The sequence below is a fragment of the Carcharodon carcharias genome, chromosome 27 (genome assembly GCF_017639515.1).
Source record: "Carcharodon carcharias isolate sCarCar2 chromosome 27, sCarCar2.pri, whole genome shotgun sequence".
Classification (NCBI taxonomy): domain Eukaryota; kingdom Metazoa; phylum Chordata; class Chondrichthyes; order Lamniformes; family Lamnidae; genus Carcharodon; species Carcharodon carcharias.
Window position 1 is genome coordinate 16103873 of NC_054493.1, and position 72089 is coordinate 16175961.

General features: G+C 43.6%; 1 protein-coding gene and 1 gene segment (V, D, J or C); both read right to left on the reverse strand.

The window, feature by feature from the left end:
* Positions 1-3893: 3893 nt before the first annotated feature.
* On the reverse strand, positions 3894-49096 carry LOC121270303 (zinc finger protein 850-like). Its single transcript, XM_041175610.1, has 8 exons — positions 48966-49096; positions 44738-45052; positions 44170-44572; positions 25598-26532; positions 18737-19239; positions 12658-12984; positions 12365-12573; positions 3894-4037 (listed from the first exon to the last, which is right to left on the reverse strand). Exons 2-8 carry the CDS (start codon positions 44941-44943, stop codon positions 3894-3896), a joined length of 2727 nt encoding a protein of 908 aa, XP_041031544.1. The 5' UTR covers positions 44944-45052; positions 48966-49096.
* An 11309-nt stretch (positions 49097-60405) lies between these two features.
* Positions 60406-72089, reverse strand: part of LOC121270304 — a 24128-nt gene continuing 12444 nt past the window's right edge. The window contains 5 exon segments of the C gene segment in view: positions 60406-61108; positions 63873-64202; positions 65506-65814; positions 66171-66491; positions 66703-67002. Of these exon segments, the coding sequence occupies positions 60909-61108; positions 63873-64202; positions 65506-65814; positions 66171-66491; positions 66703-67002 (1460 nt within the window).

Here is a 72089-nt window from a genome sequence, read left to right on the forward strand (position 1 = left end):
GGCAGCAGTGATCCCCCTTCTCCTAAAGGCTTCTGATACTTGGACAATCTACAGCAGACACTGGAGAGCTACCAACAGCAGTGCCTTCACAAGATTCTCCAAATCGCTGGCAAACTGTTTTACAGCCTTGGAAAATGGTGAGAGTGACAGTTCCTCTGTGGAGGCCAACCAGAGCCAAGGCTATGGCACTGTGGGTGGTGTAGCTGCTCAGTGGGGGGAGGAAGAAGTGTAGAAAGGCAATAGTGGTAGGGGATTCTGCAGTGAGAGGAGTAAACAGGCGCCTCTGCGGCTGAAGACGTGACTGCAGGATGGTATGTTGCCTCCCCGATGCCAGGGTCAAGGATGTCACGGAACGGCTGCAGGATCCTGAAGGGGGAGGGTGAACAGCTAGAGGTCGTAGTCCATGTTGGGACCAATGATGTAGGAAGAAAGAGAAATGAGGTCCTGCAAGCAGACTTTAGGGAGTTAGGTCAGAAATTGAAATGCAGGACTTCAAAGGCAGTAACCTCCAGATCACTCCCGGTGCCATGCAATAGTGAGTATAGGAACAGAAGAATAGAGCAGATGACTGCATGGCTGGAGAGATGGTGCAGGAGGGAGGGCTTTAGATTCCTGGGGCATTAGGACCGTTTCTGGGGGAAATGGGACCTGTACAAGTTGGATGGGTTACATCTGAACAGGAATGGGACCAACATCCTCACGGGGAGGTTTGCTAATGCTGTTGGAGCAGATTTAAACTAAATTGGCAGGGGAATGGGATCCTGAAAAGTAGTTCAGAGGGAGAGAAGCTGAGATGGAATTAGAAGTTAAAACGCTAGTAAGTCAGTCTGGAAGGCAGAGGAAACAAAAGGCTAGATAAGAAAGAAATGAGTTTAGCAAGGCTAAATGGAATTTTTTTAATGCAAGGAGCCTGAGGAATAAGACAGGCGAGTTGAGGACACAGATAGGCACATAGGAGTACGATATCATAGCTATGACCAAGACTTGGCTAAAAGAAGGGCAGGATTGTCAGCTCAACATTCCTGATTATGGGGTGTTCAGGCGAGTTAGAGAGGGGGATAGAAGAGGAGGGTGGGTCGCAATATTGATCAAGAAATCAATCATAGCAGTGAGGAGGGATGATATCTTGGAAGGATCATCAAATGAGTCCATATGGGTATAAGTAAAAAACACAAAAGGAACAAACATGCTGTTGGGTGTATGCTATAGGCCCCCAAACAGTCAGGGAAAGATCGAGGATCTAATATGTAATCAAATTTCAGAGCAGTGTAAGAATAATAAGGCAGTAATAGTAGGAGATTTTAACTACCCAAATATTAACTGGGATAGTTTTAGTGTGCAAGGTAAGGAGGGAGCAAAATTCTTAAATTGCACCCAGGAGAACTTTTTTAGCCAGTACATAGAAAGCCGAACAAGAAAGGGGGCAGTTCTGGACCTAGTATTTGGAAATGAGCCCGGGCAGGTGGAAGGCTTATCAGTAGGGGAGCATCTTGTGATCATAACTCAGTTAGATTTAGGACAGTTTACAGAATCACACAGAAGAGGCCCTTCGGCCCATAGAGTCTGCACCAACATGTGAGAAACACCTGACCTACCTACCTACCTAATCCCATTTACAGTTATGGAAAAGGATAAGATTGCGCTGGGAATCTAAGTTCTAAACTGGGGAACGACTAAATTTACTAAGCTGGGATATGATTTGGCCCAAGTGGACTGGGAGCAACTACTTGCAGACAAAACTATGTTAGAGCAGTGGGAGGCATCAAAGGAGGAAGTAGCGACCGTACGGGGCAAAAACATTCTTGTAAAGACAAAGTCTGGAGAACCCTGGATGTCAAGAAACGTAAAAGTTAGGATTAAGAAAAAGAGAAGCTTATGGGAGATACCGAGGGCTCGATACGGCAGAGTCCCTCGAGGAGTATAAAAAGTGCACGGGGGAACTTAAAAAGGAAATTAGGAAATTAGGAAAGCATGATAAAGCATTGGTGGGTAGAATAAAGGAAAATCCAAAGCTGTTTTTAAAACATATAAAGAGCAAAAGAATAACTTGGGAAAGAGTATGGCCAATTAGGGACCATAGAGGTGATCTGTGTGTGGACTTGGAAAACGGGGGTACAGTCCTCAATGAATACTTTGCGTCGGTCTTCACAATGGAAAAGGTTGATGCAGGTATAGACATCAGGGTGGAGGACTGTGAAATATTAGAGGAAATTAAGAGAGAGAGAGGAGGTACAAGTGGGATTAGTGGCCTTAAAAGCGAATAAATCCACAAGCTCGGATGAGATTTATCCCAGGCTGTTGAGGGAGGCAAGGGAAGAGATATCAGGGGCCGTGGCAGTAATTTCCAAATCCTCTCTGGCCGCAGATGAGGTGCTGGAGAACTGTTAAAGTTGTCCCATTATTAAAAAAGGGGGTAAGGGATAGACCAGGAAATTACAGGCCTGTCAGTCTAACCTGGGTGGTGGGAAGTTACTAGAAAGAATTCTGAGGGACAGAATATATCTGCACTTGGAGAGACATGCATTAATCAGGGATAGTCAGAATGGATTTGTTAAGGGAAGGTTGTGTTTTACAAATTTGATCAAATTTTTTGAGGAGATAACCAGCAGCGTTGATGAGGGTAATGCATTTGATGTAGTCTACATGGACTTTACCAAGACTTTTGATAAGGTCGCTCATAGCAGACTGATCAAGAAAGTAAGAGCCCATGGGATCCAAGGCAAAGTGGCACGTTGGATCCAAAATTGGCTGAGAGTCAGGAAGCAGAGGGTCATAGTAGAGGGATGTTTCTATGACTGGAAGTCTGTTTCCAGTGGGGTTCCGCAGGGCTCGGTGCTGGGGGCCTTGCTGTTTGTGGTACACATAAATGATTTTGACTTAAATGTAGGGGTATGATCAAGAAGTTTGCAGATGACACAAAAATTGGTAGAGTGGTAAATAGTGAGGATAGCTGTAAACTGCAGGAGGATATTGATTGGTCAGGTGGGAGAGCAGTGGCAAATGGAATTCAACCCGTAAAATTGTGAGGTAATGCACTTGGGGAGGGCTAACAAGGCAAGGGATTACACTATGAATAGTAGGAACTTGGAAAGTACTGAAGATCAGAGGGACCTTGGTGTGCGTATCCACAGATCCCTGAAGGTAGCAGGGCAGGTAGACAACATGGTTGGGAAGGCATATGGGATACTTGCCTTTATTAGCCGAGGTGTAGAATACGAGACAAAGGACAATATGCTGGAACTGCATAAAACGCTGTTAGGCCACAGCTGGAGTACTGCGTGCAGGTCTGGTCACCACATTATAGGAAGGATGCGATTGCACTGGAGACGGTGCAGAGGAGATTTACCAGGATGCTGCCTCGGCTGGAGAGTCTCAGCTATGAGGAAAAATTGGATAGGCTGGGGTTGTTTTCCTTGGAGCAGCGAAGGTTGAGAGGGGACTTGATAGAGGTGTATAAGATTATGAGGGGCATAGATTGGGTGGATAGGAAGGTACTTTTTCTGTTAGTTGAGGGGTCAATAACAAAGGGGAATAGATTTAAGGCAGGAGATAGAAGGATAAGGGGAAGTTGAAGAGAAATCTTTTCACCCAGAGGGTAGTGGGAGTCTGGAACTCACTGCCTGAAAGGGTGGTTGAGTCAGGATCTCTCGTAACATTTAGGACGTATTTAGAAATTCACTTGCATTGCCATAGCCTTCAGGGCTATGGGCCAAGAGCTGGAAAAAGGGATCAGTGTAGTCAGATCTTTGTTGACCGGCATGGACACGATGGGCCAAATGGCCTCCTTCTGTGCTGTAAATGTCTATGAATCTATAATCCAGTGGCAAGAAAGGAAGTCCCACAGCAGCATCTTCTCCCAAGCCAACTCGCCCAGCATCAAGGGACCAATCACTCTAAACCAGCTCTGCTGGGCGGAACATGTTGTTCATATTCCTGATGCCAGACGCCCGAAGTAACTGTTCTATTTGGAACTTGGTCACAGCAGGAGACCCCCAGGAGGACGGTGGAAACACTTTAGTGATCTCCTCAACATGCCCCTGAAGAGATCAAATATCCCCACCAACTCATGGGAGACTCTGGTTTGTGATTGCTCAAATGGAGAAGGCTCATTTGGTAAGGTACCTAACACATTGAGAGACTTGGTTGGGAATACGCAGAGGCAAAGTTGAGGTATGTAAGAGAACACACAAACCTCCAAACAACTCACCTACGCAACCTTTCAGTCACCACCTGCCCCGCATGTGGCAGAGTCTGTGGATCAGGCATTGAACTTACCAGTCATCTCAAAACCCATCAAATCAGAATGGAAGCAAATCATCCTTGATCCCAAGGGACTATCTAAGATATAGGCAGTTTGAGCAGATCAGGTAGATGGGTCTCCCTTCCTGGTGACAGGCCCTGGTTACCCAGGCCACCTGTTCCCATCTGAGTATGGAAGGCAGGGCTTGTTCAGCCAGCAGGGCGCATGTGCGGCCATCTTGGTGAGGTGACATTAGGTAGGCAGGGCTTCAGTGTCCCAGTGACCAGGAGAGAAAATGATTGACTCATTGATTTTATTCTCAGTCTGCAAACAGGGAGTGGTGAACTGAACCCAGAAATAGTAGAGAGGGGAAGAAAACTGGGAACGGAGGAAAGAAACTTAACTGGATTCTGTTCAGGCCAGACAGTTTGTGTAGGGTGGGGAGCAAAAATGAAAAATGTTCCACAGAAACTAGAATTGTCTGTTCTGGATTTCTATCCTGAACTTACAGGGATGGCATTTGTAAACTTAATTTTACAGGACATTAGAAGGGGAGGATTGACAGACAGGAAACTCAAACCAAACATCGTGTCAAGATCTGACAGAACCACTTGATGTATCTGGACCTGAATATCATTGGCCTCTGAATGTGGAAGGAGAAATGTTTGCCTGTGGGAAAAGATTTCAAATATCAGTGTGACTGGAAAAGCACCAAGACACACACGTCTGAGTGAGAATGTTTCAGTGAACTGACTGTGGAGAAATCTTTAACCAGTTACAGAGCCTGAAAAAGCACCACACCATTGAGATTGGGAGAAACTGTACACATGTTCTGTGTGTGGACAAGGCTTCAACTAATCATCCAAGCTGGAGAGACACAAGGACACAGGCACCATGGAGAAACTGTGGAAATGTGAGGACTGTGGTAAAGGATTCTATTATCCATCCCTGCTGGAAAACCATCAACGCAGTCACACTGGGGAGAAGCTGTTCACCTGTTCTGTGTGTGGGAAGGGATTTATGAAGTCATCCTGCCTCATGTTACACCAGCAAATACACACTGAAGAGAGGCCTTTCAGTTGCACATACTGTGGAAAGAGGTTTAGGCAGTCATCCAGCCTCTCTGCACACCAGCGACTTCACACTGGGGAGAGGCCATTCACCTGCCCTGTGTGCGTGGGAAGGGATTCACTCATTCATCCGATCTTTGGTCACACCAGCGAATTCACACTGAGGAGAAACCATTCATCTGCACTTCCTGTAGAAAGAGGTTCAGGCAGTCATCCGACCTCAAGACACACGAGCAGATTCACACTGGGGAGAGGCCATTCACCTGCTCCCAGTGTGGGAAGGGATTCACTCAGTCATCCACCCTGCTGACACACCAGCGAATTCACACAGGGGAGAGGCTGTTCAGCTGCACTTGCTGTGGAAAGACATCGAGATGTTCAGCCGATCTCAATTCACACAAGCGAGTTCACACTGGGGAGAGGCTGTCACTTGTGTGTGTGGGAAGGAATTCTCTAATTCATCCAGCCTCCTAAAACGCCATCAAATTCATACTGAGGAGAAGCCATTCAGCTGCACTTCATGTGGAAATAGTTTCAGGCAGTCATCGGCCCTCACTGCTCACCACCATTCATCTGCTCCATGTGTGGGAAGACAGTCACCCAGTCCAGCAGCCTTCTGTTACTCGAGTGCACTCACACCAGGGAGAAGCCATTTACCTGCTCCGTGTGTGGGAAGGGATTCACTCAGTCTGGCAGCCTGTATATAAACGAATGCATTCACACTGGGGAGAAGCCATTCACCTGCTCTGCATTTGGGAAGGGATTCATTCAGTCATGGTACCTGCTGGCACATCAGCGAGTTCATGAGTAATTTTTGGGGTTGGATTCTGCTATTTGTTCTGCTGTTAATTACATCCAGGACTGATAGTCTGACAATGTTAGGTTTGTTTCTGCTGATGTTACTAGCCCTATAACTGGCTGGAGTTTAATATTCTGGAGATGTCACTGATTTTTGGGGCTACAATGTCCCTATTTAAAACCGCCATCTGTGACATTGCCCCTTAATTCAAGAATTCTCAACAGGAACTCATTTACAATAAAATTATGAACTTTTACTTCATTCTAAATTGATCTTTGATGTAAAATCTACAATTCAGTGTCTGAAAGGTTCCACTGATTAACATCCCCAATTAGAAAGTACTGATTAATCATTGCTGACAATCAGGATCAGTTCCACAGGACATGTGTGACACAAATATTACAGAAAAACAAAGGCGACAGAGAAGATTGCAACAAACCACAGGGACATCTCACTCCTTAGCATCACTGGGAAGGCCTTCACTGGAGTCATGCTTAAAGATTTCAGCTGCTTGCAGACTGAGTGTATCCAGAAGTACAGTGCAGTTTCTGTGCTGCCAGATCTACAGCAAACATGATCTTCTCCATACGCCAGCTACAAGAGAAGTGTAGGGAACAGGACGCACCTCTTTACTATCGCAGATCTCAGTAAGGCATTCAACACCGTCAGCAAGGCAGGACTGTACAAGGTTTTGGAGAAAATTGACTATCCACCAAAGTTGCTCAGTCTGATCTGCTCCTTTCATGACAACATGCAGTGACTACAGTTTGACGACACCACCTCAGTCAGTTTCAAGGTGAAGAATGGAGTGAAACAGATGCCTGCACCGAAATCAACAGCCAACAATGACACCTGAAGTGATAAAGGCAAAATACTGTGGATGCTGGAAATCTGAAACAAAAACAAAAAATTCTGGAAAAACTCAGCAGGTCTGACAGAACCTGTGGAGAGAAAAACAGAATTAATGTTTCGAGTCCGTCAGTCTGAAGAAGATGTCATAAGGACTCGAAATACTAACTCAGTCTTTCTCTCCACAGATGCTGTCAGACCTGTTGAGTTTTTCCAGCATTTTTTGTTTTTGTTTCAGGGAGATGTGGCATTGAATGATGAGCTGAGTCGTGAGATAAGTGCATTTAAAGTCCAGAAAGAGGTTGTTTAAATCAGTGCTTCCCAAACTTTTTCCCGATGTGACCCCATTTTAATGCCTCAGACTTTGTGTGACACCAGAGTGAAAATTTGAGGGGACGAGAGCTGTTGTGCTGAATGGGGGCGGAGGGTGCTGCTGGTGGTGAGGATTATTAATGTATTTGAACTTTTATATTCATTAATAGGATGTGGGCATCACTGACTGGGCAAGTATGTATTGCCCATCCCTAATTGCCCTTGAGATGGTTATTATTAATGTAATAGCCTCCTGATTATTCATCTTATAGGATCCTGATTATTGACACAATTGGAAAATGACTTTAATGTAATAGGATCCTGATTATTGATACCATAGGACTAATTATTAATTGAATTAATTCTGATTATTAATTAGAATCCTGATAATTGCAATAATTTTCTGATTATTGAAGCAGTAGGTAGCTGATTATTAATGCGATTGGAACTATGTATTTAATGTAATTAATCCTGATTATTAATGTAATAGGACAATGATTATTTATACAATAAGATCCTGATTGTCGATGTAATAGGCACCAGAGTATTAATGTAATAATATCCTGATTATTAATGTGTTGAGATCCTGAATCTTAATGTATTTGAACTCTGATCATTAATGTAATAAGGACCTGAGCATTGATGTAATAGGATCCTCATTATTGATGCAGTAGGATTCTGATTATTAATGTAACAGTATCCTGATTATTAAATACATTGTGATCCTGTTTATTAATATATGATCCTGATTATTAACACATTATTACCTTGATTATCAAGACATTATAGTCCTGATTAATAATATTATCCTGATTATTAATACATTATGATCCTGTTTATTAATGTTATGATCCTGATTATTAACACATTATTACCCTGATTATTAATACATTATAGTCCTGATTAATAATATATTATCCTGATTATTAATACATTATGATCCTGATTATTGAAGAAATCAGCTTTCCAGAAAAAAATGAACACCAACCTTTTCACAAGCGTTTTTTGCAGCAACAATTGAGCCTCAGAGTCTTCATTAGGCCACACCCACTAACAAAACAAAAACTGTGAGGATTTAAAGGGGCCTCGCAGCTGTCAGGAAACAGTTGGAGCTCCACAGCAGCCGTTGCTGCCTCGGAGCTCACGAGCCCAAAATCTAGTCTCACACTCCACTGGGGTCACGACCCTCAGTATAGGAAGCCCTAACTTACACTGAGACTATAAAATGGGAACAGGCTTTTAAAGCTTTTATCACAGTCTAAGCCTTTAAACCCTCTCTCCAGTCTGAACTCATTCTGTGGAAGGGTCATGAGGACTCAAAACGTCAACTCTTTTCTTCTCCGTCGATGCTGCCAGACCTGCTGAGTTTTTTCAGGTAATTCTGTTTTTGTGTTTGGAGGCTGGATGACTGAGTGAATCCCTTCCCACACATGGAGCAGGTCAACGGCCTCTCCCCGGTGTATATGTGCTGATGACTTTCCAACTCAAATGAGTAATTGAATGCCATCCCACTCTCCCCACATTAACACGGTTTCTCCCAATGTGACTGTGCCTGTTTCTTGACAGGCCAGATGATCATCTGAAACCTCCTCCAGGGATATGGGGAAAGAGTGGGAGAAATGGGATTAACTGGATTGTTCTTTGAAAGAGCCAGTGCAAATTCGATGAGCCGAGTGGCCTCTTTCTGTGCTGCACTATGATGAGATCCCATGATTCTAGAACAGGATAATGATTCATAATAAACAACATACAATCGAATCATAGAGCTCAGGTGGCCATTCAGCCCCTCATGTCTGTCCTGTCTCTGAAAATGTTACCATTCTGTCCCACTCCCCTGATCCTTCTCTCAAGCCCTGAAGATCTTTCCTTATTAAGTAAAAGTCCAAATCACTTTTGAAAGTTACTATTGGATCTGTTTCCACCAGTCATTCAGACAATGTGTTCCAGATCATCAGAACTCACTGAGTAAAATAATCTCTCCTCATTTTCACCCTGGATTTTCTGCCAACTTTTTAACAGCTCTGTTCTGCAGTTACCAACCATACTGTCAATCAAAACAATTTCTTCCTATTTGATGAAATTCTTCAAAAATGTCCACACCTCTGAAATCACTCTTTAACCTTCTCTGCTCTAAAGGGAACAATCCCAGCTTTGCCAGTCTCTCCAGATAACGGAAACCCCTCATCCCTGACACTATTCTGGTCAATTTTCCATGTACTCTCTTCAAGGCCTTGACATCTTTCCTGAAGTGTGGTGCTCAGAACTGAACAGTGTTGAGCTGAGGATTAAAAAGTGATTTATAAAGATTCAGTGTGACTTCCTTGCTTTTGTACTTCATGTCTCCATTAATAAATGGAGGACCCTATTAGATTTTTTTTTAAACAGTTTGATCAACTTTTCTTGCTACCTTCAAAGATTTGTGCCCATACACTCCCAGGTCACTCTGTTCCTGCACTCTGTTTAAAATTGTACCATTTAGTTTATTCTGCCTCTCCTCATTCTTCCATCATTGACTGTGAATCACTTTGGGATGTTCTGAGGGTGTCAAAGTATCTAAACGAACACAGGAACCTTCAGCTCCATGTACTGTCCACAGGAGAGTTCTACTGGTGCAGTGGGACCAACATTCATGTTTTAACTAACACCATGAAAAAAAATGGATTAATTGGTCACTTGTCTGATTGCACTTTGTGGAATTTTACTTTGTGCAAACTGACTGTCATGAAACAATAACAACTTGTACTTGCATAACATGATTAATGAAATAAATTGTCCCTGGGTGCTTTGGAGGAGTTTCAATTAGAAAAATTGATACCAGGTCACATAGGGTGATATTAGCGTAGATGGCCAAAAGCTTGATTGGAGAGGCAGATTTTAACAAACATCTTTAATCAGGAGAGATGTGGAGAGGTTTAGGGAGGGAATTTTAGAGTTTCATGCCTAGGGCCTGTCGCCATTGGAGGAGTAATTAAAATCTGGGATGCTAGAGAGACCAGAATGAGCAGAACACAGATATCTCACAGAATGCGGGGACTGGAGATTACAGAGACAGGGAGGGATGAGACCATGGAGGGACTTGAAAACAAAAATGTGAATTTTAAAATTGGGGCATTGTTTGACCAGGAGCCGAAATAGGTCAGTGAGCACAGGGTTGATGGGTGAACAGGTGTTGGTGTGAGAAAGCACATGGGCAGCAGAGTTTTGGACATTCTCATGTTTCCGTGTTAGGGTGGGGTGAATGTGAGAGGCTGGTCATGAATGTATTGGAATTGTCAAGACTAAAGGTAACTCGGGCATGGATGAGGGTTTCAGCAGCAGATGAGCTGGGGTGGAGTGGAGACAGACGACGTTATGGAGATTGAAATATCTGGTATTAGTGACAGTATGGATATGTGGTCAGAAACTCATTTGGGCGTCAAATATGACACCAAGATTTCAAGAGTGTGGTTCGGCCTCAGACAGTTCCCAAGGAGAGGGATGGACTCGGTAGTTAGGGAACGGAAATTATAGTGGTGACCGAAGACAATGGTTTTGGTCTTCCCAATTTTTAATTGGAGGAAATTTCTGCTCATCCAGTACTGTATGTCGGATAAGCAGTTTGATAATTTAGTAATAGTGGAGGAATGGAGAGGGATGGTGGTGAGGTAGAGCTGGGCGTTGTCAGTGTACATGTGAAAACTAACACGGTGCTTTTGGATGACATCAACTAGTGACAGCCTGTAGATGAGAAATAGGAGGGTCCAAGGATAGACAAGGGAGACACCGATTACAAGGACTTTGGAGAGGAAAGGGAGGTTGGAGATAGGGTTGTCGTTTACAAAGACAGTTGGGAGGTTGTTTTTGTTTTAGGATGGGTAATGACAGTGAATTTAAGAGAAAGAGGATATCAGCGAACACGGGGAAGATGGATGGCCAGCAATTAAGTGAGAATAGGGAGAAGGTGGGTCCCATGGACAAGGTGAGCTCTGGCAGGGCATGTCGAGACAGGAGAGAAACTGGAGAAAGATCAGAGTACAAGGCTTAGACAAGGGAGGCAGTTTTGTCCAGTGGGTTAATGGAAGGGGGGGAAGCAGATGATCAGATTGTTTCAATCTTAGTGACAAAGAAGCTCCATGAGCTTCTCACACTTGTTGTTGGAGGTGAGGATGGAGGAGAGAGGGGAGAGGGAGAGCACTTCAAAAGGAATTATCTTGTGTTAGAGATATTAAAAAGATTCAACACAGTGTTTAAAACAAAGTTAATTGATTTGATTATCATCCACAATATTAACCAGAATAACAGGGTTGGAGTTTATTAACAGCAGCAGAACAGATCCCAATGAACACGGTTCAGTCCTGGATGTGATTAACAGGAAAATCCAATCACTGTACTTGTTCATGAACTCGATGGTGTCTCAACGGGGTGGGTAACCGAGTAAATTTCTTCCCATACTCAGTGCAGTTGAGCGCCCTCTCCTCCATTTGAATTTGTTGGTGACAATGAGTTGAGATGATCGCCTGAACCCAGCCCCACAGTGACAGCACCTAATGGTTTCTCATCAGTGTGAACTTGACCGTGTCTCAGCAAGTGGGATAAATGAGCAAATTCCTTCCCACACTTGGAGAAAGTGAATGGCCTCTCCACCTGTGAATCCGCTGGTGTGTCAGCAGATGAGCTGACTGAGTGAATCCCTTCCCACACACAGAGCAGGTGAATGGCCTCTCTCCAGTGTGAATTCGCTGGTGTACAGTGAGTTCAGATGATCGTCTGAACCCAGTCCCGCAGTGAGAGCACCTGAATGGTCTCTCATCAATGTGAACACGTTGATGGGACATCAGTTCCCCGGAGCTTTTAAAACACTTCACAGTTCGAGCATTTAAAAGGTCTCTCATCAGTGTGAACTCGCCCGTGTGTCAGAAGGTGGGATGCACGAGCAAATCTCTTCCCACATTCGGAGCAGGTGAACGGCCTCTCCCCAGTGTGAATTTGCTGGTGTACAGTGAGTTGAGATGATTGCCTGAACCCAGTCCCACAGTGAGAGCACTTGAACGGTCTCTCGTCAGTGTGAACACATTGATGGGACATCAGTTCCCTGAAACTTTTATAGCACTTCCCGCAGTCTGGGCATTTAAAAGGTCTTTCATCAGTGTGAACTTGCTGGTGTCTCATCAGGTTGAATGAGTTAGTGAATCCCTTCCCACACACACAGCAGGTGAATGGTCTCTCCCCAGTGTGAATGCGCTGGTGTCTCAGCAGGTGGGATGAACAAGTGAATCCCTTCCCACAATTGGAACAGGTGATCAATCTTTCCCCAGTGTGAACTCGTTGGTGTCTCAGCAGGTCGGATGAATTAGTGAATCCGTTCCAAGTCTGGGAGCAGATGAATGGTCTCTCCCCAGTGTGAACATGCTGGTGTTTCAGCAGGGTGGATGACTGAGTGAATCCCTCTCCACACTCGGAGCAGATGAACGGTCTCTCCCCGGTGTGAACTCGCTGGTGTGTCAGCAGATGGGATGACCGAGAAAATCCCTTGCTACACTTGGAGCAAGTGAACGGCCTCTCCCCAGTGTGATCTCGCTGGTGTGTCAGCAGATGGGATGACCGAGTGAATCCCTTCCCACACACAGAGCAGGTGAATGGTCTCTCCCCAGTGTGAATGCGCCGATGAGTTTCCAGCTCGGATGGGTAATTGAATCCCTTCCCACAGTCCACGCATTTCCATGGTTTCTCCCCAGAGTGAACGGTGCTTTTTCCTTCCATGTTCAAAGGCTGATCATTATCAGGTCTTGATGAGTTGACAGCCTGTCATATTTTGATGTGATGTTTGGTTTCAGGTCCCCGACTGCAAATCCTCCCCTTCTAATACCCTGTGAAATTGATTTAAAACAGAAAAAAGGAAGTGAGAGAAAACCCAAAAAAACACAATGGCAGATTGTGAAATTGAGCTGAATGAAACTGGTCATTTGTGGGGCCGGCACTAGGGAAAAGTGACCAAGAAAACTGCTTGATTGTCGTAAAAACCCAACTGGTACTCTAATGTCCTTCAGGGAAGGGAACCTGCCACCCAGTCTGGTCCAACACAAGACTCTGGCCTCCATGGGTGGAATGAGATAGAGAGAGAGATAGAAAGAGACAGGGAGAGAGAATGAGAGAAGTGGGAAAGGCAGGCTGTAAACGAGAGATTTTATATGTCTACAACTCAACCATAACTTTGACAGAAACTCCAAAACCCTCAACCTCCACCAGCTGGAAGGACCAGGGTAACAGGTGTATGTGAACACCATCATCTCCAAGTTTCCCCTCCAAATCACACACCATCCTGACTTGTCTCATATCCAGTTTGGATGGACAGAAATTTCCTTCATTTAAATATTCAGAGACTGAAGCCATGTCTTCAGTCCCTGCTACAAACTCTACTCCTTTACCACCGACTCCATCCCTCTCCTTGAAAACTGTCTGAGGCTGAACCAGACTGTTCACAACTTTGATGTAATATCCGACCCCAAGATGAACTTACAACCACAATCCATGTGATCACCAAGACCACCTATTTCACCCCAGTAACGTCGCCTGACTCCACTCTAGTCTCAGCTCATCCGCTACTGAAACCGTCATCCATTCCTTTGTCTTCTTATCATGTCCACGGACAGTCTATACATGGCCCGGCCAGAACTGGACACATTTTTGTGCCTTGTTGTTGAATTCGGCAAGCTCTGCAACAATGCAGTGTTCCTCTAGTGATAGGCATTGCAGAAGATGTTGCAAGGTCTATGGCTCAGTTCCACATTCACAAGTTGTCGGGCTGGTTGTACATCCCCATTTGCTTAGTGACACCTTTGAACGACCTACACCAGTCCTAAGTCTGTTAAGGCACTTCCAGGTTGCTCATTTGCAATTAGCTCCTGGGGGAAGGCTTTCATCCAGTAGAATTTCCATTGTGGGGGTTGTTCGAGACTGGCGAGCCGGTCTTTCCACAAGGCGATGTGGGCTTCATGGGGGGGCTTGATTGTAATGGAACAACACTGTTCATGAAGCTCTTCCTTGAATTTAGGTGGATCTTCCTTTGTTACTTCAAGATTTAACCATCCTAACACTATCTGGTCTGGCCTCCCACATTCAACCTCCCTGTAATCTTGAGGTCATTCAAATCTCCTTCTACCTCACAACCCTCTGAACTATCTGCACTCATCTAATTCCGACCTCCTGAGCATCCCTGATTTTAACTATTCCCACACCTTCAGCTTCCAAGGCCATAAGCCATGGAATTTCCTCTCTAAACCTCTCTGCCTCTCGATCTTGCTTTCCTCTTTTAAGATCCTTCTATCTATTTAGCCAAACTTTTGGTCACCTTCCCCAATATTTCCCGATACGTCTCAGTGTCAAATGTTGCTTTGAAACATTTCTGTGAAATGTCTTGGAACATTCTATCACATGAAATGCACTCTATAAATACACATGGTTGTTGTTGATTTAGACATATATCGCTGGGTCGAAATCCTGTAACTCCTTAGCTAACAGCATTGTGGGAGCACTGTCACCACCCAGACTGCAGCAGTTCCAGAAGGTCAAACATCATCTTCCCCAAAGGTAATTGGTGATTGGTAATATCTGCTGCTGGTCTTGTTATTGATGCTCAAATCCCAAGCATATGTTAAGTAGATTGAAAGCATCTCTAGAGATACTTGTTCATAAAACAATATCCTGTTACGTTGCACAGTGTCCGTTTAACAACCTGATCTCTCCTAGAATCGATCTCCTTTTGACAATTTCACATTGGAAATTGCTGGGTCCGACTGGGTTCCAAAGTCCTCCAGGATAAACTCAGCAGCTTCTCCTTCATCTCCACTCCAGCTCAAACTGATGCAGCAAAGGCTTTCAAAAGGAAATTGGATAAATCACCTGAAGAGAAAATTGCAATCGCTGGACTACGAGGAAAGGGCAGGGGAATGAGACTAACTGATTTGCTGTTGCAGAGAGCTAGCATGGACACAATGGGCTAAAAGGCCTCCTGTTTTATTGTTATCACACTAATATTCTATTAAAAAGACCTGTAGTGAAGCAAGGGAACAAGTTCTGCCATGGCCACACTTCTACAAACTGGCTCTTAATCGGTCCGTCTGTGTATCTAGATTTGGTTCTTTGAATGACGCCTGAAATAAAATAATAGCAAAATATTGCAGTTGTTGGAAATCTGAAATAAAATGAGAAAATGCTGGAAATACTGAGCAGGTCAGGCAGTATCTGTTGGGAGAGAAACAGAGTGAACATTTCAGGATGTACAGAATGAATTATGGGGAATAAAAATGGTGCAGAATTTGATGGTCAGTATAGGCTCAGAAGCAGAAGAGAAATGGACTACAGTGCAGGAAAAGCAATTCCCGACTATGAAAGATACTGTGGGAAGATAAAGCTGGAAAGCCAGCAGCATAATGGTCAGGGGACGGACAGCGGTCTGCAGTTAAATCTCATTTAAACACAGTGGGCAGAAGTAACAGTAAAATACTAACCAGAGTTAAAACACACCCATTATTAGAGACAGAGGAAGTCAGACAATGGCAGAGGTGATCAGGGAGAGCAAAGGTGAAACACAGCAATCGAGGGACATGGATTCAGCTCCATGGTAAAGGAGCCACACCAGCACCAGAGCCATGGAACCTCTCACAGGTAACATAGCATAGAACTGAAAGATCTAAATTGTAGATAAATGCTCAAAAATACTCACATCTAAAACAATTTCAGTTTTCAATATTAAAATCTCTTGCTGGAGCCTGCAGCTGGAAAGATATCAGAAGCACTGGAGTCAGAGAAAAATCTCCCAGTTGAGGAAATACCCGGGGAGCAGGGTGATGTCACTGCGCAATTGTTGGTGCGTGATGACATCACAGACACAAACACAGAACATCTGGGTCTGTGCAAACCAATGATCACCACACATTATGAAGGATGTGAGGGTCCTTGAGAGGGTGCAGGGGAGATTTAATCTTTGGCAATCTCTCCTTTGCCTCCACCTATTGCTGGCCATCTATCCAGCTTCACCTGCTCTGCCCTCTTAAACAGTATAAATTTAACCACATTTTTACTTCTCTGTAGTTCTGAACACATCATTCAGACCCAAAACGTTAACTCTGTCTTCCTCGCCACAGATGCTGTCAACTCTGTCCTTCTCTCCACAGATGCTGTCAGACTTGCTGAGTTTTTCCAGCATTTTTTGTTTTTGTTTCAGATTTCCAGAATCTGCAGTATTTTGCCTTTATCTGGTTGTGTAGATGTCAGGTTTTACACTGCACTCACAAACAAACACACACACACACACACATATACATACCCACAGACATAAATGGGGACATCTCCTGTCCGAACAGGTGGACAACATTTTGCCTCACACCAATCAACCCAACTAATATTGGTTTTAAGGGCCACAGAGTTCCAGAAATTCAAATAAATATTACGCTGAAGGGACTGACCATCCAATTCCACCCCTTTCTCTGAACCTTAAATCCATTTTTAACATCATCTGAGACAGAAGCAATAACAAAACAATAACAGTGAGATCTATTGACATCCTGGGTAATTAGTTCCACTGGGAGATAGTACACAATACACAAGACCATTGAGTAATTGCAGCCTCTACTTTCCTCTTGGCATTACAGATGATGCTAATGCCCCTTATATTTATGGTCTGGTTGAAGGTCAGGCCACATAACAGAATGGATGCAAAGACGGCTATAAACTCCCTGTAAATCTGATCCTCTGATTTCTGTTTTGTAACCATCTTTCCATCCATTCTGCTGCCTGGCCCTTCACTCCACACAGGCTGATCTTGGTCACTTGGTAGATTGTACAAACTGTTATGGATAACAAGCTGGTTACAAAACAGAAAATAGAGAGAAGAGGTTAAGAGTAACTACTCAGACTGGTGAAAGGTGGGAAACGGTGTTCCACAGGGATCAATGCTGGGGCCACTGTTATTCACAATTTACATAAATGACTTGGACTCAGAAATCAGAACTCCAATTTTAAGACTTGGGAGCAGAATTACAGTAAATCACAGATAAGAATTCCCAATTAACAAAACTTTGTTGTACAGTTCATTAAATCTTTAATTCAATAGCAGACTGAACAATAATGCGAGGAAATAATGAACTGATTTATTTATGAATTAATTAATCGATAAGCAAATTGGGAGGTACAATTAATACTGAGGAAGACCACAACAAATTCCTGGTGTCTAACATACACACACATTAATAAAACAGGGAATTCTTGCAAACACACTGCAGGTCCTTTTTTATCCCGAGAACAAATGTCAGTTGTATAATTGTCCCAGCAGTTAAAAGGATCTTGTGAACTCCCCTGTGTGTTATTTTAATACAGATTCTAAACTATTTATTTTTATCTGCATTTTTAACTCCCCAGCATCACAGATGCCAATCTTCACTCCAAGTGATATAAGAAAATGGCTGAAGGGGCACTAGATGCTACAAAGACTATGGGCCCTGACAATATGCCAGCAATAGTACTGAAGACTTACTCCTGAACTTGCCGTACCCCTAGCCAACATGTTCCAGTACAGCTACAACACTGGCATCGAACCGGATATGTGGAAAATTACCCAAGTAAAATTACTGACAAGTGGTAAGTAACGCCACACAATGCCAGGCATCTCCAACAAGAGAGAATCTAATCATCACCCCTTAATGTTCAATGGCATTACCATCACTGAATCCCCCACGATCAACATCCTGGTGGTTACCATTGACCAGAAACTGAACTGGACCAGCCATATAAACACTGTGGCTACAAGAGCATGTTGGAGGCTAGGAATCATGTGACAAGTAACTCATCTCCTGACTCCCCAAAGCCTATCCACTATCCAGGACCAGTAAACCATTCTGAGGAAACTGCCACCTCCAGCCAGGGAGCTCAGCTTCCCCCTGATCTGGGACCAGTAAACCATTCCGAGGAGACTGTCACCTCCAGCCAGGGAGATCAGCATCCCCCTGATCCAGGACCAGTAAACCATTCCGAGGAGACTGTCACATCCAGCCACGGAGATCAGCATCCCCCTGATCCAGGACCAGTAAACTATTCTGAGGAGACTGTCACCTCCAGCCATGGAGATCAGGATCAGTAAACCATTTTCAGCTGTGATGGGTTGTGTGTCTTTCCTGAATATTTAGCTTATGTATCATATCTAAACTGTTGCCTCTTAATAAAATGCTGAAAAATCACTTATGACTTCAAATCCCTTTTTGGGTAATCTGTGACTCCCAGACTAAAATCTTACAGTTTCCTGCATTCACCGTTGTTCTTCTTGACCCTAAATGCTGTTGTAAAGGAGCCTTCTTTTCCATGTCCAGGAGCTCTGAGCTATGGAAGAGAGCGGCTGGGACACATTTCTTACACACCTCAGGATTAACATACACGTTCAGTCCTGGATGTGATTAACAGCAGCAAAAACAGTAGAATCCAACTCCTGCAGACATTTGTGAACTCTCTGGTGTCTCAGCAGACGTTGTAGATCCGTGAATCCCTTCCCACACTTGGAGCAGGTGAATGGTCTCTGCCCGGTGTGAATTTGCTGGTGTCTCAGCAGATCATTGCTGCTTTTAAAGCTTTCTTCACAGTCAGAACATTTAAAAGGTTTCATAGCAGAATGAATACGCTGGTGTTTCAGCAGGTTGTAAGACTGAGTGAATCCCTTCCCACACATGGAGCAAGTGAATGGTCTCTCCCCGGTGTGAATTCGCTGGTGTACAGTGAGTTCAGATGATCGCCTGAACCCAGTCCCACAGTGAGAGCACCTGAATGGTCTCTCGTCAGTGTGAACACGTTGATGGCATGTCACTTCCCCAGAACTTTTAAAGCACTTTCCACAGTCTGGGCATTTAAAGGGTCTTTCATTTGTGTGAACTCGCTGGTGTTTCTGCAGGTTAGATGTAGCAATGAATCCCTTCCCACACACGAAGCAGGTGAATGACTTCTCCCCACTGTGAATGTGTTGGTGTCTCAGCAGATATTTTTTGCTTTTAAATTTCTTCTCACAGTCAGAACATTCAAAAGGTCTCTGATCAGTGTGAACATACTGATGTGTCAGCAGGCTGGATGACTGAGTGAATCCTTTCCCACAAGTGGAGCAGGTAAATGGTCTCTCCCCAGTGTGAGTGCGTCGATGAATTTCCAGCTCAGAAGGGTAACTGAAACCCTTCCCACAGTCCCCACATTTCCACGGTTTCTCCATAGTGCAGGTGTCTTTGTGTCTCTCCAGATTGAATGATCAGTTGAAGCCTCATCCACTTACAGAATATGTGTGTGATTTCTCTCCACTGTGAATGGGCTAATGTTTTATAGGTTGTTTAACCGGTTAAGACTTTTTCCACAGTCAGTTCACTGGAACACTCTCACTCGGGTGTGTGTGTCTCAGTGCTTTTCCAGTAACCCTGATGCTTGAAATGTTTCCCACAAACAGAACAGACAAACATTTCTCCTACATTCAAAGGCAGGTAATATTCAGGTCCTGATGAAACAAATGACTGTCAGATCTTGATGCGATGTTTGGTTTGAGCTTTTCATTTGCAAATCCTCCTTTTCTGATACCTTGTAAAAGGAGTTTACAAAAGTTACCACTGTCACCAAAGAACAGTAATTCAGAGCAGACAATTCTAGTTTCTATGCAGCCTTTTCTCCTCTCTTGTTTCCCTGAAGGTTTAACTCCCTGTCCCACATACTGTCCCTCCTTAATCATCTCCTTTCCTGGTCATTGGGATGCTAAAGTTTCACCCACCCTCTGTTCGCCAACTAAATGACCATACATGTACTCAGCTCGCTGAAGCAGCCCCGCCTTCATAAGATCATAATAAATAAGAGCGGCAGAGGCCACTCAGCCCATCGAGCCTGCTCAATAAGACCATGGCTGATCTCCTTGCACCCAGAATCCATGACTGCATTGTGATCAAAAATCAGTGCAACCAACTCAGCCTTGGAAATGTGCAATGAACCAGCCTTCACTGCTCTCTGGGGAAGTGAAATCCATCTTACAATGCTCCACAGACCAGTGGGTCTCCAAAACCCCGCCTACTGCAGTTTCCCTCACCAAGATGGCCGCCCATGAGCCCCATTCTCTGAACAAACCCGCCTTCCTCTTCCAAGATGGCAGCGGCCCCTTGCCTGGGTGATCTGGGTCCGTCACTGGGAAGGAAACCCTGCCTCCCTGATCCACCCTGACTCCTACTCACAGACTTGGGAACATTGAAAATATTTGTAGCTGATACCAAACAGCATTTCTTAGACTGAGGAAAAATGCAACATAATACAAGAAGATATTAGAACACCTACAGACTGGCAGTTAAGAGGCAAATGAACTTTAACGAGGGGCTGAGTGGCCGACTCCTGCTCCTTGTTCATATGTTGGTATAATAAGCAATGATATACTTTGGGAGCAAAAATACAAACATTACCTAGACCTAAGAGAAGAAGAAAATGAATGGGGTAAAAGAGAAAAGCAATTTCTGGAAACAGATGAATAATAAAAAACATAACTGCAAGTCAGCAAATCAATTAAAAATGCTCACAAAAGACTCAGATTTACTTCTAAGGATACAGAATTCAGAAATAATGTTCAATTTGTTTTGGACCCTGTAGACAGTTCTGATCTCCATACAATAAAAAAGTCAAAGAAGCATTGGAACTTGTGCAAAAAGGATTTTCAAGGATGATATCATAACCAAGCAATTACAGTTATTTGGAAAAAAATTAACAGGACAGGGCTCTGTTCTTGAGAAAAGTGAAGACTTAGAGATGACCTGCCAGAGGTTTCTTTAAACTATGAATGGGTGTAGAAGTGGAACCAATGTTTCCACTTAGGGGAGAATCAAAAACCAGGACCATATGTACAAGATAGTTCCTAATAAGTCCAACAGGAAAATAGGAGAAATGTCTTTACTCAGAGTGGTTAGAATGTGAAATTGACTACCACAGGGAGTGGTTGAGGTGAAATAACTTAGATGCTTTCAAAAGGAAACTAGATGAGTACATGAGAGAAAGGAGCTGAGAAAGAAAAGCTGAAAGGTTGAGGAGTGGGAGATGGAATGGAAGGAGATTCATTGAAGATTACCATGAAAGTAAATGAGTTAAATCAAATGGTCTGTTCCTGGACTCGATATTCTCTGTAATTCAATGTCATCTCCTACCAGCTCCTGATCAGCATGTTCCACATCTATCACTTGTACTGCACACGCTCAGAGTACAACCTAGTGCTGAGTAATCACGCTGGGATCCTGTTGTCATTGATGGGGCACATGGAAAATTATGGATTGTAGCAATGTTTTTGAAAGATCAATTGGTGAACAGAAATTTTTATCAACAGATCGAAGTTGGACTTAATGGCCTATTTCTGTAACATAATCCTAAGTGGCAGAGGTTAATTAATGCACAGGTCTGTAGAGCTGCAGCCCAGGTGGTGGATTAATAATCAGGTCCATAAAAACCCACCATCATAAACTCAGTTACCCTCATCACCAACTCCATCCTCCTCCCTTCCACAGTCTGAGACTGAACCAGACCCATTGCAATCTTAGTTTCCAAACTGATCCTGAGCTGAGGTCTGAGCTACCGATGACATATCCTGTCCATCATGAACAAGATGAGCTTGTGAGACAATAAGGGGAGATAGGAAAAAAGCTAAAGAAAAATATGAGTTCAGTGCTTGGGCTGGTCAGATCTTTACAGGAAGTTTAGCCCGGTGGATTAATGGAATTGGAGGGAAGCAGCAGAGACCGCTGATCGGATTGTCTCAATCTTAGAGACAAACAGGTCGATAAGCTCCTCTAATGTTGGAGGTGAGGGGAGAGGTTGAGCACTTCAAAAGGAACAAACTTGTGTTAGGGATATTAAAATGACTCGTCACAGCATCTGTTCAACACAAAGCTGATTTATTTGACTTTTGTCCAGAATATTAATAGGTATAACTGGGCTAGAGTTTGTTAACATCAGTAGAACAGATCCCAATGCCATTTTTGCTTTGAGACAAGTAATGGACAAATATTGGGGAGGTCAATGCAACATGAAGATTGATTTCACTGATCTAGAGAAGGTTTATGACAGGGTGCCCAGTGAGGAAGTCTGGAGATGTGTTAGAATTCACGGAGTCCCTGAGAAGTATGTACAACAGGACATGTCCAAGGAGTGCCAGGTGAGAGTCGGAAGCAGTGTGGGGCAGAGAGAGAGTTTCAAAGTCAAAGTTGAATTGCATCAAGAATCGACACTGAATCCCTTCCTCTGCCTGCTGGTCACGGATGTTCTAACTGAGCAAGTGTGACAGGAAATGCCATGGTCAATGATATTTGCAGATGACATTGAACAATATGGTGGGTCTGATGAGAACATGACTGAGTAGGTAGGAAAGTAAGCTGTGAGGAGGACATCAGGAGGCTACAAAGAGATATAGACAGGTTAAGTTAGTGGGCAACAATCTGGCAAATGGAGTATAATGTGGGAAAATATGAAATTGTCCCTTTTGGCAGGAAGAGTAAAAAATCAGCATGTTATCTAAATGGTGAGAGATTGCACAGATGCAGAGGAATCTGGGCATCCTTGTGCATGAATCACATAAGGTCAATAAGCAGGAACAGCCAGCAATTAGGGAAGTGAATAGAATGTTATTGTTTATTGCATGGGGAATTACATACAAAAGTAGGAAGGTTATGGTCCAGTTATACAGGGCATTGGTGATACCACATCTGGAGACTATGTATAGGACTGGTCTCCTTTTTAAGGAAGGATGTAAATGCATTAGAAGCAGTTCATAAAAAGTTTACTGGACTAATACCTGGAATGAGCAGGTTGTCTTGTAAAGAAAGGTTGGGCAGACTAGGCTTGTATCCACTGGAGTTTAGAAGAGTAAGAGGTGACTTTATTGAAACATACAGGTTCCTGAGGGGTCTTGACAGAGTGGATGTGGAGGGGATGTTTCCTCTTGTGGGAGAATCTAGAACTAGGGGTCACAGTTTAAAAATAAGGGGTCGCTCATTTAAGACAGAGATGAGGAGAATTTTTTTCTCTCAGAACGGAGTGAGTCTTTGGAAGTCTCTTCCTCAAATGGCAGTGGAAGAAGCAGAGCCTTTGAATAGTTTTAAGACGGAGATAGATAGATTCTTGATAAGCAAGGGAGTGAAAAGTTATCAGGGTAGGCAGGGATGTTGGGACGTGGTTACAATCAGATCAGCCAGGATCTTATTGAATGGCAGAGCGGGCTGGAGGGGCCGAGTAGCCTACTCCTGCTCCTAATCTGTATGTTCATTTCAGTATCTGCAGAACTGGACAAAAGCACTGGAAGACACGGGTATGAAGATTATTTAGTTTTTATTCTTTCATAGGATGTGGAAGCCGCTGGCAAGGTCATTATGTTGCCCATCCCTAATTGCCTTTGAACTGACTGACTTGCTAGGTCACTGCAATGGGCTGTTAAAAGTCAACTACATCGCTCTGGGGCTGCAGTCACATGTGGGCCAGACTGGGTAAGGATGGAGATTTCCTTCCGTAAAGGACATTAGTGAACCAAAGATCCAATCCATGGGCTGTGAGTTTGAGCCTTGGGAAGAGAACCAGAGTGAAGGTGTAAAGATTATGGCCGAAGACGTGCAGAATGTGAGTAGCTTCAAGTACCTGGGATCAGAGGTGCCAGAAGATGGAAGTATGGAAATTTAGAAGCGGATTAGCTCTGGTTGGAGTAATTGGAAGAAATGCGGTGCAGTGTGATGTGATAGAAAATTGTCACTGAAATTGAAAAGTAAGAATCTACAGGACAGCTGTGAGACCGGCCTTGTTATATAGAGCAGAAACTTGGACAACATCAAGAAGAGAGGAACAATGACTGGATACAATGAGACACAGAGGCTGAGATGGACGTGTGGAGTGATAAGAAAGGGCAAGATCAGAAACCAGTACATCAGAGGTCAGTGAAGATTGTGGAAACATCAAAGAAAGTAGCTGAGAAGAGACTGAAATAGTCTGGTCATCCATTGTACAGAGAGAGAGGAAATGAGGTGAGGCGAGTGATGGACATGGGATTGTCAGGGAGAAGGGGAAGAGGAAGGTCTAAGACAAGATGGAAAGATGCGGTGGCCAGAGAGGGAAATGCAGTGGGATTGGAAAATGAATGCGTGAGTGACAGGAGGAGATGGGGAAGGTGATCAAGCAGCATTGTGGTGACCCCAAGTAAAATGGGAAGAACAAGATTTTTTTCTTCTTTCATGGGATGTGGGCATCACTGACTGGGTCAGCATTTATTGCCCATCCTTAGTTGCCCTTGAGAAGGTGGCAGTGAGCTGCCTTCTTGAACTGCTGCAGTTCATGTGGCATAGGTACACCCACAGTGCTGTGAGGGAGAGAGTTCCAGGATTTTGACCCGGTGACAGTGACGGAACAGCGATATATTTCCAAGTCAGGATGGTGAGTGATTTGGAGGGGAACTTCCAGACGATTATGTTCCCATGTGTCTGCTGCCCTTGTCCTTCTAGGTGGTAGAGGCCATGGGCTTGGAAAGTGCTGTTGAAGGAGCCTTTGTGAGTGTCTGCAGTGCATCTTGTAGATGATGCCACTGTGAGTTGGTTGAGGAGGGGGAGTGAGTGTACAAGATGGTGGATGGGGCACCAATCAAGCGAGCTGCTCTGTGCTGGATCTTGTGGAGCTTCTTGAGTGTTGTTGGAGCTGCACCCATCCAGGGAAGTGGAGAATATTCTGTCTCACTCCTGACTTGTGCCTTGTAGATGGTGGAAAGGCTTTGGGGAGTTGGGAAGTGAGAAACGCGTCGCAGAATTCCCAGTCTCGACCTGCCCTTCACATCACATATATGTGGCTGGTCCAGCTCAGCTTCTGGTCACTTATAATCCCCAGGATGTTGAAAGTGGGGGATTCAGCAATGGCAATGCTATTGATTGTCACGGGTCGATGGTTAGATTCTCCCTTGTTGGAGATGGTCATTGCCTGGCACTTGTGTGGTGCAAAAGTAACCTCTTACTTATCAGCCCAAGCCTGAATGTTGACTAGCTCTTGCTGTATTTGGACATGGACTGCGTCAGTATCTGAGAAGTCGCAAATGATGCTGAACATTGTGCAGTCATCAGCAAATATTCTCACATCTGACCTTACGACGGAGGGAAGGTGGTTGCTGAAGCGGCTGAAGATGGTTTGGCATTGGACACTCCCCTGAGGAACTCCTGCAGCTATGTCCTGGGATTAAGATGGTTGAGCTCCAACAATCACAATCATCTTCCTTTGAAGAATATAAAAGCTCCCAAAAAACATGGTCAGTCCTGGCGGTTAACAGAAAAACAAAATCACATCAGCTACTCGTGAACTCGCTGGTGTATCAGCAGGTGGGATGATTGAGTGAATCCCTTCCCACACTCAGAGCAGATGAATGGTCTCTCCCCAGTGTGAACTCGCTGGTGTCTCAGCAAGTTTGATGACTGAGTGAACCCCCGCCCACACTCAGCGCAGATGAATGGTCTCTCCCCAGTGTGAGTGCGCTGGTGTTTCAGCAGGTTGGCTAACGCAGCAAATCCCTTTCCACACTCGGAGCAGGTGAATGGTCTCTCCCCAGTGTGAACTCGCAGGTGTGTCAGTAGGTGGGATAACCGAGTGAATCCCTTCCCACATTTAGAGCAGGTGAATGGCCTTTCCCCGGTGTGAATTAGCTGGTGTACAGTGAGGTTAGATGATGTTTTGAACCCCCTCCCACAGTCAGGGCACCTGAATGGTCTCTCGTCGGTGTGATCACGTTGATGGGACATCAGTTCTCCGGAGCTTTTATAGCACTTGTCGCAATCAGGGCATTTAAAAGGTCTCTCCCCAGTGTGCACTCGTTGGTGTATCAGCAGATGGGATGACTGAGTGAATCCCTTTCCACAATTGGAACAGGTGAATGGTCTCTCCCCAGTGTGAATTCGCTGGTGTACAGTGAGTTCAGATGATCGCCTGAACCCACTCCCACAGTGAGAGCATCTGAATGGTCTCTCGTCAGTGTGAACACGTTGATGGGACATCAGTTCCCCGGAACTTTTGTAGCACTTCCTGCAGTCTGGGCATCTGAAAGGTTTCTCATCAATGTGAGCCCGCTGGTGCGTAAATAGGTGGGATGACTGAGTGAATCCCTTCCCACACTTGGAGCAGGTGAATGGTCTCTCCCCAGTGTGAACTCGCTGGTGTATCAGCAGGGCGGATGACTGAGTAAATCCCTTCCCACACTCGGAGCAGGTGAAAGGTCTCTCCCCAGTGTGAACTCGCTGGTGTATCAGCAGGGTGGATGAATGAGTGAATACCTTCCCACAATCCCTACATTTCCGCAACTTTTTCCTGTTGTGACTGTTTTTATGTTTCAACAGGCCAGATGATCGGCTGAAGCCTTGTCCACACACAGAACACGTGTACGGTTCCTCTCCACTGTGAACGGTGCTTTTACCTTTCATGCTTAAAATTTGATGAGCGTCAGATTACAGTAAATTGAGCGACTCTGTCAAATATTGATGCGGTGTTGGGTTTGTGTTTCCTGACTGTAAATGAAAGAGAACCGAAAAAAATCATAAAGGCAAGTTGTGAAATTGAACTGAAGCTGCCAGGTTGTTGTAAAAACCCAACTGGTTCACTAACGTCCTTTATGGAAGGGAACCGGATACCCAGTCTGGGTCTAACAAGATACTAGACACTATGTGTGGAGGGACACAGAAAGAAAGAGAGAGAGAGAGAGAGAGGGACAGACTGATAGAGACACAGAGACAGAGACATGCGAGAGGCAGGGGGTCATGATGTGAAGGAGAGACATTTTATATGTTTACAGCTTAACCAGAACTTTGGCAGAATTTCCCAAACCCTCAACCTCTATCACCTAGAAGGATCAAGATAGCAGGTGTAAGTGCACAACATCACCTCCAAGTTCCTCTCCAACTCACACACCATCCTGACTTGTCTGACATCCTGTACTGGATGAATATAAATGCAATTCATATAAATACTGGGAAGAATGAAACCGTTGCCTTCAGTCCCTGCTCCACTCCGTAGCCACTGACTCATCCCTCTCCTGAGCAACTGACTGAGGCTGAACCAAACTGTTCACAACATCAGTGTTATATTTCACCCCAAACTGAGCCTCCAACTACACCATCACCAAGACTGCCTATTTCCAGTTCAGTAACATCACCCAATACCAATCTAGTCTCAGTTCATCTGCTGCTGAAACCATCATCCATTCCTTCGTTGCCTCTAGACTTAACTATCCTAATGCTCTCCCGGCCGGCCTCCCACATTCAACCACCTGTAATATTAAGGTCATCCAAAACTCTGCTGCCTGTGTGCTTACTCCACCAAGTCTTGTTCACCCATCACCCCTGTGGTTGCTGATCTACAAAGGCTCCGGGTTAAGAAGCACCTAAATTTTAAAATTTTCATTCTTGTTTGCAAGTCTCTCCATGATCTCACCCCTCCCTATCTTTGTAACCTCCTCCAGCCTCATACCCGTCAAGATAATTCTTAAAATCTACCTTTCTGACCAAACTTTTGGTCACCTGCCCTAATATCTCTGTATGTGGGCTCAGTGTCAAATGTTGCTTTAAAAGACTCCTATGAAACATGAAAGGCACTGTATAAACACACATTGTTGTTGTTGATTTGGACATATGCCACCATTCCTTCATCATCACTGAGTGAAAATCCTGCAACTCCTTATCTCACAGCATTGTTGGAGCACCTTCACCACATGGACTGCAACGGTTCAAGGTCAAACATCATCTTCTCCACAGGTAGCAATGCTGTGCAATTCTATGACTCAACGATTCTTTAGATATTCCCTGTTCATCAGTATGTTCCCTTCCTTTTTAAGCACTCCAAGCTCAGTCATAATTTTTCCTGCATTTGCAGACATTTCCTGACAATCATTATTTTTAGAGACGCTCCCTAACCTTTATAATTTACCCTACATTTACAGACGCTTCCTGAACGGGCTAACACTGCGCGTGCGCTAGGGCCTCGCCGGCCTCTTCCCCAGAGTCAGACCCGAGCGAAACGGGAGAAACCGGAGAGTCGGGCATAATGTTCACTGTTTCTAGTCGCGTCTCAGGTTGAAAATGTTGCCTGTTTTATTTTGGTCTCTGGATCCGCACTCGATCTTTGTAAAAACCTCCATTTTAAACCCGCTCGCTCAAGCCCTCTTACCATCTGTCGCCATGGCCTGCGCAAGATCAGATTACAATGACCGTATTATGATTGACGGCAGATCCAGACCAATAGGAAGAGAGGGCGGGACTAGTAGACATTGCGGGAGCTGCTGGTCCTCCAACCAATCGGATTGAACGGGGGCGGGGCTGAGCCCGGATTTCCCTCATTGGCTGAAACTGAAATTTTGAAAGCTGATTTGTCTCAAATTGCAGGAGAAAACTGGACCTTTCTGTTTGTGGCTTTAAACAGATGAAACCCTGTGGGCGTGGAGCAAACAATTCTACCTTTGTTCGTGAAATGGATTCATTCAGGACAGACAGCAGGGATTATTTCAGGAAATTACAGAGTGCAGTGATTGTTTCTGTTTGAAGTCATCCCTTGGAGAACTGTGTGATTCATGGAAGAATTCACAGGCTGTTAAAAGCTCCTTCCCTATCTGGAATTATTCAATTCCAGCCTATTTGCTGGTCCGGCTTCAACCGGAGGAGTTTGTTGAGCTCCCACAACTCACCCATTGGAGTGGACAGCCAGACCCGCCGGACGGACCTATCCTGCCTGATATCAACCCAGAATGAGCTGGAGAGCCGTCTCCAATCACCAGGATTGCCTACAGAGGGGTTTCTGACTCAGAGGCGGCAATGTTCTTTTTTATTAATAACCCTAAATCCCTCAAGCTCCATTGAACTGACAGGGTCTCTTCTTTTCTAAATCCACTTATTTGTTTAAATGACGTATTGATTTTACTTTGCAGCTTAGTGGTGGCACTTAGATTATCTAACCACCTCCTTCATGAGAGAGTGCAGAACTACAGTACCTGCAGAAATCACACCTTTCTCTATCATCGATGAAGCCTCTCCTCATGCCCTCAGAATCAAACTATTTCTATCTTTGCCCATTAATTTCATTATCCTACAGTGAAAGGTCTCTGCTTATTATTGCTTATTTATTGTGAATCTGATCAAGCTGCTCCAATGTTCATTTTAATTCAGTTTGTATTATGTTTACAAAAAGCTTCTGTTTCTGCCTTATCTTCATGTTCAGCCTGCTTTCACTGGAGTGCGCTTTCTGTGGTCAGACTTCAGTTAAACGACCTGTTCAGCTGCATGTATTCTCTCAGTGCCCTGGTGCCTGTGTTAGTTATCTGGTCATTGTTTAATACTTCGTCAGCAGTCTCTCGATTCAAGGATGACATCTACTTCGGCTGGTGAGTTTCTGCCATGGGTCTTCTTGTGACTGAACAGACTGATTCTTGACCTGCAGATCTTTGGACTCATGGGGCAGAACATCCATGAAGTATTGGGGTCAGGAGCATAGCATTTGCTTCCATTTCTTTCCTTCTCTGCTGTTGCTCTGCCTCATCATTAACATGTTGTGACTCAAAGTGTGATGCAGCTTAATGGAAAAGTTGTCGCCATTCTGAACAATTGGGAGAAGGTTCCTCCAGGTCATTAAAGTCAATGCTGCTGCACTTCAAGGTGAACAGGCTGCATAAAATTAGTCTGTATTTCATTGAATATTGAAGTTTCAGGGGTGATATGATGCTGGTTTTTAAAATGATCACTGAGCTTGTGAGGGTAGATACAGGAAAAATATTTGCTCTGCTGGGGAATCCAGAACATGGAGGCAGAATCAAGCCAATAGAATTTGGAGTGAAATCAGGAACAGTGTGTTCAGACAAACATGGTGGAAATCAGGACCAATCTCCCCAAAATGCTATGGATGCTGGATCTCTCTCTCTCTCTCTCTCTCACACACACAAATACTATCTTTATCTTTATCTCTCTCACTATCTCCATCTTTATCTCTCCCTCTCTGTCTCTCTCCTCCCATAGAGACCAGAGTCTTATGTAAGCCCAGACTGAGTGGCAGGTTCACTTCCCTGATGAACATTAATGTACCAGTTGATCTGTTAGGGCAATCCACCAACTTTCAATCTCATTTTCCCCCGGTGTCAATCCTATAAATTCACAAATTTTCTGTTCAATTTCACAATTTGCCTTTGTGTTTTTGTGGGCTAACGCTTCATTTTTTCTGTTTTAAATCAGTTTCATAGCATATTAGAAGGGGAGGATTTACAGTCAGGAAACTGAAACGAATGTCATACCAGGATCTGACGGAGTTGCCCAATTTATCATCGGAATTTGAACATGGAAGGAGAAAGTACCATTCACAGTGGGGAGAAACCATACACGTGTTCTGTGTGTGGATGAGGATTCAGAGGATCATCTGGCCTGTCCAAATACAAGTGCGGTTACATGGAGAGAATGTGTTGAAATGTGGGGAATGTGAGGAAGGATTGAGCTACCCATCTGAGCTGGAAATTCACCAATGCAGTCAGACTGGGGAAAGGCCATTCACCTGCTCCGAGTGTGGGAAGGGAAAACATCACAGCGAGATAACTGTCTGAATGCAATGGCAGAGAAAGGAATTGACAACCAGAAGCCGAAGGGTCCAATGCTTTCCCATCAATCATCAATAACATCATTCGCAGCTTCCATTTCTTTGCTGCACCTCCTTTCAAACATTGTGATCTATTTCCCTCCGGATGTATTCCTGAAATTAATATTTAGCTGCTTCGTGACCTCATTTTGAAATCAGATTTGCTTCAATCTCCAACACAAATTGAGTTGCAAACCTGTCAGACAAACAATGGAAAACAAGTCAGTCTGTAACACAAATTCCATGGTTCTCATTTTCAAATTCACAACAGTCAGTTTCTAAATAAAAAGATGGAATTTCACAGTGAGAATATTTAGAAAGTTCTCGTTTTTATTTGTGGCTTACTCACTCAGGTATTCTGTGAATGCTGCTCGGAGGTTTAGTCACTGGGATATAATCAACTTGTGTTTTCCTGAGCCTCTACTCGGTGTATTGGGAGGTTTAGCCTGGATTGGAGTATCTTGCGTCCCAGGGATAGGCAGTGACCCGCTGATTGAAGCTGCCATCGCCATTTTCTGCTGGCAGCGGGTGATTGGAGAGTGTGGGGCTGGAATATTGTTGCTTTTCTGCTTTTCCCTGTCCCACTCACTGTGGAGCTGATGAAGAGAAAATCACTGATGGGTTTGTTTGTATCTCATAACTTCATATCTTTCTAATGGGTTAGTTATAGGTACATGGTGGGCCTATTCATTTTCTCTTTACATTTGAAATAAATATTCATAAAAAAGCAGCTGTTCCTGTGGGATCACTGAATAACAGCAATGCAAGCGCCGATTGTGGATTATTTTCCTGAAGCCAATATGCACCTTGACAATCCAGAGCTGTGGGGTGATGAATGTGATGGGTGGAAAAACAGTGAAAGCTTCGTCTCTGGCTGGCCTCGAACCACCAACCTTTACAATTAATAGCCCAATGCGCTGACCAATTGCGCCACAGAGACTAACACACAGAGTAGTTGCAAGATATTTACTTATAGCTTCAGATTGCCACTATCAGAATGTTCATTGTTCTCTATGAGTTTTACTTTTCCAAAATAAAGGGTGAGGCATTGACTTGGATACATGGAAACAGTCTGATCCCACCCACTGCAGACACATGCATGTCACCCGGAACCAGCGCTCCTACAGCCAGTGCCGTCTCCCTTCAAGCCTTTTGGCGCCTTGTCTGTTACCAAGTATTCTGATTGTCCCGAAACCAGTATTTGGTTTAAATTGTTGATGTGCAGTAAAGAGAATCCTTTCAATGTCTCAGATCAGTTAATTTCACTGACAACATCAGAGTCAATGTTCCAGTGCCTTATAGAAGGGAATGGTAGGTTGAAAAGTCAGCTGGACAGTTCACCCTCCATTCTCCTCTGATCCCTGTTCCCAAAGAGCTTCGAAAGAAAACAGGGGACTGGGTTTTCTGCTTTGGTTCCTTTTCCATCTTTCCAACTCTCAGCTGGCAACATTTTCCAAAATCTCATTGCAATTTTCCACCTTGTATCATGTCCCGAGATGAGGAAATTCAGATTTGTGGAAACATTATAGAGGCCTCAATTGTTCTCTTTAGAGCAAAGGAGGTTAGACAGAGATTTCCTGGAGTTGTTGAAAGTTATGGAATGGATTGGGGTGGTGGGGGCGGGCGGCTTGAGAGAGCAGAGAGGGGGAAACTGTTTCCACTGACAAGTATCCCAGAGGATTGGGATTTAAGATCATTAAAGAAAGACAGATTTGCATTCATATAGAGACTTTCCCGTCTCAAATCACTTTCCAGCCGGTAAGGGGCTTTGTGAAGTGTTGTCATTGTTGTGATGTAGGAAGCACGGCAGCCAATCATCGCTCAGCAAACCCCCACAAACAGCAACGTCATAATGAGCAGAGAATGTGTCTTTGTGACATTGATTGAGGGATAAATATTGACCAGGAAGCGGGGATAACTTCCTTGCTCTTCTTTCAAACAGGTTCATGGCATCTTCTACATTCTGGCACCTACATCCCGTTCATGTCTCTTTTTTCCATACTGAATATGAAAGGAGGGGTATCACCAGACCTGCACTGAGTCGTGGCTTCCTCGGTTCCCTGGTAATTCTTCGGATGTACAACTTTTCCTCTATTCTGAAGGCCGATACAAAGTGATTCAGTGGCATATCTGCAATTTCCTCAGTTTCGATTACAGTATCACTTGTCTTGCTAGTTTTTGGAAGCACTCATTGCTGATGGACATCTTTGAGATGGGGACCAAGTATGTTAACCTGCATCTGTAAACAAACCGCTAAAAGGTCTGCTAAGTGACAGTTGAAAATGGTTCATAACCTTTACTGTTCCGTGTGTGATGAAATGTGCTTCTTTTTCGTTTGTGGGATGTTTTTCAGCGAATCTGGAAGAGCAATTGCCAAGTGGCTGTAAGATGCTATACTTAATATTTAACAACACAAGTGAATTATCGAACTTCTCTTCACATTTAAATGTACAGGTTTTGATAATGTTTCTGCCCAATTTCAAACCGGGGTCCTTTTGTATGTTTGGCGAATGTGATATCCACCACACGACAGAATCACTGCGCTGCCGAAATCCAATGGACCTCTCCACAATGTAAACCTGCGCGGTCATGCAGCAGCGCTTTGCGTCCCTTTGGAAGAAATGGAATTCAGCTGCTATAATCAGTAATTCTGGAATCAGACTGATTTAGCAATGTCGTCATAAAATGACACAGCACATTAGGAGACAATTCGGCCCATCGTGTCTATGTCAGCTTTTTACAAAGAGCCTTCCAATCATTCCTAATTTCCCTCTCATTTTCCATAACCCCGATTTTTCTCCCTTTCAAGTCATTGCTCAATTCCTTTTTGAAAACTCTGAGTGAAGAGAAACAATATTGAAAGAGGCGCAGGGGTTTCTGCAGTGCCCATGCGCACTGTGTGATCATTAACAAAGTTTCCCTGATCCAATGACATCAAGAGTTGGACTTTAGATTCCGATATAATTTTTGAATCATTAATGTATTTATGCAGCTGATTTCATACCGAAATTTCAAAAGATTGTTTCAGATCAAGCATGTCATCATTTTTCTCAGTCGCTCTGTACAATCTAATTACCCTTGCTGTACAACCTGTTACAGAGACTGTTATAGAAAAGAGGCAAAGGTTTGCTGCAGCTATACAAAGCCCTGGTTAGGTCACACTAGGAGGACTGTGTATAGTTCTGGGAACGGCATCTTATAAAGGATCAATATTTGCCTTGGAAGTTTCAGAGGAGCCGCATTGATTCTGTTGGTGGGTTTGGAAATTGAAAGTTGTACATCCGCAGTTTGTGGCACTATTTCTCCTCACTGTTCACTTCATGTTCATGTCGAACACACTCGATGCTGTTACTGGCTGAACAACTCTTCTGTGTTTTAACTAAACACGCTGATATTCGGCGCTCCCTCTCCTGCCGCCCGGTTTTGGCCCTCTTCAGGGAATGTTGTTTTCTTGTTCCTGTGTGAACTGTCACAATGAACTGATCCTTGAGTCTCTTTCCCCGGGATCTACAAAACCCGTCACCTCTTTTTTTTTCATTCTCACTCTTACATTCGCAGTTGGAGTCAGTTCTCCTTTCGAGCTCTTCAACAAATCCTTTTGGACGGACAAGTGGCAGCTGAAATTTGACGGAAGGGTGAAGTGATTCATTTTGGTCGGAGAGAAGAGGAAACAGAAAATAAAGCGTACAGATTTATGTTGCACAGTGAGTCATTAGTGTCTGGAATGTATCAATGAGATTCAGTTCCACGAATTTTTACCATCCCAAACTTCATTCACATTAGTTGTGTAGCTTCATATTAAAATGGTTTGGAGATAAAAAGCAAACACGCAAGAGGAGATTGTTTCTTTTTGTAAGTTTTGGAACTGGAAATATCTGAGATGGAGAATATGAGTTAAAAAGTGTAACGTGAAAGTGAAGAATTTGATGCCTGTCAATTGCTTTTAGTGATGAATATCTGCCATGCGCTGCATTGTCAGTTTCACAGGAGCCGCAGTGATTAGGTTGGTGGGTTTTGGAAATTGAATTTGCATTTCACGGCTTTGGTGCTATTTCACTACACTGTTGATTTCATGTTCCAGCCAATAGCAACGATTGTTTTCATTGGCTGAAGAAATAATTTGTGCTCGATCTCAACATGACATTTTGTCGGAGAAACTTAGCCCTCGTGAAAATGGTCCAGAATGAAGAAAATGGCAAAAGTAGCGTGGGTAACCCAAATTGCAAATGCTGTATGGAGTTTCCTTGATGGTGAGGCTTTGGCGTTCTCACCACCGCGGCCCGGATCCAATTCCCAGTCAGGGCATAATCGTTTAATGCTCCTGTAAAACGACTATTATGTTACTGATTGAGAACAGAAAACACATTTTAGCCAGAAACAGTGGAGTAGGAATTGAAGCTTCTCTTCAGGAATGGAAATGTCACATGTGCAACAGGTCGAGAACAAATATAGATGAAGGGCTGGGAAGTGAAGAGAAAGGCTGTGATCGTTGAAAAACACTGCCAAGAGCAATGTTGGTACAAGGCAGAATATGGATGGGAATGGGGCTGCTTTTGCTGGAGCACTGTGTATCATTCTGAGAATGATACCTGATAAAGGATCAGTATTGATCTTGGAAACATGGCAGCGCTGATCCACCAGGATGTGAGTTCTGGAATGTAAGTGGACATTCTACCCTCTGTAAACTTGAGGTCATTCAAAACTCTGCTGCCGGTGCCTGAACTCGCAGCAAGTCCCATTCCCCTATCACCCCTGTGCTTTCTGACTTACATTGGCTCCTGACCAAGTGTTATCTTTAGTTTAAAATTCTCCTGCTTGATTTCAAATCCCTCCATCTTCCTACCCTTCCCTCTCTCTTCAATCTCCTAGAACACCAAAACCTTCTCAGGTATCCACACTCCTTGAGATGCGGCAGAAGAATGTGGCAGATTTTTTTTCCTACCGTTTACCGATAATTTGTTCTGGTTGAAATCAGTAATAATGAGGAAACGTGATCGGCAGGATGCGAACCTACATGGGGAGACTCCAATGGATTTCAAATCCATCGCCTTAACCACTCGGCCACGACTACATGGCTACGATTATGTTTTTATCATTCATATAAAATAATAGATGGCTACAGCAGAGCAGGAGGACATTCATCCCGTTGTGTTCGTGCCAGCTATCTGGAAGAGCGAATCAGCTGGTTCCACACAGACTCCCTTTCCCTCACAGAAATTCATATTTGTATTGTCTTCCCTTGTTGTTCCCATGGAAGAAAAACGCCGCATACTCCACTTAAATGGAAGCTTCCCCGCGTTTTGTGAAATGGCGTGAATACCAGCCCATTAAAACTGTGGAAATGATGTTAAGGCGGGTCTTGATACAGAGCCTTGGGTTGCTCGGCCACAATAGCAAATGGACACGCATTAACGCTTGCCTTATCTGGTATTTCCATTGAAGTATCGACCATAATGAAAGGAGCAAGAATCGGCCTTCAGGCTCCTCGAACCTGCTCCGTCACTTAATAAGATCATGGCGGATCCCCAGCCTCAATACTAATTTCCCAACCTATACCGACATCCCTTCATTCCCTTAGAACCCAAAAACCTATTCATCCCAACTTTCAATCGGCTCACCGACTGACGATCCACAGATCTCTGGGCAGTCCAAAGATTCACAAGCCTTTGAGTGAAGAAATGTCTCCTCACCTCAGTCCTAAATGGCTGATACATTATCCGGAGAATGGAAGCCCAGCTTTAGGCGCTCCAGCCAGGGGAAAACAGCCTCTCAGCATGAACACTGTCAAACTGTCTCAGGATTTCACACTTTTCAAGAAGATTACTTCTTAATATTCTAAACTCCAGAGAAAGCAGACTCATCCCACTGAATCTCTCCTCCTAGGGCAACCACCTCATCTCAGGAATCAATCCAGTGAAACTTGATTGCACACAGACAGCAAGAAAACAGAGAACAAAGAATGAAAGAAGGAAAAGAGGTAGAGATACTGGGAGATTGTGTGAGCAAAAGAGACCAAGGCCGATATACAGAGACAAAGAGAGACAGATAGAGACAGAAAGTGGGGTGGACACTGAAAGGAGCAGATACACTTCAAGCGGCAACCGCTTTGCAGAACACCTGCGGTCTATCTGCAAGAATGACCCAAACCTTCCTGTTGCTTGCCATTTTAACACTCCACCCTGCTCTCTTGCCCACATGTCTGTCCTTGGCTTGCTGCATTGTTCCAGTGAAGCCCAACACAAACTGGAGGAACAGCACCTCATCTTCCGACTAGGCACTTTACAGCCTTCTGGGCTGAATATTGAATTCAACAACTTTAGATCTTAATCTCCCTCCTCCATCCCCACCCCCTTTTTGTTTCTTCCCCCTTCCTTTTGTTTTTTTTCCAATAATTTATATAGGTTTTTCTTTTCCCACCTATTTCCATTATTTTTAAATCTTTATGCCCCCCCACCCCCACTAGAGCTATACCTTGAGTGCCCTACCATCCATTCTTAATTAGCACATTCGTTTAGATAATATCACCAAATTCAACACCTCTGTGTTCTTTTGTTCTTTTGTCTGTGACATCTTTTGATTATCTGCTCCTATCACTGCTTGCTTGTCCCTACAATCACACCACCCCCCTCCACTTCTCTCCCCCCACTCAACCCCCCACCACCCCACCTTAAACCAGCTTATATTTCACCCCTCTCCTTGGATTCACCCAGTTCTGCTGAAGGGTCATGAGGACTCGAAACGTCAGGTAATTCTGTTTTTGTTTTAGATACACTTCACCATTCCATATGATTGTTAACTTCGATTGGCTGGCTGAAAGAAGGAAGAGAAATGAAGCCTTACATTTAAACACAACCTTTTACCAATTCAGGACCACAGAAGGTTATGTCCAGGCAATGGGCTATCTTTGAAGTGTAGTCACTGCTGTAATCTAATACGGAGAGAGTGTGTTTGAAACATGCTTTTTCAGCAGGTGGCAAAATACAATCTTAAGAAATACATCTCAATGTTGAACCTTTCTTTCTAAAATTCTAAACATTTCATTGTTTGCTTGATGCAGATTCAGCGGATGTAAATCTGCAACTGACTGAATAAATTTCACCTTGAATCCCTGATGAAACAGGGACAAAGCATCCCATTTCTATCAGGTCATCTCTCAGGCATCCTGTTTCTGGAGAAAAGAGCTTCAGACTGTTCAGCCTTTCCTGCTGATAAAAACCAATCCGTTCCTGTAACATTTGTGAATAAACTTTTATTTTCCTGTTCCTTGTGAGGTAAAGCCGCAGGAGAAACAACTCCTAATGTCCGAGGGATTTAAGTTTGGACTGTTTGTATTTACAAATTCATTCCTTTGATGCCTTAACTACTGGACCACAAGGACTAGGTGTCTGTCTTTTTATATGTTGCTCAGTGAAAATTTCAACCATTTTTCATTAAGTAACACACGGTCACTTAGTCACTGAACAGTCTCCACTCAAAAACAAATAGAGCAGCAATTCTTCTCTTGCACATTTTAAAACTGCTCTTTTTTATTTGTACGATTTATAACGAAGCTGCACAACAGATGTGAATAAAGTTTTGACTGGTAAAAATGGAGAACTGAAGCGCATTGACACACGCAGAGGAACACACACAGACACATAGACTGAGAGTGACAGAAGACTGTAGAGACAAACACCCAGAAAGCAAGAATGTCACCAACTTGGCTCAGATTTAATTCTATTTCCAATTACAAATTTCATAAATGCTTTTAGGTGAATGGAAATAAGAAAACGCCAAAGTGTTTGGTTGGATGAAGACAATGCAGCAGATATTGTGTGGAGGGACTTTCAGAATGCATTTAATAAAATTGGAGCTGATGGGATAAAGGCAGAAAAGGGGCAGCAGCAGCAAGGATACAAAATTGGAAAAGGGATAGTGGCGGTGAATGACTGCCCTTCATATTGGAGGGAGGTGTAAAGTGGTTATCCACAGGGTTCAGTGTTGTTGGCTTTTATATACATTAAGGCTTAGAATTGGGTGGGACAGGACACAATTTTGAAGTCTGCAAATGACACAGCATGGAATTATAGATACGACAGTGAATTAAAATAATAGATTTTAATAGGACACTGACAGGGTAGTGGAATGGACAGGCTCATGACAGATGAAATTCAGTGCAGCGAAGTGTGAGGTGATACATTTTGATAGAAAGAATGAGATGATACAATAAATAGGACAATTTTAAGGTGATGTTTATGCAGAAAAAATTGAAGGCGGCAGGACAGGTTAAACGCATATGGGATCCTGGGCTCTATAAATAGATGCATAGAGAACAAAAGCTAGGAAATTATACTAAACCTATATAATTGCCCAGTTCAGTCCCAGCTGGAGTATTGTGTCCAATACTGGGCGCCACACTTTAGGGAGGACGTGAAGGCTTTGGAGAGGGAATGGAAGAGATTTACTTGAGTGATTTGAAGATTGATGGCTCACAGTTCTACAGATAGGCTGGAGAAGGTGATGTTGTTCTCCTTGGAACAGAGATGTCAAAGGCAAGATTTGATAGATCTGTTTAAATTCATGAAGGGTTTACATAGAGTAAATGATGGGGGCTTGGATTTAAGGAGATCGGAAAGGGAATCAGAGAGGACACTGTGGGGGGAAATCCTTTTCCATAATGAATGGTTAGGAATTGGAATGCACAGTTTGATGGGGTAATGGATATAGATTCAAGAGTGACCTTCAAAAGAGAATTGGACAAATGCTTGAAGGAGACAAATTGCAGGGATATGGGAAGGAGCCAAGGAGTGGGACTAACTGGATTGCATTTCACAAGAAGTGCTTAGTTGTAGGAGACAGAGGGTGATGACAGAAGGATGCTTTAGTGACTGGGAGCCAGTGTCCAGTGGTGTACCACAGGGATCTGTGCTGGGTCCCCTATTATTCGTCATTTATATGAACGACATAGATGACCATATGGGCGGTAGGATTAGTAGGTTTGCAGATGACACAAAGATTGGCCGGGTGGTTAACAGTGAGGTTGAGTGTCTTGGGGTACAGGAAGATATAGATGGGATGGTCAAATGGGCAGATAAGTGGCAGATGGAATTTAACCCTGAAAGGTGTGAGGTGATACACTTTTGAAGGAGTAATTTGACAAGGAAGTATTCAATGAACGGCATGACACTAGGAAGTTCTGAGGAACAAAGGGACCTCAGTTTGTGTGTCCATAGATCTCTGAAGGCGGAGGGGCATGTTAGTGAGATGGTGAAAAAGGCATATGGGACACTTGCCTTTATCAATTGAAGCATAGATTACAAAAGTAGGGAGGTCATGTTGGAGTTGTGTAGAACCTTGGTGAGGCCACAGCTGGAGTATTGTGTGCAGTTCTGGTCGCCACATTATAGGAAGGATGTAATTGCACTGGAAGGGGTGCAGAGGAGATTCACCAGGATGTTGCCTGGGATGAAACATTTAAGTTATGAAGAGAGTTTGTATAGACTTGGGTTGTTTTTGTTGCAGCCGAGAAGACTGAGGGGCGACCTGATTGAGGTGTACAAGGGGATCAAAGGTTACGGAGAGAAGGCGGAAGAATGGGGTTGAAAAACTTATTGGCCATGATTGAATGGCGGAGCAGACCCGATGGGCTGAATGGCCTAATTTCTGCTCCCACGTCTTATGGTCTCATTATGAGGGACATGGATAGGGTGGATAGGGAGCACCTGTTCCCCTTAGTTGAAGGGTCAGTCATGAGGGGACATAAGTTCAAGATGAGGGGTAGGAGGTTCAGAGGGATGTGAGGAAAATCCTTTTTACCAAGAGGGTGGTGACGGTCTGGAATGCGCTGCCTGGGAAGGTGGTGAAGGTGGGTTGCATTACATTCTTCAAAAAGTACCTGGATGAGCATTGGCACGTCATAACATTCAAAGCTATGGGCCAAGTGCTGGTAAACGAGATTAGGTAGGTAGATAGATCAGGTGCTTCTCACATGTCAGTGCAGAGTCGATGGGCCGAAGGGCCTCTTCTGATTGTGTGATTCTGTGAAGAGCCAGCTTTGACTCGATGAGCCAAAAGGCCTCCTTCTATTCTGTATTGTTTTGAGGTTTATTATACATAATAAACATCATATGATAGGATCATAGAGTACAGATGGTGACCGTTCATCCCATTGTGCCTGTATTGTCTCTGGAAATGTGACCAGTCTGTCCCACTGCTTCCACCAGCCATTCAAGCATTGTGTTACAGATCATCAAACCTCATTGAATAAAATCATCTCTGCCCATTTCCATCCTGGATTTTTTGTTTCAGCGGTTATTTAAAATCTGTGTTCTGTTGTTACCAACCACCCTGCCAATGAAAACAATTTCTCCCTATCTAGATGAAAACTAAAAAATTTCAACACCTCTATTAAATCACTCCTTAGTCTTCTCTGCTCCAAGAAGAACAATCCCAGCTTCTCCAGACAGTACATAAAACTGTAACCTCTTATCACTGATACTATTATAGTAAATCTTCCCTGTACCCTTTCTAACTCCTTGCCATCTTTCCTAAAGTGGACTTTTCAAAACGGAACACAATACTTCAAGTGCAGATTAATCTGTGATTAATGAAGATTCAGTATAACTTGCATGCTTTTCCACTCCATAATAAAGCCAAGGATTCTATTTGCATTTTTTCAAACAGCTTGATTGGGTGGTTCTGTTGCATTCAAATGCTTGTGTATACACACTCGCAGGTATTTCTGTTGCTACACCCTCTTTAGAATTGTACCATTTGGCTTCTCCTCTTTCTCACCATTCTTATTTCCAAAATACAAGATTGACTGTGAATTACTTTGAGATGTTGTGAGCCTGCAAAAGGTGCAAAACTAACACAGGCATTTCCTTTCTCATGACAGCTGATTTAAGGTTGTAAATTTTGCTCCAAATGTTCAAATGGGATGGACAGTCAAAGTCTAACTACTTCATTGCGGGAACAACTTTAGTTGGGAGTCAGTGAATTAAGAGGAAATATCCCATTCAGCGGTTCTTCAAGGTACCGCCAGCTCAATCAGCTCCTGTCTCAGCTCAGGAGACCTCAACAACTCCACATATTGTCCACAGGGGAGTTCTCCTGGTGCAGTGGGACCAAAGTTCGTGTTATTACTAACACCAACAAAAAATAAACTGGATTAATAGGATACTCATCACATTCTCTTTGTGGAATCTTGCTTTGTGCAAACTGCCTGTCAGTAAGAACTTGTGTTTATATAACATGATTAATATAATAAAACATCCCAATATGCTTCAGAAGAGTTTCATAAAGAAAAACTTGACACCAAGTCACAAAGGGTGATATTAGGGTAGAAGACCAAAATCTTGATCAGTGAGGCAGGTTTTAACAAGCATTTTTAATCAGGATAGAGATGGAAAGGTTTAGCAAGGCAATTTCAGTGTTTCATGACTAGGCACTGCCACCAATGGTGGAGTACTTAAAATCATGGATGCTGAAGAGGCCAGAATGAAATGAGTGCAGACATCTCAGAGGGTTGTGTGGCTGGAGATTAGGGAGAAAGGGAGGGGTGAGGTCATGGGGGAATTTGAATACAGGAATGTGAATTTTAAAATCAAGGCATTGCTTGACCAGGGGCCAATGTAGGTCAGGCAGCATAGGGGTGAAGGGTAAGCAGGACTTAACATGAGAAAGTACACAGGCAGCAAAGCTGTCGATGATCTCATGTTCCGGGTGGAGGGAGTGGCAGACTGAATGTGAGAGGCTGGCCAGGAATTCATTGGAATAGCCAATGCTAAATGTAATACCGGCACGGATGAGGGTTTCAGCAGCAGATCAGCTGAGGCTGGATGGAGACAGGTGACCTGGAGGTGGAAATATCTGGTATTAGTAATGGTGTGTTTATGTGATTGGAAGCTTATCATGGGATCAAAAATGATACAAAATTTGTGAACAGTGTGGTTCAGCCTCAGAGAGTTCCCAGGGAGAGGGATGGACTCGGTAGTTAGGGAAGGGAATTTGTCATGGTGACCGAGGACAATGGCTTTGGTTTTCCCAATTTTTAATTGGAGGAAATTTCTGCTCATCCAGTACTGGATGTGGGATAAGCAGTTTGGTAACTTAGTAACAGTGGAGGAATGGAGAGGGATCGTTGGGGAAAGTTGGGAGTAGTCAGTGTACATGTGAAAACTAATGCGGTGCCTTTGGATAATGTCACCTCATGGCAGCGTGTAGATGAGAAATAGGAGGGGCCAAGGATAGATCGTTGGGGGACACCAAGTTCAAGGACTTTGGAGAGGAAAGGGAGGTTACAGGTTAGGTGGGAGTTTGCAATGACTGTGGGGGTCAGGGTTTTTTATTAGGACAGATAATGACTGTGGATTTGAAGGTGAGAGGGACAGTAGAGAACCAGTAACAATATCAGCTAACATGGTGAAGTTGGGTGGCCAACAGTTTTGTGAGAATAGAGTAAAAGGAGCAGAGTTGGGCCTCACGGATAAGATGAGCAGAGTAAAGGGAGCAGAGGTGGGCCTCAGATAAGATTAGCACTGAAAGAGAGATAGAAGATTGGACAGACTGAGGCAAAATGCAAGGTCAGGCGAGGAGGAACTTTAGAAACAGTTTGTCCCGTTGAGCTAGTGGAAGGGGCGGCAGCAGCAGAGGCAGCTGATCAGCTTGTCTCAATTTTAGTGACTAAGAAGCTCCATGAGCTCCTCACCCTTGTTGTTGGAGTGTGGATGGGGGAGAAAGAGAGCTCTTCAGAAGGAATTGACATGTTGGAGATATTAAAAAGGCACAACACATTGTGTGTTTAACACAAAGCTGATTTATTTAACTTTTATCCAGAATATTTTCCCCTATAACTGGGTTGGAGTTTATTAACATCAGCAGAAACAGACCCCAATGAACATGGTTCAGTCCTGGATGTGATTGACAGCAAAACCCAATCACCGTAGTTCTACGTGAACCCGCTGGTGACTCTGCAGTGTGGATAGCCGAGTGAATTTCTTCCCACACTCAGAGCAGGTGAACGGCCTTTCCCCAGTGTGAATGCGCTGGTGCGCAATCAGGTGCGATGATTGCCTGAACCCAACCCCACAGTAAGAGCAACTGAATGGTCTCATGTCAGTGTGAACACGTTGATGGGACACCAGTTCCCAGGAACTTTTAAAGCACTTTCCACAATGCAGACATTTAAAAGGTCTCTCCCCAGTGTGAACACGTTGATGGTACATCAGTTCCCAGGAACTTTTAAAGCACTTTCTACAGTGCAGACATTTAAAAGGTCTTTTCCCAGTGTGAACCCTCTGGTGTTTCAGCAGACTGGATGACTGAGTAAATCCCTTCCCACACTCAGAGCAGGTAAACGGCCTCTCCCCAGTGTGAATTCTCCGGTGTACAGTAAGATGAGATGATTGCCTGAATCCAGTGCCACAGTGAGAGCACCTGAACGGTCTCTCATCAGAGTGAACACGTTGATGGGACATCAGTTCCCAGGAACTTTTATAGCACTTCCCACAGTCTGAGCATTTAAAAGGTCTCTCATCAGTGTGAACTCGCTGATGTTTCAGCAGGTTGGACGAGCGAGTGAATCCCTTCCCACACTTGAAGCAGGTGAATGGCCTTTCCCCAGTGTGAACCCGCTGGTGTGTCAGCAGATGGGATGAGAAAGTGAATCCCTTCCCACAATCAGAGCAGGTGAACAGACTCGCTCCAGTGTGAACTTGTCGGTGCTTCAGCAGGCTGGATAACTGGGTGAAACCCTTCCCACGCTCAGAGCAGGAGAACTGCCTCGCCCTGGTGTGAACTCGTTGGTGTTTCAGCAGGTTGGATGAACAAGTGAATCCCTCCCCACACTCAGAACAACTGAACGGCCTCTCCCCAGTGTGACTGCGACAATGAGTTTCCAGCTTGGATGGGGAAATGAATCCCTTGCCACAATCCCCACATTTCCATGGTTTCTCCTTATTGTGACTGCATCTATGTTCTGACAGGCCAGGTGATCGGCTGAACCCTTGTCCACACACAGAACACGTATACGGTTTCTCTGCACTGTGAACGGTGCTTTTTCCTTCCATGTTCAAAATCCGATGATATTCAGTTTACAATAAATTGGGTGACTTTGTCAGATCCTGATGTGATTTTGGGTTCGAGCTTCCTGACTGCAAATCCTCCCCTTCTAATCCCCTGTGAAATTGATTTAAAACAGAAAAAAAGGAGTGAGAGAATCCACAAAAACACAGACAGGTTATGAAATTGAGCTGAATGAATTTGGTAATTTGTGCGGCCGGCACAAGGAAAAAGTGACCATGAAAACTGCTGGATTGTCATAAAAACTCAACTGGTTCACTAATGTCCTTCACAGAAGGGAACCTGCCACCCAGTCTGGACCTACACAAGGCTTGGCCTTCCATGGATGGAGGGGAAGGGATGGAAGGAGAGAGGGAGAGAGAGAGAGAGAGAGAGAGAGAGAGACAGAAGAGTTGGGAGAGGCAGGGCAAAGGGCAGACATTTTATAAATCCACAACTCGACCAGAACTTTGACAGAATCTCCCAAACCCGGAGCCTCCACCATCCAGAAGGACCAGGGTAACAGGTGTGTGTGAACAACATCATCTCCGAGTCACACAACATCCTGACTTGTCTGGCATCCAGTACTGGATGAGCAGAAATTTCCTCCTATTAAACAGTGGGAAGGTTGAAGTCATTGTCTTCAATCTGCATTCTTTGAGGAGGTAACGAGCAGGTTAGACAAAGATGAGCCAATGGATGTTATCTACTTGGACTTCCAGAAGGCCTTTGACAAGGTGCCGCACAGGAGGCTGCTCAGTAAGATAACAGCCCATGGTGTTAGAGGCAAGGTACTGGCATGGATAGAAGATTGGCTGTCTGCCAGGAGACAGAGAGTGGGATAAGGGGGCCCTTCTCAGGATGGCGGCCGGTGACTGGTGGAGTTCTGCAAGGGTCAGTGTTGGGATCACAACTTTTCACTTTATACATTAATGATCTAAATGAAGGAACTGAGGGCATTCTGGCTAAGTTTGCAGATGACACAAAGATAGGTGGAGGGACAGGTGGTATTGAGGAGGTGGGGAGGCTGCAGAAGGGTTTAGACAGATTAAGAGAATGGGCAAAGAAGTGGCAGATGGAATACAACGTGGGGAAGTGTGAGGTCATGCAGTTTGGTAGGAAGAATAGAGGCATAGACTATAATCTAAATGGGGAGAGAATTCAGAAATCTGGAGTGCTAAGGGACTTGGGAGTCCTAGTCCAGGATTCTTTTAAGGTTAACTTGCAGGTTGATTCGGTAGTTAGGAAGGTAAATGCAATGTTGGCATTTATTTCGAGAGGACTAGAATATAAAAGCAGGGATGTGCTGCTCAGGCTTTATAAGGCTCTGGTCAGACCACATTTAGAATATTGTGAGCAATTTTGGGCCCCGTATCTCAGGAAGGATGTTCTGGCCCTGGAGAGGGTCTGGAGGAGGTTCACGAGAACGATCCCAGGAATGAAAGGCTTAACATATGAGGAACGTTTGAGGACACTGGGTCTATACTCGGATTTTAGAAGGATGAAGGGGAATCTGATTGAAACTTACAGAATACTGAAAGGCCTGGATAGAGAGGATGTGGGGAAGATGTTTCCATTAGTAGGAGAGACTAGGACCTGAGGGTACAGCCTCAGAGTAAAGGAAAGACCTTTTAGAACAGAGATGAGGAGAAACTTCTTTAGCCAGAGAGTGGTGAATCTATGGAATTCATTGCCACAGAAGGCTGTGGAGGCCAGGTCATTGAGTGTAATTAAGACTGAGATAGATAGGTTCTTGACTGGTAAGAGGATCAAAGGTTACAGGGAGGAGACGGGAGAATGGGGTTGAGAAACTTATCAGCCATGACTGAATGGCGGAGCAGACTCGATGGGCCGAATGGCCTAATTTCTGCTCCTATGTCTTATGGTCTTATAGTACAAACTCCGCTTTCTAGCCACCGATTCCATCCCTGTCCCTGCCAACTGTCAATTTGGCCCCAAGTTGAGCTTCCAACCAGATATCTGCATCATCACCAATACTGGCCATTTCCACCTCAGTAACATTGCCGACTCCACCCTACTCTCAGCTCATCTGTTGCTGAAACTCTCATCCATTACTTTATTATCTATAGACTCAACATCCTAACACTCCTGGCTGGCCTCCCGCATTCAACCTCCCTGTAATCTTGAGGTCATCCAAATCTCTGCTGCTTGTGTGCTTACTTGCACCAAATCTTGTTCACCCATCACCCCTGTGCTTGCTGAGTGACAAATGCTCCTGGTTAAGAAGCAACTAAAAGTTAAAATTCTCATCCTTATTTTCAAATTCCTCCATGGCCCCATCATGTCTCTAGAATCTCCTCCTGTATCAGGACCCATTTTTAACTGTTCTAGCTTTGGTGGTTGTGCCATCAGTTCCAAGGCCATATGCTGTGGAATTTCCTCCCTAAACTTCTCTGCCTCTCTACCTCACTTTCGTCCTTTAAGGCACTCCTTAAAACCGAGCTTTTTGACCGACTGTTCTAATATCTCCTTATGTAGCTTGGTGTTGAAATGTCTTGGAAAGTTTTATCATGTTAAACGTGCTAAATAAATACAAATTGTTGTTGTTGACTTGGAGATATATCACTGTTCCTTCATCATCACTGGGTGAGTAACCTGTAACTCCTTATCTGACAGCATTGTGGGATCACAAGGACCACAGCGGTTCAAGAAGGTCAAACATCATCTTCTCCTCAGGCAACTGGGTTTGGCAATATCTGCTGCTGTTCTTGTTAGTGATGCCTAAATCCCCAGAATAAATTTTAAAAGCATGTAAGATAGATTAAAGCAACCTGCAGAAATACTAGTTCCACTTTTACAGTGTATGGACAGTGTCAGTGACAGGTCAGGCAGTATCTATGGAGGAAGAAACAGAGTTAATGCTTCAGGGTTGCAGAAAGAATTACGGGGAATAAAAATGGTGCAGAATTTGATAGTCAATATAAGTTCAAAAGTGGAAGAGAAATGCAGCAATTCCTGACTATGAAAGATACTGTGGGAAGATAAAACTGGAAAGCCAGCAGCACATGGAAGGAGATGGGCAGCGGTGGGAATCTCATTTTGACATGTTCAGCAGAAGTGGCATTAAACTACTAAACATAACTAAACTACACCCATTATTCAAGGCAGAGAAAGTTAGACAATGACAGAGAGGTGATCAGAGAGGGAAGAGATGAAATAGAACAATGGATGGACATGGATTCAGATCCACAGTAAAGGAGTCACCCCAGTCCCAGAGACATAGAACCTCTCACAGATAACAGAGCTCTCAATGGTAGATGAATGGTCAAAAATAGTCACCTCTGAAACTATTTCCCTGTTTTCAATTTTAAGATCTCCTGCTGGAGCCTGCAGCTAGAAAGATATCAGAAGCACTGGAGTCAGAGAAAAATCTCGCAGTTGAGGAAATACCCGGGGAGCAGGGTGATGTCACCGCGCAATTGTTGGTGCGTGATGACATCACAGACATGAACACAGAACATCTGGGTCTGTGCAAACCAGTGATCACCACACATTATGAAGGATGTGAGGGTCCTTGAGAGGGTGCAGAGATTTGCCAGAATGGTTCCAGGGATGAGGGGCTTTAGTCGCAATGTTAGGTTAGAGGAACTGGGATTGTTCTCCTTGGAGCAAAGGAAGTTGAGGGGAGGTTTGATGGAGGTGTAGAACTCCATGATAGGTTTAGATAAGGGAGGTAAAGTAAAGCTTTTCCAATTAGCTGATTGTAAAAGTATAGGCACAGATTTAAGAGTTGGGGCAAAATCTACAGAGAGATGTGAGGAAGAATTTTTACACAGTGAGTGCTAATGACCTGGAACTCAATGCTTATACACAAAGGCCAATAATATTTAGGTCCTGATGAATTGAGTGATTCTGTCAGATTTTGATGTGATGTTTCATTTGAGTTTCCTAACTACAAATCCTCTTCTAATACCCTGTATAAGAAGTTTACAAAAGCTATCACTGTCTGTCCAGGACCTAAAGTCCTCCTTCTAACTCACCCTGTAAAAGGAGTTTCCAAAATCCATACCTGTCTGTCCAGGATAGAAATTCACAACAATCTCTGCTCCTCATTCCTGGCCCAGGATGACCGCGCATGCATTGCCCCTCACCGTCATCAGCAGTCCCTCGATTCAAGGATGATGCTTACTTAGGATCGCGAGTTTCTGCTGTGGGTATTCATGCAACTGAACAGAGCTGCAGATCTTTGGGCGCATGGAGCAGAACGTACGTCCATGAGGTAGTTGGATCAGGAGAGCATGACTTGCTTCCTTCTCTGCCGCCGTTCCGCCTCATTAAAAAGACATTGGAACTCAAAGGTTAATGCAGCTTGATGGACAAATTGTCACCATTCTGAACAATGAGTAACAAGCTCCTCCCAGTCATTCAAAACATTGCCCCATACAAAGATGGCGGCAGCGCTTGCGTTCTGCTGTACATTGCCCCCAATAAATATGACGGCCATTAACCCGGACAGGCATTGGGAGTTGAAGCCCCGCTCGGTGTAAACGCGGGGCCGAAAAGTTATTTTTCGGGGTTTGTGACTTACAACACATGCTTTAAAAGCTTGTACGTCCACCTGCCAGATCCAACGACCACTCGTCCCCGCCTTATTCTTACCATTTGCGGATCTGATAAAGAAGCTTCTCTCCACCGCCATTGCCCATTCCACGCACGCGCTATCCACTGTCCAACACTGCGCCTGCGCATTAACAAACTGTTACGTGGATAGGGGACAGTCTGCTCCGCTCGGAACTCTGAATAAAAGCCCCTCCATTGAAATTGTTTCAATTGTTGTTTTTGTTGTTATTAATTATTGTTCAAATTTTCGACCCTGATTTGATTTTTTGTTACGGACTGGAGACTGAGCCCAGAGGTCAATTAATAGAATTATGACAAATACTGAAAACTATCTCATGGACCTTTGATTATCCAGCAGGAAGAAGGGGAGTGGGGACTGCTGGAAAATCCAGAGTCCCCAAAACAGCAACAATGACAGCAGAATCCAGTGAGCTCACTGGTGTCCCTGCAGGTGGGAAGAACAAGTGCATCACAGAACATATGAACTTTTGAACATATGAAATAGGAGCAGAAATGGGTCATTTGGCCCCTTAAGCCTGCTCCACCATTCGATAAGATCATGGCTAATTTGTTTTTGTTTCGAATTCCACATTGATATCTACCACCGATAACCTTTCATTCACCTGCCAAACAAGAATGCATCTACCTCTTCCTTGAAAATATTCAATGACCCCGCCTCCAACATCTTCTGAGGCAGCGAGTTCCAAAGTCACATAACCCTCTGAGAGGAAAGAAAAAATTCTCCTCATCTCTGTCCTAAAAGGCCAACCACTAATTTTGAAACAGCGTCTCATGTCCTGGACTCAACCACAAGAGGAAACACCCTTTCCAGGTCCACCTTGTCAATACCGTTCAGGATCTTAAATACTTCAACCAACTCACCCCTCGCTCTTCTAAACTCCGGTGCAAACAAGCCCAGTCTGTCTAACCTTCCCTCATAAGACAACCCGTTCATTCAAGGTATAAATCCAGTAAACTTCCACTGAACTAGCTTCAACGAATTTCCATTTTCCCCTCAAATAAGGAGACCAAACCTGAATACAATACTTGAAATGTGTCCTCATCAATGCCCTGTATAATTGAAGTATAACATCCTTACTTTTATGTTCAATTCCTCTCATAATAAAGGATAGCATTCCATCAATCTATTTAATTGCTTGCTGTTCCTGCATACTACATTTTTGTGACTCATATACCAGATCTCTTTGCACCTCTCAATTCTTCATTCTTTCTCCATTTAAGTAATACTCTGGTTTTTATTCTTCTTGCCAAAGTGAACAACTTCACATTTTCCCAAGTTTTACTCCATTTGGCAGATTTTTGCTCACCTACTCAACCCATCTGTATCCAACTGCAAACTCCTTATGTCTTCTTTGCAGCATACTTTCCTATCTATCATTGTATCATATGCAAATTTAGCTACCATATCTTCCCTCCGCTCATCTAAGTCATTGATGTAAATTGTAAAATGCTGAGGCCCCAGCACAGGTCCCTACGGGACTCCACTCATCACATCCTGCCAATCAGAAAAATACTCATTTATGCATACTTTCTGTTTTCATCTAGCCAGTCAATCTTCTATCCGTGCTGACATGTTACACACTACACCATAAGCTTTTATTTTCCGCAGTAACCTTTGATGTGGTACCTTACCAAATGCCTTCTGGAAACCAAACTACAGCACGTCCACAGGTTCCCCTTTATCCACAGTGCATTTTACTCCTTCAAGGAACTCCAATAAATTGGGTAAACATGATTTCCCTTTCACAAAACCATGCTGACTCTTTCTGCTTATTCGAGTTTCTCTGAGTGCCCAGATATAGCCTCGTTAATGATTGATTCAAACACATTCCCCACGACAGACGTCAAGCTAACTGGCCAATTGTTACCTGTTTTATGCCTCCCTCCCTTCTTGAATAGAGGGGATATATTTGCTGCTTTCCAGCCTGATGGAACATTTCCAGAATCAAGGGAATTTTGGAAAATTAATGCCAATTCACCGGCTACCTTATTAGCCACCTCTTTTCAGACCCTAGGATGAAGGCCACCAGGGCCCAGAGACTTGGGAGCCCCCAGCTCCATCAATTTGCTCAATACTACTTTCCTAGTGATTGTAATTTCATCAAGTTCCCCTCTCCCTTCCATCCTTTGATTTACAGCTATTACTGGAATGTTTTTGCATCCTCTACAGTAAAGACAGAAGCAAAATGTTGTTAATTTCATCCACCATTTCCTTATTATATACTATTAATTCCCCATTTTCACTCTCCAGAGGATCAACGCTCACTTTACTTACCCTTTTCCCTTTTAAAGGACTGTAGAATCTATTGCTGTCCGATATGGATGTGCTAATCATGCATCAAATCTTTGAAATTTCGAGGTTGAGGTCAAACCCTTTGGTTCTTGGAATCATCTCACCTTGGATTCCCAGCCACTGACCTACTCATGTAGCCACATCATTTTTATGACTGGCGTAGTTTGGTTTCTGGTCAATGTTAACACCCAGGATGTTGATAGCGGGGTATTTAACGATGGCATGCAATTGAATGTCATGAGGGGATGGTTATCTTCTCTTTTTTTGGAGATGGCCATTGCCTGGAACTTGTGTGGTACGAATGCTATTTGCTATTATCAGTCCAATCCTGGATATTACCTAGGTCTTGTGGCAAACTGACACAGAGTGTTTCAGTATCTGAAGAGTCACAAATGGTACTGAACATTGTACAGCAATCAACGAGTATCCCCAGTTCCAACTTCACAATGGAGGGAAAGTAATTTAAGCGAGAAAGAGAGCCCAGTTCTAGACGCTCCAGCCAGGGGGAAAACAGTCTCTCAGCATGAACACTCTCAAACTATCTCAGAATTTCAGACTTTGCAAAGAGTAAAAGATCGAGACAAGGGACAGAGAGATTGTGTGGGTGAAAGAAATCGAGGCAGATATACAGAGACAAAGAGGGACACAGAGTGGAGTAGACACTGAAAGAATCAGATACACTTCACCATTCAATATGGTCAACAAACGAGGCTTTATGGATTGAGCTTAGAAATAATAAAAGGGGGCAGTCATACTACTGGGAGTATACTATAGACTCCTAAATAGTGAAAGGAAGATAGAAGAACAAATATGTAGGCAAATTTCTGCTTGTAAGAACAAGAGGGCAATAATAGTAAGATACTTCAACTATCCTAATATCAACTGGGATTTAAACAATATAAGGGGCACTGAGGGGATAAAATTCATGCAGTGTGTCCAGGAAAATTTTTTCAACCAATTAGTGACAAACCCAACGAGAGGAGATGCAATTCTAGACCTAGTATTGGGGAACGAAGAAGGGCAAGTGGGTGAAGTGACAGTTGGGGACAGTGATCACAATTCAGTTAGATTTAACATTACAATGTAAAAGGACAGAGATAAGGAAGGAGTAAAAGCCTTGAACTGGGGGAAGGCAAATTTTGCAGAAATGAGAAGGGACTTGGCTGAGGTGGACTGAACAGCACTGCTGGAGGATAAAACAGTGGGAAGAACTAAAAAGCGACATCATAATTGCACAAAGTAGACACGTCGCCTGCAAAAATAAGAGTGGTACTGCCAAATCTAGACCCCCCATGGTTATCTCGAGGAATACGGGGAAGGTCAAACAGAAAAAGAAAGCGTACAATAGGCACAAAGAACTAAACACTGCAGATAGCCTAGGCGAATATAGGAAGTGCAGGGACGAAGTAAAAAAAGGAAATAAGGAAATCAAAGAGAGGGCATGAAAAAAGATTAGCAAGTAAAGTTAAAGATAACCCAAAGATGTTTTACCAATACATTAATGCAAAAAGGTTAGTTAAGGAAAAGGTGGGACCTATCAGAGATGAAGATGGAAACTTATGTGTAGATGCAGAGGCTGTGGGAAGAGTTTTGAAAGAATATTTTGTCTCTGTATTTACACAGAAAAAGGAGGATGTGGATATAGTAGTCCTGGAGGAACACTGCGAGATATTGGACGGGATAGTCATAAAGAGAGAGGAAGTACTGGAAGGGTTGAAATCCTTGAAAGTTGAGAAGCCACCAGGGCCAGATGAATTGTTTCTGAGGCTGCTGAAGGAAGTTAGGGAGGAGATAACAGATGCTCTGAGGACGAATTTCCAATCTTCACTAGATACAGGGGAGGTACCGGAGGACTGGAGAAATGCAAACATAGTTCCATTGTTTAAAAAGGGATCAAAGGAAATGTCTAACAATTATAGGCCAGTTAGTCTTACATCGGTGGTGAGCAAGTTAGTAGAGTCAATCCTGAGAGATAAGATTAACTGTCATGTGGAAAGGCATGGATTAGTCAGGGGTGGTCAGCATGGATATGTTAAAGGAAAGCCTTGCCTCAAAAATTTGATTGAATTCTTTGAGGAAGTGACAAGAAGGGTTGATGAAGGTAGTGCAGTGGATGTTATGTACATGGATTTTAGCAAGGCATTTGACAAGGTCCCACATGACAGATTGCTCGGGAAAGTAAAAGCCAATGGGATTTAGGGTAATGTGGCAAACTGGATAAAATGTTGGCTTTGTAACAGGAAACAAAGGGTAATGGTCGATGGATGTCCTTGCGAATGGAAAGTTGTCTCAAGTGGTGTTCCACAGGGCTCGGTGTTGGGACCCTTGCTGTTTGTGTTATACATTAACGATTTGGACGTGAACGTGGGGGGCAGGTTTGGGAAATTTGCAGATGCCACAAAGATTGGTCGAGTAGTGGATAATGTAGAGGATAGTCATAATCTCCAAAACGATATAGATAGGTTGGTGGAGTGGGCAGTAAAGTGGCAGATGGATTTTAATGTAGCAAAGTGTGAGGTCATTCATTTAGGGAGGTCAAACAGTTACAAGGATTACACAATAAATGGGAATATACTAAGAGGGGTAGATGAAGTGAGAGATCTTGGCATACAATTACACAGGTCCCTGAAGGCAGCAGTTCATGTAGACAAGGTTGTAAAGAAGGCATATGGAATGCTCTCCTTCACTGGCAGAGGTATAGAATATAAAAGTAAGGGTATAATGCTGGAATTGTATAAAACACTGGTGAGGCCACAACTGGCGTATTGTGTGCAGTTCTGGTCGCCACATTTCAGGAAGGATGTCATAGCTCTAGAAAGAGTGCAAAGGAGGTTTACAAGAATGTTGCCAGGGTTAGGAAAGTGTAACTATGAGGAAAAATTGGATAGTTTGGGGTTATTTTCCTTAGAACAAAGAAGGCTGAGAGGTGACTTGATTGAGGTGCACAAAATTATGAGGGGAATAAATAGAGTGGACAGCATAAAATTGTTTCCCTTGGTGTGCAATTCTAGAACCAGAGGACGTAGATTCAAGATAAGTGGCAGAAGGTGCAAGGGGGACACGAGGAAGAACTTCTTTACGCAGAGGGTAGTGGGTGTCTGGAATTTGCTGCCCAAGTTGGTGGTAGAGGCAGAAACTCTAACCACTTTTAAAAATTACCTGGATCTGCACTTTAAGCGCTGTAAGATGTGGGGCTATGGGCCGGGTGCAGGAACGTGGGATTAGAAAGGGCACCTGAGTGTCCTTGGGCTGGCATGGACAAGATGGGCCGAATGGCCTCCTTCTGTGCTGTAACTTTTCTACGGTTCTGTGATTGTTAACTTAGATTGAAAGGCGAAGAAGAAGTGAAAGAAAAAACTTGCATTTAAACAGAACCTTTCACGGACTCAGGACAACGAAGGCACTGTAGAGCTGATGGAATACTTCTGAATGTAGTTAGTTATGCAATTTAATGACACAGAGAGGCAGTTCGACAAAAATGCTGGTCCAGCAAATGCCAAGTATGATCTTAAGACCTACACCTTAATGTAAACATTTCTTTCTATGTTTCTAAACGTTTCATTGTTTGTTTGATCAGGTTCAGCAGGTGGAAGCCTCGACAATACAGGGACAAAGCATTCCATTTCTATAAGGTCAGCGCCCAGCCTTCCTTTTTCTACAGAAAAGAGCTTCAGACTGTTCAGCCTTTCCAGGTGATTATAACCTGTAACTTTTGTGATTTGGCAGGTATGACCGCAGTAGAAAAACAGTTCCTAAGGTCTGAGGGATTTCAGTTTGGACTATTTTTATTTACAAATTCATTCTCTCGGTGTGTCCATTGCCTTAACTCCTCGAACACAAGGACTCGGTTTCTGTCTGTTTTAATGTTGCACAGTGTAAATGTCAGACATCCCCCACTTTGTAACATACGGGTACTTGGGCTCAAAAACAATTAGAGCAGGAATTCCCCTCTTGCATGTTTTAAACCTGCTCGTTTTTGTTTGTACGTTTTTAATATGAAGCTACACACCTAATGTGAATAAAGTTTTGATTGGTAAGAATAGGGAACTGAAACGCATCGACACACACAGAGGAACACACACAGACATATAGACCGAGAGTGACAGAGACGCAAGGACAGACAAACTCTCAGAAAACAAAGAAATCACCAAATTGGCTCAGCTTTTTTTTTCACAAACCCGGCAGCAAGTTTTTTTTTTCACAAATCCGACAGCAAATTTCGTTAATGCTTGTAGATGAATGGGAATAAGAAAACACCAAAGTGTTTGATTGTGTTTTTTATTCCATTGAACAGATAATTCTATATTATCTATAGACACTTGGCCAAAATCAGGAATGAGAAGTGTAGTCAGCAGGATGTGACCATGGGTGCGGAGAATCCGCCTGCCGACCCTGCGCGCCCACCAATAGGATTCATATAAAATGGTTACAGAAAAGGAGATCATTCAGCCCATCATGTTCATGCTGGCTCTTGGAAGAGCAACTCGACTAGTCTCACCATGCCAGCCTTCCCCCAGTCATCCTGTAATTTATATTCACATTTCCTCTCCTCGGAATTTCGACCACTCGGAAACATCGCTTACTTTCGTGCTATAAATTTTCACAGCGCCGGAAGCCATACGCACGAAGTCCCCAAAGCGATCATCTGGCTGTGGTGGGATTTGAATCCATGCCCTGTATAAAGGCTAGCATTTAAGCCCAGCACCTTAGACCGCTCAGCCGCACTACTGCCCAGGGAGCCGATCACCATCTTGACTGGAATCGGCACTGAATGGGAACATAAGAAATCAGACCAGGAGCCTGCTTAGCTACTTCATAAGATTATGGCGGATCCTGGGCCTCAAAACCAATTTCCCAGCCGATCCCGATAGCCCTTGATTTCTTTGCTGTACCTCGCCTTTGTGGCATAAGTAGTCAGTGCGTCCCAATATTAACTGAAAAGTTGGTGGTTTGACATCATCCAACAATGACCAAAGTCTCTTCCTCACCCTCCTCCCTTTCTACTTCTATTGCCAACACAGTTCCAGGTTGTGCACTTAGATCTGATGAAAATATCCCTCAAACTTTGCCAGCCCTGCTGTTATCCAGTATGTTCCCACACAAACAGTCTTATAAATATTAGTTTCAAATAAAATGAGAATAAAAACAATTCGACAGCGTACGTACATTCAATTCATGAGAAATGTAGGATTCAAAGCAGCGAATATAAATTACTTCTCTGAATGTATTTATATAACTGGAATACACCATTGTACCGAGTGAAGCTCCATTTAATTTGTTGCTGTTACACAATTGGTATTAAGAAAAAACATTAATGAACACGTTACACCGTTTGAATGATATTTTACCTGAATCAAATAGCTTAGTCTTTTAATATAAAACGATTCGCGAAGGTACCCAAGTTGTCATAATCCCCGAGTATATCTGTCCACAAACAGACAAACACACACACATACACACACAACCTACAAACAAACAGGCAGGCCAACACACGCACACTCACACACAAAAACACACACACACACATTCACAAACGCGTGCACACACACAGACACATATGCACAAACAGAGAGACAACACAAAAATACAAAGGTTCAGGCACACAGGCACACATGCACAGACAGGCACACACACAAAGGCACAGACACACACACACATACACACACACATACATACACACACACACACACACACACACACAGACAGGCGCCCACAGGCAGACACGCTGGCACAGACACACACACACACACACACACACACAACCTTTTGATCCAAAATGCTGATTAACCATCCATTACAAAACATAAATCACCATAGGTTCATAGATTTAACCAATTTTGATTGATGCCTTCATTTGATGTTTAGGGAGATGGCAAGACTTCTTTCTGATGAAATTAACAACCAAACATGACCAATTTTGGACTACTTAAAGTGAAGTCCATCTATTTTATGCATCTGGACATGTATTGTATTTGTGAGTAGGGAATGCAAGAAAACTGAGTCAAATAATCTCGGCATCAATATAATACAAACGTTGCAAAAGGGCAACAGTTGCAAAATAATGAAATCAACTCAATAAAAACATACTAATCTGCCATAAAGACAATCCAGCAATATTCGTGAATATTTTCATTTAGAATCTATATTTCACAGGCAGATTTCAATCTGGCATCTCTCAAGGGCTCCATCTTTGACCAAACTTACAGAGCAGACAGTTCAGCGGTGTCACAGGTCAGAGCTGTGTCATGAAACTAACAAATATTTTCATTATATTATTGTGATCTATTGTAAAGTAGGTTTATGGGTGTGAATGTAGATGGTTCTGTCTGTGTGATTTAATTGAATTAGAGTCAGATAGAATGCAAGCCTGAAATTATCAAAATAAATTAGGGGTAAAAGGTATTTTAAATGCTAATGAGTAAACATGGATGAGGCCTTAGCATGTAGGGCGTGAAGGAAATTCGCATTTTTAGATAAGTGGAGGAAGATAAGCATGGTCAAGCAGTGTGTTTATTTTCCCAAAGGCACTGACAATATTCGCAACATAAACATTTTTTTTATATCATGGGAAAAGTAAATTTCCAAAGACTTAAAGAACAATGGAATTTACAGATTAAAGAGAATCACACTTGAAGAGGAATGGAAGGCTATGTTGGGGGGCCATGTAAGATCTAGCTGGACAGTGGAACATTGGAAGCCTCCAGCCACTTCAGCAGACGTCTGCTGGGTCCAGTAACCAAATGTGGAGGATAGCCTTTGGAATTCCGCTGTCGAGTAGGTGCTGCGGTAAACTTTCTTGCCTGCTATTTAAATTTAAAAATTATTTTGGACAGCTGTCTTATTGAGGTTGTATAGTTGGGAACGAGGTTAATTATGCATTTTGGGATTTGTTATAGTATTAAGTAACTGTAATCTTACGAATGTGCTTGAAATCTCTTCTTTTGTTAATAAATGTTTTAATTTAGTTTTTAAAATCTCTAATGATGCTAGTGGACTCATTACTTCTGAATTCAGTGCACAAATCGTCTCGTAACAAATACAAATTGCAAAACCGTTGTGATAGCGTGGCCACGTTTCCCTTGTGGATTTGGTCCGCCTGGCATACATCATCTGCTGGGACTTGTCAGCTGGGGATTATAGAAAACTTTACTCTGTCATGACACTGTCATGACATTTAGAAGCAGCGTCATAAACTGATGCTGTTATAGAACAGAAGTTTAAGATAGTGGGCTCTCGGAATCATTGCATTTCATGGTCCAATGAGAGATCAGGTTGACTGATGGTTCTGATGAGATCTAACGTCAATTTTCTTTTCAATTAATGGCAGATATGAGCAGGGTGTGAAGTCACACAAACATGGCTGACGCCAATTGGCCCTGCAGTGGATGACCCCACAATGCTTTCCGCACGTCACTGCACCGAGATTGGTTATTACCCGCATTGATTCAGGGGCGGAAGATCATGGGCTGTCTCCATTCTCTCCTGAGCGGTGAAGTTTGTGCCGCCTGTGAGACTGACTCAGGACTGTGACACCGAGGGAGCGAGTCCTTGGCATTATAAAGGGGCCGTGCGCCCACTGAGACTGTCCGAGACTGAGGAAAGGACCGAGAAACTGGGAAGCACAGCGGTGGTGGTCAAAAATAAATGTAACTAAGAGGGGAGAGATGCCCTGAATAGTCGAGTGGTAGAGGGTGGGAGGGAGACTGGAACAGGGAAAGAGATTAAACACGAACTCCACCCATTATTAAATATCATTCCGAGCCCTTCAGACCGGTAAGCAATCCCTCCCTGGGAACTTGGGTTCAAATCCCAACATGGCAGCTGTTGGAATGTGAAATCAATTAATAAAGTTTTGAATTGAAAGCTTCACTCAGTAATGGTGACTATGACAACTATCATTAATTGTTATTAAAAACCCACCTTCCCCTCTAATTTCCTTTGGGAAGGAAATCAGTCATCTTTACCCAGCCTGGCCTATATGTTACTCCGGACTCACAATAATGTGGTTGATTCTTAATTGCCTTCTGAAATGTCCTAGGAAGCCAAACAGCTCAAGGGCAATTAAGATGAGAAACAAATGCTGGCCTTGCTAGCGACACCTCATCCCGTGAAAGAATAACGAGAAAAAAAAAGCTTTACTCTGTATCGAATACCTGCTGCACAGACCCTGGGAGTGTTTGATGGGACGGTGTAAAGGAAATTTTTTTCCTCCATACACCGCCCTTTGATGAAGCGGAGCACTGCTGTTTACAATTCCCTTCTATGTGACTGTGACAGACCAGAATATGACTGAAATCACCGAGGTTCTCCTCGCGGCGCAATCATTCTGCCTCTGGAGTTTGCCATTAAAAGGCAGAGATCCAGGTCCCTTTACACGGATTGGCCGTTTGGTGGCGCAGTGACTCTTTTACCGAAGGGCCTTGGGTTCAAACACATCCCAGGCAGGACTGATGAAAAATACCTGTCTGGGGGAGAACCGTGTAACAGGAAAAGTGGAGCAGTGTCTATCGGCTTGGGAGAAAGGAGTTCAGCAAAGTCATAGTTCGTTTCACATTCACATAACAATTTCAAGGAACATATTCAGAAAAGTTTATTTTAAAGTTAACTGAAGTGAATATAATGACTGAGAGTCACATTGAGAACAGAACACGTTCGCTCTGAGCTGCCAGCTGCATGTACAACTGTAAGAGACACCAGGAGGAGAAAACAGGAGCTCAACGTAAAGGGAACAATTGTGAATAAGGAAAGTGAGAAGTTACTTATTTACACAGGGAATTCAAACTATAGGGAAATTATAAGCTACCATTACAATATAGCCACAATTACATCGCACATTTCAAACAGGAAATCAGAAATGCCCTCATGATTGTCTCAGTTAAAGAATCGGAATCACAAACTAAATGTATTTCACATTTAGAGTCATCAAGAGGACATATTTTAAATTCGGAATACAGAGAACTTAATAAAGCGCTAAAAAAACTATGGTGTCCAAAATTCAACCGATCAACTGATTTGTAAAAGAGGGTAAAATAATGAAGCAGATGTCTATGATCTGGAGTATTTATGTTAAAGTTTTAATCAATGAAACATTGAGAGATTTTTCAAGCTGCTCCTGTCAGTTTGAGGTGTGAGAGGATTGAATCTTCTCACCTTCACCAGAGTGACGGCAGCGCTGTAGGATATGCTCAGGAAGAACAGGATGATGAATGTGGAAGCGGTTGTCCAGATGTTGCCATTATCATCCTCAGAGTCTTCAATCCAGGTGTGGTCGGTTGAATCTATGGGGATATAACGCAGGAAATATAATTAGATTGTTTATTAATCCTGGATTTCTTACTGTTGTTTTATATCCTTTCTCTTTCTTAAGCTATTAAACTATTCTCTAGTTTAATGTTCAATGTATATCTATTGTTAAGTTCGTGACACTCAGCAACCTGTCCCTATAACTATCGCCACAGCTGTTATTCCTTAACATTCATCATGTAGTCCATGTCGAAAGTATGACATTTTTTTTTCAGTATCAGTTCATTTTCGAACAATTTCGTACGACCTATTATTGGAGAATATTATGATGCATATCGGGAGTGGTTCGTGAGCTACTTTTTTTGGAAACTGTGAACATTGCTGTTTAAAAGGTCGGATATGAGTTGCCATTATGTTTATTTATTTGTAATGGAAATATTTGGCACGTCAATAACTTAAATCATTTCTCAGCAAGAACAGTGCTTCAATGCATTTGTCGGGCCATTGTGTAATAGGGACAACTGTCGGTGGATATGTCCTTTAAAAAGTACGTTTGAAGAACGTTCTCATCATTAGGCTGGCGTTTTTGTTATGCTTTAGCGTTTGTGTATCTGTGCATGAGTATCTCGTGCGTTACATTACTCTTTGTTTTTTTTTCCATATTTGTATACGAGAGTTAATGTGTGTGTTCATGTTCCAGCGTTGATTTGTGCATTTGTGTGACTGCATATATTTTGTGTTTCTGTCAACGTGTAGAATGAATGTGTTATTGTGTGTGTTTATGTGTTGGAGTCTATATTTATTTATGAATGCCTGTGTTAGTGTGTGTTTATGCGTTCATGCCTGCTAACGTTTGTGTTAATTTGTCTATTTGTATTCCAAGAGTGTGTCTCCATGAGTGTCCGTGCGTGTGTGTGTGTGTGAAAATGTGCATTATGTGTTGGTTGATTTCTGTAAGAAGGTATTGATGTGGCTTTATGCCTCCATATGTTCCCGTATATATGAGTATGCAATTTTTGTGTCGACATGTCTGTTCATCTATTTGTTTGTGTGCCAGTACGTAGTCTGTTAATGTATGTCAATGTATGTGTGTTAATGTGTGCCTTTACGTCTAAATTTCTGTCATCGTGAACGTGTGCTAATGCATATGTTAATGGTTACACTTGTGCTTCGTGTACTTTTGTGAGTCTGATTGCCTGATTTTATATGTTTGTCTTTGCAACTGTTTGATTATGTGTGCCTGTGTATATTTGCCTATGTGCTTGCATGTGCGTGTACTTGTGTGGATCTCTGTACTTGCATGTGTGTTTGAGTGTGTGTTTGCCTGTGCATGTGTGTGTGCATTTGTGTGTCTGTGTGTGTATTTGTCTGCGTAAGAATTCATGTGTACGTGTATGTGTGTAAGTATGTGTGTTTGTGGATGTGTATTTGTGTGTATGTGTGTGTGTGTCTATGTCTCTATGTGTATGTGTGTACATTTGTACGTCTGTGTGTATTTGTGCGTCTGTGTATTTGTCTGTGTGTATTTGTGTGCGTGTGTGTGTTTGTGAGTTTGTGTATCTATGCATGTGTACGTGCATGTGTGCGTGTGTGTGTATGTGCATATTTCTGTGTGTATGTCTGTGTGTGTGTGTGTGTGTGTATGTGTGTGTGTGTGAGAGAGAGAGTGTGTCTGTGTATTTGTGTGTACACGTGTGTATCTGTAAGTTTGTGTCTGTGTCAGTTGTGTGTAGTTTTATCAGTTGTATGTATTTTTAGAATAGGTCCAAGTTCCATAAAACTCAGTAAGAGAACAGTGAAAACCCATAGAGGATTCAATCACCAGTTTAGATTTGGATTATGCGAATTCAATGCTAGCATAAGATTAACAGGAACAATGGTGCTAAAACTTTTTGGCCAGTAAACTGACTTGTACTGTTGGCAACTGAGTCCTTGCAGTAGAGATCCATTCCCTTCCCGATTCAATGCTCGGGGAATAGGAGTATAGTGAGTTAATAGTCTCCCTCTCTCTTGTCGGCGAAGCAATTTACTTTCGGTTTTCTCTGCTAAGGAGTTGGAGGTAAACTGGGTTAACTAATAACCTTTCCCCCTTCTCTTACTGGGGAATTGGAGCGATAGTGGATAATTTATCCCCCTCCCCCCCTCTTTGCCTGAGAAGTCGAGGGACAGTGGGTTTACTTCACCCTCTGTTGGGAAAGTGGAGATACAGTGGGTTAACAATTTCACTTTCCCTTCTCTCTGTTGGGGAAGTGGGGGTCCAGTGGGTCAACAATTTCCCTTCTCCCTCTCCCCGATGAGGGAATGTTGATAAATGTTCCTGTGTGACCCTCACTTCAGTTCCCAGCGGGTGTGATGCAGCAGCTTAAAACAGACATCCATTTTAAAGGGATGGACAATAAGAGAAGCAGGAACACCCAGATCTAAATATGCTGTGATTGTCGGAAATGGGAAATTGTCAGATTTCTCCGCAGTGGGAGGAGAGTTAGTGAAGCTATTTTGCGCAATCCCGCAATGAATGAACTTTACTCTGTCTCTAACCCAGGGTGTATCTGAGTTGGGAGCACTGGGTGTGCAAGACTTGGGTCTGGGCCCTGTAAATATCCGATTTTAACTAAACAGGTCTAACATTAGCAAAAGCGGGAAACAACATTTAATAAGCGATTGTGAAGTTAAATCACGATTGCGGAAAAGGACTTTATTATTTTTTTATTGAAGTTTGAAATATAAACGAGAGATTCTCATTGACATGAATTAACGGTATCCATCAGTGCAAGGGAAATTTCACAAAACACGGTTTACCGCTGGATTTATCAACCGTTCTGTTGATGATCTTCAAGGGGATCGCTTCATGTCCCACCACACAGGAGTAAGAAGCGCCGCTGGCCCACTCCTCCGCTGCAATAGATATCAGGCTGTACATGAAGAAGGAGCGATTGCCATTCTCCGCCATCACCTCGGTGTTCTTATAGTTCCCGGGATTCACCGGCTTGTCATTGACCGTCCACTTGACGAAGATCTCTCGCGGGGAGAAACCTCTCACTAAGCAGCTGAGGGAGACGAATCTCTGAGCGGAGACATCTTCTGCCGAGGGCAGGAGGACAGACACGGACGGTTCTCGCAGATTATAACCTGCATAAAATTACAATAACTGTTAATAAACTGGACAATTTCAGAGCCAAAAAAAAAACGCTGCTTTGATGTGAGAGAAATGGGATTTGTACTGAATCTTAAAGGCTTCCATTTTCCACTTTGAGATCTGTCTGGTTTTCCAGCTCGGAGCAGAGTTGGATGTCTAAGAAATTGGGGTCTTCAAAACTTGCTATTTTCTGGATAATAATGTACCTTTAAAGGATTTGCTAAATAGTATGGATCCTCTTTCTGTAAACAGGGTTTCTAAACACTTTGACCTCGAAACAATCTCAGTTCAGGCTGCTTGGGAATGTTGACATTCCTGAGCTGGTCGGCTGGAGTCTTGTGCACCCCATCGTCTATGCAAATGCTTAGAAATGACGAGGATGTGAGCATCAGCATGATGTAAACTTAAAATCTGACCTCGAGCAGGGGGACGAACAGGAAGTTGGGGATGTGGTAACCACCCTGACACTTTGGGTACATGTCCTGTAACCATTGGTCAGAAAAGTTTGCAGCCCTCAGATAAAGGTTATATTAACAAGTGCTCAAGCACAGGGCCTAGGTCCTGGTGGGGCCATATGCTGGTGAGGTGCCGTGGTGAGGTTGCATTGCCCGTTGGCAGCTGCCTTCCCCAAAACGGCCATGGAGGAGGAGGAAGGTGAGATCAATTCACTTTGTGCCAACCATTTGTCCGCCGCATGGGACCAGTAAACTGCTGTCAGCTGTCACCCGTCGTATACGTTTCCGGTCTAATGAATTCCTGCATCATGCCTAAACTGTTGTTTCTTAATAAACTTGTTTAAAATCTTAAATTTCCTGATGACCAGCCGACTGTCCTTTTAGGCTGGCCCCCGAATCCAACATCTTACAGATACAATCCTTTTATCTGAGAACTCAAGAAGTTGCATTAGAAAGTTGCTTAAACTTTACAGCACAGAAAAAGGCCATTCGGCCCAGCTAGTCTGTGCGGGTGTTTACTGGTCCCAGGCGGCGGACAAATGGTTGGCATAAAGTAAATTGATCTCACCTTCCTCCTCCTCCTTGGCCGTTTTGGGGAAGGCAGCTGCCAACCAGGCTCCTCCCACCTTACTTTATCTAAACTCAATAGCACAGCCTTCAATTCATTGTTCATTCATTTACTTATCAATTTGCCCTTAAAGTCTACAGGCCCAGAGCGTTTAATTAGTGAAATTGCCAATCAGAGTAGGCCATTAATACACAGGATACGAAATATTGACCCTAGCACTTACCCTGGAAATAGACACAATGACTCATTTATTGCTTCAAACTCACCGCTCACCTCTCTTGTGGAAGGAACTTCTCAAAGGAGTCGGCAGATCCTGATGGCTCACCACGCAGTAGAACTCAGCCCCACTCAGCCAGGCTTGTGTCGAGATGTTTACGTTGCTGACCACGCTGTTGGAATCCTCTCCCGGTTGGACGGCAATCTCTGATTTCAAAAGCTTCTTTTCTTGGGTCCAGGACACGAGAGCTCCATAAGGAGCATTAGAAACGATGCAGGTCAAGGTCACCGTCGCCTCCAGTAAGATCTGTTCTATTGACGGTAGCAGTAGAGTAATTGTGGGATCGTTGAGGCAGTGGGAATCACCTGTGAGACAGAAATGAAAATCAACCAAAGCTTCACCTTCAAAACCAGGACAGCAGTATTCAGCCTTCACTCTCCAAAGGAGAATGAATCACCTTGGACATATCAACCTCTAACTATCGTCTTTAATCTTTACACAATGCAAAGCCACCTTAGTCTGTGTAAATTGTTTTCATAATTTAAGTCGTTCAGCCCCGGAAACATTCTAATGAATGCGCGTTGCCCCAGTCCCAATACAAATATAGCATTCTTGGGCCCTGGAATGCTGTACTGAACGCCGTTTTATGAATAGAGTGAATGCACTTTCCAACACTATTCCAAAGCGGTAACAGTTACGGAAATGGGGTTGCATCTCTTACCAGGCCCGATGGTGTTTCGGCTTTGCGTGAGCCCTTGGTGAGTGACCTGACAGGTATAGACCGCGTCGGTGAACCATTCCCCAGCGGAGACTTTCAGCCGACTGGTCGCCGAGAAGTTCCCGTTCCCGTTCATTTCAAAGGCGGGAGAGTTGACAATTCCTGAATCCATGGGTTGTCCATTCTTCAGCCACTTCACGGCGATTGACTTTGGACGGAAATCGATGATTGAACAGACGACGGTTGCAAATTTGTTGATTCTGATTGCTTTCCGGGAGCTCACGGTGAGGAGAACAATTGGAGAGAAGATCCCAATTGGAGAACCTTCAAGAAACATAGGTTAGACATTTCTTGCAGAAGAAATTGATAATTGATACAATCAGTTACGTTGTAACAGGCTCTTTGCGGTAAATTGAAACTAACCTGGATTTCCCAGGGATCAGAACTATGCAGAGCACTATAAATGCGTTATAACCAAGGCCCTATACAGGTTAATCACAACCTTTCTGTTTTTCACAGGTTCCCCAACACTTACATGGCATTCCAATGCTCTTGCCTGAGCCGAATTGTCGAACCTCACACTTGATTTTGCTGCATTCCCCCTCTGACTCGGTAATGGTTAACTGGCTGCTCAGGGTGTAGGTTCCCTTGTGGTTTCTCACTGACGGGTAAGTCTTAAATCCAGTGGTGATCGGCTGCCCATCTTTCTTCCAGGTCAGGCTGGTGATTTCTGGGGAGTAGTCCATCGCCAAACAGCCGTAGGTGACGGCACCGTCTGTGTTGTGTTGCTGACAGGGGGAGACCAGGCTGTAGAGAATGGGAGAAGATGGTGTCGCTGGGAAAGAATGGCCGATTGAACAAGTGAGACTCTGAGTTGTGGTCATTAAGCAACCAAACAACTAAAATTTTGACTATAACTATAAGCATATCCTAATATACTCCAACTAAAACCTACATCGACATTTGAACTTCTATTATTTCCATCATTTGGTCATCCTCACCTGTCGATTCCCTCTTCAGAAACCCTCACCTCTTTCTCCACCTCTATCACATTAATAAAACAATTTGATACCATCTGAATAATGTACCTTTCACTAGATTAAAGTAGAAGAACAGAGGATTTTCCCCATTATTTCGGCCAGAGTTTATATCCCAAACAGCAGCACTTTGTTTCATTTAAATCATTGCAGTTTTGGAAATTGGCTCTGTTCAAATTGACTGATGCCCCCTCCCCTCTCCACGTCCCCGCTAAACAAAGAATAGCAACGACCCTTCGAAAGTACCTTTGTAGTGGTACCTATAGAATGACCATAGAACTCTAAACTGAATACCAGTTACAGTAAGTACGACATTTTCCAATCGTATATACATATGAACATGCGAATCAGGAGCAGGAGTAGGCCATTCGGCCTTTCGAGCCTCCTCCATCATTCAATACGATCATAGCTGATCTGATTGTGACGTTAACTCCACATTCCCGCCTACTCTCCGCTCATCTTTGACTCCCTTGTCAATGAAGAATCTCTCTACCTCTGCCTTGAAATATTAATGACTCCATCTCTCTTCGGGGAAGAGAGTTCCAAAGTTTCACGACCCTTTGAGAGGGAAATAAAACCCCTTCATTTCCGTCTGAAATGGGAGACCTCTAACTTATAAATTGTGTTCCCTGTTTCTAGTCTCTCCCACAAGGGGAAACATCCTTTCAGCATCCACCCTGTCAATTCCCCTCAGGATCTTATATGTTTCAATAAAATCAGCTCTCATTCTGCTAAACTCCAGTGGATACAGGCCCAGCCTATCCAAACTTTCCTCATGAGATAACTGACAACACCTCTCAGCATCAGTTGAATGAACATTCTCTGAACAGCTTCTAATGCTTTTATATCTTATCGTAAAGGAGACCAAAACCGCATACAGTAATTCAGACGAGATCTCACCAACGCCTTGTTAAACTTTAGCAAAACATCCTTGCTTTTATATTCTATTCCCTTGTAATAAATATCAACATTCCCTTTGCCTTCCTCATCACTTGCTGTTCCTGTATTGTAACTTTTTGTAATTCATGCACCAAGGGATCCAGGTCCCTCTGTGCTTCAGGGTTCTGCAATTCCCTCCCCCTTTCAATAATATGCTGTTTTTGTATTCTTCCTGCCAAGGTGGATAAATTTATATTTTCCCACGTTGTACTGCATCTGCCATATTTTTGCCCACTCACTTAACCCATCGAAATCCCTTTGCTGACCCTTTATCTCCTCTTCACAAGTTACTTTCTTACCTATCTTTCACGGAATCACAGTATCACACAGTGCAGAAGAGGCCCACCGACACGTGAGAACCACATGACCTACCTACCTAATCCCATTTACCAGCATTTGGCCCATAGCCTTGAATGTTTTGACGTGCCAAATGCTCATCCAGGTACTTTTTAAAGGATGTGAGGCAACTCGCCTCCATCACCCTCCCAGGCAGTGCATTCCAGACCGTCACCACCTTTCAGGTAACAAAAGTTTTTCCTCACATTCCCCCTAAACCTCCTGCCCCTCACCTTGAACTTATGCCTCCTCGTGACTGACCTTTCAACTAAGGGAACAGCTGCTCCCTATGCACCCTGTCCATGTCCCTCAAAATCATGTACACCACGATCAGGCCGCCCCTCAGTTTTCTCTGCTCCAACGATAACAACCCAAGTCTATCCAAACTCTCTTCAAAACTTAAATGTTTTATCCCAGGCAACATCCTGGTGAATCTCCTCTGCACCCCCTCCAGTGCAATCACATCCTTCCTATAATGTGGCGACCAGAACTGTACACAGCACTCCAGCTGTGGCTTCACAAAGGTTCTATACAACTCCAACATGACCTCCCTACTTTTATAATCTATGCCTCGATTGATAAAGGCAAGTGTCCCATATGCCACTTTCACCACCCCACTAACATGCCCCACCGCCTTCAGAGATCTATGGGCACACACGACAAGGTCCCTTTGTTCCTCAGAACTACCTAGTGTCATGTCGTTCATTGAATACTTCCTTGTCAAATTACTTCTTCCAAAGTGCATCACCTCACACTTTTCAGGGTTAAATTCCATCTGCCACTTATCGGCCCATTTGACCATCCTGTCTATATCTTCCTGTAGCCCAAGACACTCAACCTCACTGTTAACCACCCAGCCAATCTTTGTGTCATCCAAAAACGTACTTATCCTATCCCCTGCATAACCATCAATGTCGTTTATATAAATGACAAATAATAGGGGATCCAGCACAGATCCCTGTGTTACGCCACTGGACACTTGCTTTCAGTCAATAAAGCATCCTTCTGTCATCACCCTCTGTCTCCTACAACTAAGCCAATTTTGAATCCAACTTATCAAATTACTCTGTATTCCATGTGCATTTGCCTTCTTTATAAGTCTCCCATGTGGGACCTTGTCAAAGGCTTTGCTGAAATCCATATAAACTACATCAACTGCACTACTCTCATCTACACACCTGGTCACCTCCTCAAAAAATTCAATCAAATTTGTAAGGCATGACCTCCCTCTGACAAAGCCATGCTGACTATCCCTGATCAAACTTTGCCACTCCAAGTGGACATAGATTCCTTCAGAATTTTCTCCAATAGTTTCCTTACCACAGACGGGAGACTCACTGGCCTGTAGTTCCCTGGCTTATCTCTTCAACCCTTCTTAAATAACTAAACCACCTTAGCTGCTCTCCAGTCGTCTGGCACTTCCCCCGTTGCCAGAGAAGAATTAAAAATTTGGGTCGGAGCCCCTGCGATCTCCTCCCTTGCCTCCCTCAGCAACCTGGGACACAAATCATCCAGACCTGGAGATTTGTCCACTTTTAAGCCTGCCAACACCTCCAATACCTTGTCACTCCCTATATTAATTTGCTTAAGAACCTCGCAGTCTCTCTCCCCGAGTTCCATACCTGCATCCTCATTCTCCAGGGTGAAGACAGATGTGAAGTATTCATTCAACACTCCACTGATGTCCTCTGGCTCCACCCAAAGATTCCTCCCGTGGTCTCTAATGGGCATTACTCATTCCCTGCTTATCCTCTTCCCATTGATATGCTTATAGAATATCTTGGGATTTCCCTACCTTTACCAGCCAGAGCTTTCTCATATCCCCTCTTTGCTCTCCTAATTGCTTTCTTAAGCTCCACCCTGCACTTTCTGTATTCTACTAATTCCTCCGTTGATTTGCTTCCCTTGTACCTGCCAAAAGCCTCTCTTTTCCTTCTCATCATAACCTGAATATCCCTGGTCATCCATGGTTCTCTGGGCTTGTTACTCCTTCCTATCACCCAAAAGGGAACATGCTGAGCCTGTACCCTTTCCCATTTCCTTTTTGAACACCCCCTACTGCTCCTCTGTAGATTTAGCCACAAGTAGCTGCTCCCAGATCCTGCCTTATTTTGCTAAAATTCGCTCTCCCCCAATCCAAAACATTTTTTTGCAACTTGTCTCTTTCTTTGTCCATAACAAGCTTAAATTGTACCATGTTATGGTCGCTTTCACTAAAATGCTCCCCCCCCCGCCCCCCCACCACCACCACCTCAGCCAGCTGTCTGCTTTCATTCCCTAGAATTCAGGCTGGCACTGTGCCATCCCTTGTTGGACTCTCTACACATTGACCTAAAAAGTTCTCCTGTACACATTTCAAGAAGTCCACTCCATCCAAACCCTTAACACTATGTCCATCCCAATTAATGCTGGGAAAGTTGAAATCACCTAATATAATTACCCGATTGCTATTGTTTTTACACACCTCAGCAAATTGTGCACATATTTGCTCCTCTATTTCCCATTTACTATCTTATTATTTATTATAATAAGCACCTAAGAATGTGGCTGCCCCTTTTCTATTCCTAAGCTCTACCCACAAAGCTTCATTCGATGCCCCCTCCAAGATATCATCTCCTTACTGGAGTAACTGTCTCCTTATCTAATACTGCAATGCTTCCTCCTCTTTCACCCCTCCCCTGTCTCGGCTGAAGATTCTATACCCTGGAATGTTGAGCTGCCAATCCCACCCCTCGCTCAATCACGTCTCCGTGATGGCTACAATATCACAATTCCACTTGCCAATCCTCATTCTTAACTCATCCATTCACCTATTAACACTCCTGGCATTAAAGTAGAGGCCATCCAGCTTTTCCTTACTCCATTGAAACTTAATGCAGCTGTACTCCCTTTCACTTGATTGTTTTACTGTATTATTATGTGTCCCTTTTCTGCTAATATTCTGTGTCCCGGGCACTGGAAATGTTCCCGGCTTCCCACATGGAGCACGAGGAGCACACCACGGTTTTGAGCTCTCCTGCCATGACTTATCCTTTAAATTAAACCTTTGTGTCATCAGCAAATTTATCAAGCATTAATTTGGTCCCTTCATTGAAGTCATTTATATAAATTGTAAATAGTTGAGGTTCCAGCACTGATCCTTGTGGCACTCCACTTGTTGCATCTTGCCAATCTAAAATAACTAATTTATCCTTATTCTCTGTTTCCTGTTAATTAACTAAACTTCTGGTGATATGAATAACATGCTGATATGTTACCCCTGATACCATGAGTTCTTATTTTGAATAGCAACCTTTGATGTGGCACTTTTTCAAATGCTTTCTGGAAACCCAAGTACAGCATATCCCCAGGTTCTCCATGATTCACATTCCTTGTTACTTCCTCAAAGACCTCAAATAAATCAGCCAAACATGATTTCCTTTTCACAAAACCATGTTGGATCTACATAATTGCATTTGGATTTTCTAAATTACTCTTGATAAACTCCTTAGTGCTAGATTCCAGCATTTTCCCTTGGCAGTTGTTAAGATAACTGGCCTGTCATTTCTTGATTTCTCTTTCCCCCCTTTATTTGATATATGAGCCTCATTCACTATTTTACAATCTGACT

Excerpts from the sequence above, each read along its gene's own strand:
- LOC121270303 (XM_041175610.1), bottom strand. The coding sequence starts at position 44,943 with ATGGAAGGAAAAAGCACCGTTCACAGTGCAGAGAAACCGTATACGTGT. Across the intron at positions 26,533-44,169 it reads GTCTGCTGAAACACCAGAGG|CGAGTTCACACTGGGGAGAG; the intron begins GTTCACACTGGG and ends CTGATACACCAG. Across the intron at positions 19,240-25,597 it reads ATACACCAGCGAGTTCACGA|TGGGGAGAAGTCATTCACCT; the intron begins GTAGCTGATGTG and ends ACACATTCACAG.